The following is a 72089-nucleotide window of genomic DNA, read 5'->3' on the forward strand; positions in this document are numbered from 1 at the left end:
GTTGGTTGTGCCGAGTGGGGTCGGGTAAGTGGGTGCATAGTAAGTTGTTCCATGTTTTCGCTTCAATATACTACATCTGGCAAGAGTGTAATTGGCGGCTGCATGGAGGTCAACCGAGGTCGGTGTCAGCTCTGGTTTACCTTATGATCTCTACGGTTCGTGCTCATGCTGCTTCCTGGTGGGTTGACCCTTCTTGGTCTTATCTAGTGTGTTTACAGATGTTTTTTTCTTTTTGAACTTTACGTTGTTCTTTGTTTTATTGTTGTCCCTAGCTTATGAGGTTCTGGGTTCTTTTCTCTAGCTTTCTCCCTAGTGATTTGCGAGTTTGCGTTTATGTGTTGGTTTTGTTCTAGTCTTATATTGTTGGCTTTGTTTTGGTTTTATTGTCCTGTCTTTGCTTGTGCTTTATTGTTTTGATGCCTTGATCCCGGGCTATGAGATCCCCCTTGTTGTTGTATAATAATATCACCATTCTGAAAAAAATTATCAATTATATCGACTATTATTTCATTTTTATTTCACTTTCGATTATTTGAGCATTAGTTCTTCTTCTTTTACTTTTACACATTTCATCCTTCTATTACCTTATATTTTTTGTCAATGAATTAGTAGTTTTTTATATTGACATATGGTTTCCTTTTTATTGTCATCTAATTACATACTATTTTTTATCTCACATTTAACAGTTTTTAATATTGTCATTTGATTGACATCTGACTACCTTTATTTTTTGTCACATAATTAATAGTTTTTAATCATAGTTTCTAATATTGTCATTTAATTTTCATTTGATTGTTATTTGATTTCTATACGAATATCTACTATGTCATTATATCATAAGGTTTAAAAAATTACTTAGGGTATGTTTGGTGCGTGATAAAAGTAGAGAGTTGAGTTGGTAATTATTATTTGGAGAGTTAAATTATCTGGGAGTTAAATTGTATGTATTTGTTTGCAGAGTTGAGTTGAGTTGGTAATTATTGTCTGTATTTGTTGTACAGAGTTGAGTGAATTGAGTTGGAGGATCTGATGCAGTTTTTTGTGAACAAGATTAGTTCTATTTTTTTCTGTTTGTTTTTTATTTCATTCTTTTATTTTTTTAGTTTTATGCTTTGAAATTGTTGATTAATTTTCAAATATACACGTATTTTCTCAAATCATTTATGACATAAACTGGACAATCTCAATTTTTTTTCTTAATTTGTAGAACATAATATATTATTTTTCATATATTCTTTTCAAAAACTGTAATAATTCTAATTCTCTTCCATCTATAAAACATACCAACAAAAAACATTTCATATTACTGCTCAATTAATTGGTATATTGTATATTGTATGTATATATATTTAAGGTAATTATCCCAATTACTAATTGGTATATTGTATGTATATATATTGAATCTTGCTAACTTAACATTATTATTTCACACATCATACAGTTTATTTTTATATAATATAGATAGAATATTTGGAATTGAAATTGTACATAGAATAATTATCTTTCATTTGATTATGATGGTGAGAATGTGATGTAGTAAAGTAACATTTTTCATAAGATCACACAAATAATATGAACTGACCGAACATGTGGCCGTTTCCAAAAAAAAAATTCACAAAATATATGTTCTTTTTTATACTTATAATACTTGTGTCACAATACAAACACAAAAATTACATGTCATGACGTATGCAAAAGTTATCACTCTTTTGACGAAAAAAAATCAGATCTGGGGGAATCCAAACGGCGAAGATGAGGGAAGAGAGAAAGAAATGAAAATATCACTAGTTTTTAGAGTTAGTTTTGAGTGGGTAAAAAATGTGGTTTTAATAACCCACAAATTTTATTTATGGGCTTAATAGTTTTGAGTGGGTAAAAAATGTGGTTTTAATAACCCACAGTTTTTCTTTATGGGCTTAACAAACATGGGTAATAAATACCCATTTATTTATCAAACACCCCCCTTAGTTTCAATTATATTCATTTGGGTAGTAATCAAAAGTTCAAAATCTTTTGTGAATAGCTTAAATTAAAAAGCAGAAGGGGAAGAACAAAAAGCCTTAACAAAACGTCCTACACTTGAAAATAGTAAAATATGTGTTCATGACTATAAAACCTTATGGGAACTGTATCTCAGATATTAATTCTAATTTTCATTTAAATCCAATAAAATCAACACAATTTATTTTTCTATAATCTACAATTTGTGAAAATACCTCGTGATTTCATATTACGATTTATGAAATTACCAAGGTAAAAACGATTCATACAAAAAAAAAAGGAAGAAGAAGAAGAAGAAGGAAGAAGAAGGAAGAAGAAATCAAGGCTTGCTAATCGATACATAATAAATGAACTAGAAAAAATCAAACTTCAAAATTAAAATCACACACCAGAAAATGAATCTGAAACAAAACTCAATTGTTGGACAAAATTCCTCCACACCAGATACCCACGCGGTTGAAAACGGTCTGCAAACTGGAGATCACCCATGCCGACAATGCCTCTCAACCTGTCAAGGAAGAACAAATTGCCTCGTCAGTAGATGACAAGGAGCCATGTAGAAGCTGATATGAATGCTCTCGCTGGTGTATATGCTCTCGCTGGTGTCACTAGTGTGTATACTCTCGCTGATGCTGATGTGTATGTTCTCCTAACAGCCTTTGCCATATAATTATTCTCTACCAGCTGTATAGAAGATTCGTTAGTTTTTTTTTTTTTTTTTTTTTGTTCTTATTCTAAAACCTAAGTGTATATATCTATACATCACTACCCTGTATTATGTGTGGGGAAAAGATTTAATATACGTAATCAAATATACAGAAAAGGGAAGAGAAATTGCTCTCCCAGATCTTCATCTTCTGCTACAACATTTTTATTTTTCTGCTTCAAGCTTAGCTTAATCAACCTTCTACAAATTTTTTCTCACCTATTTTTTCTGGAGTTGCCAGCAGTGGAACCATCACAAGTCCTCCCCTAAATCAACTTCTCAACCAAGTGACATCCATCAAAATGGATAGGTCGAACTTCTTGCTTTGGGAGAATCTTGTGTGGCCAATTCTAAGAAGCTACAGATTGAAAGGTTATCTAACTGGGGAAACTCCTTGCCCAAATCGTTTTATTCAAGTTCCAACCAGTGGTCGATCCAGTGAAAGCTTCAGTGCAGATCCAACCACTGTCTCAGTCCTTGATGTCGAAATGCAATCAAATCCAGCTTATGATGCCTGGATAGCAGTGGATCAGCTCCTTTTGGGCTGGCTTTATAATTCAATGAACCAGGAGATAACAACACAAGTGATGGGTTTTCAAACTTTCAAAGAACTCTGGGAAGCAATCCAAGAGTTGGTTGGAGTCCAATCCAAAGCTGAAACAAATTACCTCAAAAGAATGTTTCAGCAAACTCGCAAAGGCGCATTGAAAATGAGTGAGTACCTTGCTATGATGAAACATTTTGCTGATGGTCTTGCCCTTTCCCCTGTCTCCTCCTCTGATCTGACTTCACAAGTGCTAGTTGGTCTTGATGAAGAGTATAACCCAGTTGTAGTAGCAATCCAAAGCAAAGGAACAACACGTTGGTCTGATCTGCAATCTGACCTGCTGTCATATGAGAAAAGGCTTGAGTATCAACTTCTTGTCAAGACAAAAATCACCAGAATAGCTAATGTCTCACTCTCACCCTGCCCACCCTCAGCCAACATTGTGCATAATCAGTCCAATCCTTCAGCACACATCCCTCGAAACTTTTCTGGATATACACAACCACCAAATTTTAGGGGTGAAGGAGGTTGCAACAGGGGTTGTGGTCGTTGGAATAATGCATCCACAACTAGATCAACCTGCCAAACTTATGGAAAACTTGGGCATACAGCTGATGTTTGCTACTTCAGATACAACAAGGAGTTTAACAACCCCAGACAAACTCACTCCCGTATTGAATCTACTCAACTCCCACCAAATCGAAGTCAAGAACAAAACACCTCTATTCTTCTTACTCATTCAGCTGCTTCATCTGAGTCAGTTGCTAACCCCAACTGGTATGTAGGCAGTGAGGCATCCTCACACATCCCCGGCAATCCTAGCTTCCTCCAATCCTCATCTGCCTACACAAGTAATGACAAAGTAGTGGTTGGAAATGGTAAATCCCTTTCTATATCTCGCTATGGACATATAAATATACCTATTAGTTCTGATGTTCTGTCATTATTAAATATTCTTTATGTGCCTGCCATAGCTAAGAACCTGGTAAGTGTATCTAAACTTGCCAAAGACAACAATATAGTGGTTGAATTTCATGCTGACTTTTGTGTGGTCAAGGACAAGAAGTCGGGAGTACCAATCCTGAAAGGCTGGCTTAAAGATGGGCTATACCAGTTGGAGGATGTCAACCAGTCTATAAATAATGCACCACTTACTTCAAGATTGTCAGATGCTCACTTGACTGCTCCATCCAAAGATTTTTCAAGTCAGCTTGCCTTTCAAACTAGCAGGACAGTAACCACAATGTTTCTCCACAGGCGACTTGGCCATCCATCCCCTAAAGTTTTGTCAAAAGTAATTAGTGGATGTAACTTACAAATTACTGATAATGAGAAGTCATTTTGTGAAGCTTGTCAGTTTAGAAAGTCTCATGCCTTACCCTTTTTCTGACTCTCTTTCCCATGCAAGCACACCTTTTAAACTAGTGCATACTGATCTATGGGGGCCAGCCTCAATGCTTATATAGATACTATGTGTTGTTTGTTGATGACTGTAGTCGATTTACTTGGCTATACCCATTAAAATAGAAAAGTGACACTGCAATTGCCTTTAGACACTTTCAAGCCTTTGTTCTTAATCAATTCAACAAATTAATTCACATGTTGCAAATGGATGGTGGGGGTGAATACAAAGCAGTGGCACATTTATGTGATCAGCTTGGAATTCAAATAAGGGTCTCCTGCCCCTACATTTCAACACAAAATGGTCGAGCTGAACGCATCACCATGTTGTTGAAACCGGTCGTACTCTCTTAGCACAGGCGAAGATGCCACTGCACCTATGGTGGTATGCCTTTCAAACTGTTGTTTATCTTATTAACTCTCTTCCTTCTCCTATCCTTCAGGGTCACAGTCCCATGGAAGTGTTACTTGGAAGCAAATTGGACCTGCTATCTCTAAGAGTCTTTGGGTGTGCGTGCTATCCACACCTTCGTCCATACCAGCACCATAATTTTTCCTTTCACAACAGCAAATGTGTCTATCTTGGCCCTTCCCCAATACACAAAGGTCACAGATGTCTTACTGAGGATGGGAAGGTCATCATCTCTCGCCATGTCATATTTAAAGAAGACGAATTTCCATTCCAAACAGGCTTTGCTAACCTTCAAATCTTTACTCCCACAAATATAGCTCCATCAATCTCCACATGGTTCTCTTTACCTCATGTCCATCCATCCTTTCCACAACCCTCACCTGAAACAAATCCTTCTATCCAACCTTAATCTCTTCACACTTTTCCTACACCAGCCATAAGTTCACCTTCCCCACATCCTAGCCCATTACTGTCTCCCTCAACTACTTCTCAATCCCCTATAGTGTCACCCTTAACAACACCTTTACTTTCCCCTCCACAGCAATCCCTACAATCTACCACTCAACCCCTCATTGGCACTCATCCAATGATCACCAGAGGGAAAGCTGGTATTTTCAAACCCAAGGCTTGGGTTGTTGAACTTATTGAAGACCTTACTCAAAGTGAACCAACTTCAGTCTCTCAGGCTCTTACAGCTCCACAGTGGCAAGAAGCTATGAATGAAGAACTTGCTGCACTGCAACGTACAAATACTTGGTCACTGGTACCTCATTCATCTAATCAAACTGTTGTTGGTTGCAAATGGGTCTATCGTAATAAACGTGATGCTCAAGGCCTTGTTCAATGGTATTAGGCATGTCTTGTTGCCAAAGGGTTTCATCAACACCCTGGCTTTGATTATTTTGATACATTCAGTCCTGTTGTCAAGATGTCTACTGTTAGAATTGTGCTTACTTTAACAGTGTCTCATCACTGGCCACTTCACCAAATTGACTTCAATAATGCTTCTCTCTAAACTAAACCTCAACCATATGAAACCTTGTCCAACCCCTGCAGTACCTGGCACCTCTCTGTCCTTGAGCATTGGAACACCCCTCCATGACCCATTTCTATATTGCAACACGGTTGGTGCTCTTCAATACCTCACCAATACAAGACCGAACATTGCCTTCATTGTTAATAAGCTTAGCCAATTCCTCAAAGCTCCTACTGATATTCACTAATCAGCTGTCAAACGTGTTCTTAGATATCTTGCAGGGACTCTCCACTTTGGCCTAACCATCAACTGTGATACGTACCTCAATTTAACAACCTATTCTGATACAGATTAGGCCTAAAGTATTAATGATCAAAAATCTACAGCTGTTTATTGCCTCTATCTTGGATCGACTCTCATTTCTTGGTCATCTAAGAAACAAATGAAAGTGGCTCGTTCCAGTACTGAGTCCGAGAATCGAGTTGTTGCTCATGCTGCAACCAAGATCATTTGGGTGAAAAATATGTTAACCAAGATTGGTTTCCCTTCAAAGGGTATACCTGTTCTCTGGTGTGACAACATGGGTGCAGGTCCTTAGCTGCCAACCCTGTCTTTCACACACAAACTAAGAATATTGAAATAGATGTGCATTTCATCCGTGACCTTGTCCTTCAAGATCAACTTCATGTTAGATATGTACCCTCTGCAGAACAATTGGCGGATTGCCTAACTAAGCCTTTACCCCTTAATACATTTGTCTACCTTCAAAGCAAGCTCGGACTAAAGGACTTACCCTCTCGCTTGAGAGGGGATATCAAGGAAGAAAAAATTGCCTCGTTAGAGATGACAAGTAGCCATATAGTAGCTGATATGAATGCTCTCGCTGGTGTATATGGTGTCGTTGGTGTGTATGCTCTCGCTGTGTTACTGGTGTATATACTCTCGCTGATGCTGATGTGTATGCTCTCCTAACAGCCTCTGTCATATAATTATTCTCTACCAGCTGTATAGAAGATTCGTTAGTTTTTTTTTTCCTTATTCTAAAACCTAAGTGTATATATCTATACATCACTACCCTGTATTATGTGTAGGGAAAAGATTTAATATACATAATCAATTATACAGAAAAGGGAAGAGGAATTGCTCTCCCAGATCTTCATCTTCTGCTGTAATATTTTTATTTTTCTACTTCAAACTTAGCTTATACAGCTGCTCGACTCAACCGAGACCACCAGCGTCGAATGGCCACTGTCATTTGAAGCCCCTACACCAAGACCCGACTGGACGACATCAACTTCGACCTCTTTCTCTTTCTCTAATTTCTTCTCTCTTTTATGTTTCACAATGGTTGCCCTAAAGTTTGGGAAGATTCACAGATTTACAAAATTGCCATCAAGCTTAATTACTTAAATGCCCTTCAGTTTGAACCCATTTAAATATCTTCTTATTTTCTATATCAATGTCTTTTCATATTTATAAACGCATTGATAGCCTTTTGTTGTTTATCTCATTTTATTGGACAACGATTAGATGTAGTATAAGATGCATCTATATCTCATGCAATCCTTTTTATCTAGCCTATGCAAAGATGGATGTAACCCAGATAGCATCTAAATGCTTTTTCGTTTTATTTTTCTCTTTTTTTATTTTGCATTTCCAACTGTAAACTGCCTAACCCTTTCATTTATTAGATTTTATTTCGTTATTACGCATTTGGGCATGTGTGTTATCTAATTTTTTATCTATTAGGTTATGTCTCACTCTACATATCATTTGCCACATAAGCATAAACTAACTACTAAATGTCATGTCATCTGCCATGTGAGCAGAAGTATGATGAGAAAAAAAACTAGTCTTGTATCGAGCTCTTCTATACCTCTTCCATCCAATGAATGATATGCGTTACTATTATGGTCCACCTTCATTTTATGTAACGATTGAATCCTCTTTTTTTCTCTCATGTTTAATTTATAATACTTTTTATAACAACTTTCTCTCTCATCTTTAATTTTTTTTATATTCTTAATTTTAATTTGTTTCATTTTCTCTTTCTTACTATTGATTTCCAACTCTTCACATACTATTTTCTTTTATTTTTCTTTCTTTTTTCACTCTCTCATTTTTATTTTCTTCACCAATTTTTTCATTTTGATCCATTTCATTTGGATGCTCAATTTATCTAGCAAATCAAACTCCAAGTACTTTATTTTATAATATTGGTCATCTAATGCTTCCATTTAGTTAGGTATTTGTTATATAGTTCAATAACATTTTTACTTTGAAATAAAGTCATTCATATTATCATTTTATGACTCCATATTATTGTCAAATTAATTTATATTTGTTATTGATGTTTTGGATATATATAAAGAAAAATATTTTAAATGACAAAACTACTCAAAATATTTTATAATAGCAAAATATCAGTCTATTTGTGATAGACTACGATAGACAGTTAATCAGTGATAGACTACTATCTGTGTTTATCCGAAATCTACCACAAATAGATTGTGATATTTTGTTATTATTTGTAAATATTTTGGTTCATTTTCATATATTTGAAAACAGTCCTATATATAAGTATTCTATTCGAATTGGATTCCCAACCAACACACTCCAAATTACAACGACATCCAATTCACTCAAGCAAACACAACATTCCCAAATGAGAAGCGCCAAGATGACTAAAATCAAATAATTTTGATGTGTGGAGATATGTTGTGGAAATAGAATTTCAATATGATAATTTTGCTTATTGTCTTCTCTTGATATGAATTTATTATTTGTATATTCATGCCTCTTTTTAATGAATTGTTGATTTAATTTGTAAAAAAAATTATTTAATTCTTTTAAAAAAATTTAATTATTCAAATATAAAGTTACAAATAAAAATATCATAATGGATAGCCTAGTAATAAATAGAACATAAATATAATACTTCAATTGAAATAAATCATTATTCTTGATTGTTTTATTTACAAAATAATGAAATAAATTAAAAGAATGGTAAAAGAAAAACAAATAAGAAAAGGAATAGAGATGGAAGTGTGGAAATTAGTTTGAAAAAAAAAGGAAAAAAAAAGAATATATAGGTTGTCAGAGATGAATAAGCTACATATTTATGTGTTCAAAGAATAAATAAAATCTTCTTTTACTTTTCTACATTCAAATGAAATAATGAAGAAATTGGTGAAGAAAATAAAAATGAGAGAGTGAAAAAAGAAGAAAAAAAGAAAAAAATGTGAAGAGTTGGAGATCAATGGTAAGAAAGAGAAAATGAAACAAATCACAATTAAGAATATAAAAAAAAATCTATAAATTGAAGATGAGAGAGAAAGTTGTCATAAAAATAATACAAATTAAACATAAGAGAGAAAGTTGTTATAAAAAATAATATAAATTAAAATGAGAGAGAGAGAAAAAACAAAAAAAGAGAGAGAGAGATAAAATCCTTATGTAAAATGAAGATGGACCATAACAATGGCAGGTGTCACCCATTTAGATTGAAGAGATATAGAAGTGTTATCCACCATATAAGGGTAGGACTAGAAATTTTTCCAAGTATGACTCTCAAGGCACCTGGTTATTTAGAAGGGGTGATTTTGAAAGTTAATTGGGGAAAATGGGTGATTTCCAACTTATTTAGGGAAAAGTGTAATTTTTTTGTCCCCATCTGAATGCGCCTTTTGAAGAGTTACATTCTGAAATATTTTATTATTTTTTTAGCCTCGTACGTCGCATTAAAAAAAAATACAACCGGTCATTCGGGAATATTTTATTATTTTTCCCTGTACGCCGCATTAATGCGTCTGTTGAACACGATCGTTTAGTAAATTACTATGCGAGCATTTAGTAAATTATACACGATCGCTTAGTAATTTATACACAATCGCTTAGTAATTTATATACGAACGTTTAGTAAATTATACACGATCTCTTAGTAAATTATACACGATCGCTTAGTAATTTATACACAATCACTTAGTAAGTTATACACGATCGCTTAGTAATTTTAGCACAAATTTATCTAAACGATCGCTTAGTTTTTTATTTGCTTAGTTAAATGTACAACACCAATTATATTCTACAAATTTAGCACAAATTTATCTAAACGAAAACTAAACGATCGCGTAACAGTTAGGTAAACGATCGCTTAGTATTATCTAAACAATCGTTTAATAAAACCTAAGCGATCACTTAGTATTACAAGTTAGTACATGATCGCGTAATGGATATCTAAACGATCGCTAACAGTTAGCTAAACAATCGCTTAGTATTAGCTAAACAGTCGCTTAGTATTATCTAAATGATCGCCTATTATTAGCCAAACGATCGCATAATGGATATCGAAACGATCGCGAAGCAGTTAGCTAAACGATCACTTAGTATTCTCTAAACGATCGCTTAGTATTATCTAAACGATCGAATAACAAAATCTAAGCAATCGCTTAGTATTAACCAAACGATTACTTTATAAATTAGTACACGATCGCGTAATGGATATCTAAACGATCGCTTAGTATTAGCCAAACGATCGCTTAGTATTCTCTCCGATCGCTTAGTATTCTCTCCGATCGCTTAGTAATATCTATCTGATAGCTTAGTATTCTCTCCAATCGCTTAGTAATATCTATCTGATCACTTAGTAATATCTATCCGATTGCTTAGTATTCTCTTCGATCACTTAGTAATATCTAACCGATCGCTTAGTATTCTCTCCGATCGCTTAGTAATATCTATCCGATCGCTTAGTATTCTCTATCTGGTCGCTTAGTAATATCTATGATTGATTTAATAGTAATATTGCTATTTCGAGATTAAGAAATTGCTATGATTGATTTGATATACTCGATATTAATTTTTAATTTCAAATTATTATTTTTTTGTTTAAAGTTGTTAGAAACTTATGCAAAAATATAGATATTAACTTTCGACTATTGTAAATAATTGAATTTCAAGTGCATTTTCGAAATTTAATTTCATTAATAAATCATATGTACAATGTTGTTTATTCACGACTGGAAGAAGATCCTCTATTACACCTAGATCGATCATGTTGAGTGACATAGTGTCTACGATCGCTACGCCCTCTTACACTTGGTGGTTGACTTTCCTCTGGAAAATGTATACCCTTACTACGTTGGCGATATGTAACATACTGGTCATGGATATTTGGATGGACAAGTGAAGTTTGTCCTTCTTCCATGCTTAGTGTATTGAAGGTTGTTGGAAAAAAACCAAATATTGAGGGAGAGGACATCATGGAAGTGTACTGATCGACTGCCGTTGTTGGATATTCATTTCAAACATTAGGTGGAATAGGAATATCCTCATGTCTTGCTGGATCACCTTGTTCTTCCATTGGAACGTCAAATCGAAATATCGCACTCGATATATCAAGGTGAGTCTACGCAAGGTTCTTTGAGCAGATATTGACAAATTTAGAAGCTCGAAGAAAAAGAATTGAATAACAAGTTAATGACTTTAAAATTTATTTTTGTGTGCAATGAAGAAATAAAATCAAACAATCATAGTAAACAATAAATTCATACCAACAAGTGATAGGATGCTTTTGCTTTAGTTATGTACCACTTGCTCACAGTGGAATACCATTCAATATATCCAAGCTCGGTACCTATACCATTGTTAATAGGAGGCCCATTAACAACCACTATGTCGATTTTTCCAGATTGTAATTTGAGGAGCCAGATATGCAATCCAGTCTTGCTCATGCCTGCACCTTAGATTGTGTGAATGAAATCAGGTGTCCGTGTTGCAAGGTTGAGGAATTTGTTGTAACATCCCAAATTGACGCATCACATGATCTTTGTGATGCCACTCCACAATGAATAAGCATATGAGTGGACATCTGGATGTCCATATCTCATTACTATTGAGATAGTATGGCTTTCAATAGTTGGATCAGATGATTATACGGCTCCCAAATAATTTGCATGCATATGTGTCAAAAAATGAATTAACCAGAAGATTGAGACATTATGAATATATGATATATGAATGAATAAAATATTACTTGGTTAGGCATATGTGTATCAAGTATGTGCCTATACTGTACTAGAACATGCATAGGTGCTCTAATTATATAATAGTTGTCATTCTATCTACAACGATCAGAAGTTAAATTTTTAGCTATTAGTATTTTCATAATGAAAACAACAATAATGCTTACCTTACTTGGTCTATCGCCTAAGTTATGCTCGTATCTATGGAGTCGTCGAGGCGCTAGAAAAGGAAATCGATCCCATGCCCAAATTTATAGCAATAAAAGTGGGCCTACAATGTCTTTTCCATCTATAACTACACCCTCGCATAGTTACCTATACAACCATGCAAGACATCCAGCGCCCCAATTGTAAGTCCCAGTAACATCACAATCCACCTCATTTAGCCTCCAATGGAAGACTATACCGGGTTTGTGATTTGCAAGATATTCATCCATTTGGGCAGCAAATTGTACAATTCGATCCAATCTCCGAATATCTTCGCAATTGCCTTTCTTCTTCTGTCTCACACTTTCCAATAACTAACGGAATAACCATACTATTTGAAGATAATATCTTGTAATGTTTTGATGTCAATTGATGAATTTTTTTTTCACTATGTTGTTTACCTCAGATGCAGTTAGATCTGAGTCCAATTGATTGTGATCCTGACTCAGTCTTGCATACACACAAGAATGCAGGCCATTGTACTGGGTGATTTCAAATTTACCGTGTTTTTTACGGCAAACAGCGCGAAGTCTCCACGTGCACCTATTGCCATATCTCTTACACCTGACATCCCATGTTGTTTTCTTCGACTTAATGACTTCAAAATTTTGATGTCGAATGAATGAATAGTTTTTCATTGCATTTTTTAAATCCAATTTGGAGTTGAATAGCATCCCCTTAAGCAGTGAATCAAACCCCATATTACTGTCATCCCCTATTGCCGAATCGGGTTCAATGGTCATCTCGTTCAGGTCTATCTCAGTAAATGTTTTGAGGACTTCATGTACGCCATAAATTGACCAGGTAGTTCATCTAGATCGATATCATCATCGTCTATTTCAACTTCTTCGTCGTTTGTGGCAATAGTTAGATCACACTGCTCATCCTCCAAAACATGGCCTTCCAACTGAACAGTAGTTTCAACTTCTTCTCTCGTTGATGCTGGACTTGGGACATCGGGTTGGGATATATATAGTTCAACTTTATTTTGAGAGTATGGAGCGTTGCTCATCATGAACCAAACATCAGTCTCACTTCCTAACGAGATAGGGATATAGAAAGTAGATCCCGCTACATAACTACCATATCTAAATATTACTTCTACCCCATCATTTCTATTTATGGATAATGCATCACATAATCCATCGATTAATGTGTTAAAGTCAACTTGACTATGCATGTTTATAAGAAAAGATGGTTGCTTATCATATTCTATCCCGTTTGGCCCAATAATGTTTCTGTGCATATAACATAAAAATTTCACAACGTCCATCATAGTTTGACAAATGCAATATGATATTTATCATAATATTTGTAAATATGAGGCCAACAATATTAATGTGTTATTACTATTTTTTTTAATATGTACAAATAAAGGAATTTTTTTTTAATAAACAAACAAAATATTAAGACGTGCATCATCATTTGACCATAAATCATCAAAAAGTATTCTTTTATATTGACATGAATCTTTGTTTTTTAATCATCAGAAAATTTACAACAACACAATATTACTAACAATAACATTAACATTCAATATTCAATAATGAATACATCATTCCAAATAATGGGTAAATAACTATGTGCATATCTTTTAACTAACTTGATTGTAGAGTTTTATTAGAAACGCTGTACAAAAAAAAAAAAAAAAAAAAAAAAAAAAGTCTATACAAAATTATGGATATTTTTTTACTATGTAATATTTTTTTTTACTAAAATAATAGACATTAGGAACATATTAATAATTTTACATTATTAATGACTTTTTTATATGTTTCTAAACTCTTAACTATTAACTTTTTTATATGTTTTTTTTCTTTTCTCCACAAAATAAAGTAATATCATTATTTTTTCTAAATATCCTATTTAAATATAACTTTTATATAATTTTTACATTTAAAAAGATTTATTTTTTCCATTAGAAACATATTTAAATACCTATTTCTAGATTCCGTTAAAATTTTCTTTCAACGTGAATTAAGGATGATTTTTTATTTTTAAAAATTTGTGTTAGATTATTTTTACTAAAAGTATGAAAAAAAATCATTATTTTTACTATGTAATATTTTTTTAAAATAATATCACTATTCTTTTCTCCACATATTCTTAATTTTACGTTAAAAACTACTAATAAATTTTAAAATTTTGGCCAAATGAAAAAATATTTAAATATAAATTTTACATTTAAAAAGATTTATTTTTTTTCCATCAAGAACATATTTAAATGCCTATTTTTAGAATTTGTTAAAATTTTCTTTCAACTTATTTTTAGATTTATTTCTTTTACCATTAAGAACGTTAATTTTTTTTATTAATGATTTTTTATATGTTTAAACATAAATAATTTGAGACAATGATGTAATATTTAAAAAATCTAAATATCAACCAAATACCAATCAGAAAAGCAACAACAGAGAATAAATCGACTTATTAAATATATCAACATACTTACAGATATTGCACACTATAAAAAATATATATCAACTATAAAAAAAAATATATCAATTTATTAAAAGAAAAATATTGCACACTACCAAAAAAAAAAACTTTGCACCTTACCAAATATTCCAACTTAGCAAAAAAAACTTTGAATAATATCCACTATAAACAAAATAAACATTAAAAAATCAGTAAAAATTATCAAAAACTTAATTCAAGGTTAAATAACAAAAATATATCAACTTACCAAATAAAATACTATACTGAAACAAATGAAGGTAGAAAATGATCGGTATTTGAAAATAAATGAAGAATGTGGAAGAAATGAAGGAAATTTTGTTTTGGGTGAAGATGAAATGAGGGCTTTGGTGATGAAGGGGAAGATGAAATGAAGGTTTCGATAAAGGAGAAGATGAAATCGGTGAAGGAGGATGAAATCTGTGAAGGAGAAGATAAAATCGATAAAGGAAGAGAAATTTGTGAAATGAGAAGATGATAACGATGGAATGAAGGTAAAATGTGGGATTTTTTATGCTAAAATGCGGAAAAACGCCAAATTTGGTTAACTCACTCTAACGCTTGCGTGTTGTGTCAGAATGCGTCTATTGAACAGACCCATTCTGACCGATTTAATTTTTTTTTTAAATGCGGCATACGGGACTAATACTAAGCAATCGTTTAGGTTTTGTTAAGCGGTCGTTTAGAGAATACTAAGCGATCGTTTAACTAACTGTTCCAAGGTGGTTTTGATATCCATTATGCGATCGTTTGGCTAATAATAAGTGATCGTTTAGATAATACTAAGCGATCGTTTAGCTAACTGTTAGCGATCGTTTAGATATCCATTATGTGATTGTGTACTAATTTATAAAGCGATTGCTTAGGTTTTGTTATTCGATCGTTTAGATAATACTAAACGATTGTTTAGGTATTGTTAAGCGATCGTTTAGATAATAATAAGCGATCGTTTAGCTAATACTAAGCGATCATTTAGATATCCATTACGCGATCGTGTACTAATTTATACAACGATCGTTTGGCTAATACTTAGCAATCGCTTAGGTTTTGTTAAGAGATCGTTTAGATAATACTAAGTGATCATTTACCTAGGTTACGCAATCGTTTAGTTTTCGTTTAGATAAATTTGTGTTAAATTTGTAGAATACAATTGGTGTTGTACATTTAACTAAGCAAATAAATAACTAAGCGATCGTTTAGATAAATTTGTGCTAAAATTACTAAGCGATCGTGTATAACTTACTAAGCGGTCGTGTATAAAGTACTAAGCGATCGTGTATAAATTATATGAGATTTTAATTATTATTCATGTGTAATAGATAAATGTGCATATTTATAACTAAAAAAAAAAAAAAAAAAAGTCATAGCCCAACAGCCCAACCCAACCTAACCCGAATTTTAAGGGTTTGATTGGGTTGGGTTGGAGACTTTATTTGGACCTTTTGGGTTGCCAATACAACCAGCCCAAATTTTCGGATTGGTCCAAAAAAACATCTTCAACCCAACTCAATTCAACCTATTTACACCCCTACTTCATGTTTTGTGTTCAAATCTTAGGTGTTATTTTTTTTTCTTTCTTTCTTTTTAATATGTATGTGTTATTTTAATTTTGCATTTTAAATTTTCCAATATAGTCGTAAATATTATTTTAATTTTCAGATTTCAAACTTTCAATAGGTATATTTAAATATTTTTTGAATTTTGAATTTTAAATTTTAAATTATGAAATATGCCTGTTTATCTATTATTTTAAATTTTAAACTATTATTTTTAGTACATCGAAAATTTGGTGAAAATTTTACAATTTTGTTTATTAAGATATTAAGGTTTACTTTAATATTTTACAACAAGACATTTACATAATAATATAATTAAGTTGCATTGAGTCAACATAAGAAAAATGACTTGAATGAAAAATAATATTGCATAAAAAAATTTAGTAATATATGAATGATAAAAACAATTACATTATACTTATTATTCTTACATCGGAACTTATGTGTATTTAATAATCTAAATGTTTTATAACTATTTTTTATATTTTAATGCATCCTACTATATATATATGCATAATTAAATTATATTTAAACTTTAAAATAAGAAAGAAGGTTAAGCGAAAAATATGAGAAATGAGAAACAAAAAATGGTTATCAAATTTGGGCAACATTTATATTAGATGGTATAAAATTTTGATAATTTATTTTTTGATGTTTAATGTGACATATCTTTTTTATATTATATTATTACAAAAAAAAAAAAAAAATTATAAAACAAGCTTCTATTTTTTTTTTTTTCAAGAAACGGAAAACAATAATAATTATTAAACATATTTTTGTTTCTTGTTCTTAAAAAACAAGAAACAAGAAATAGGAAACGAGAACGTTATTAAACGGACCTTAAATTACGTTATTCTCCCATTTGATCATTTTGGAGATATACCAATTTTGTGAATATGTGCTAGATTTTAAGTTACCTTATTCTCTATTCATTCGTTCATTTTGAGATGTACCAATTCTATTGAAAATGAACAAAATATATAAGATTAGACTAAATATTAATTGATCGAGGAATAAAACTCCAAATATGAAGATGTACAAAAGCAACTAATTTTCTAAATCATTGCAAAAAATATTGTAACTTATATACATTATTCAAACAAAATGGAAGGTTATCATTCAATAGCAGGTTAGGAAGGGTTTATCAAACTTGTTTTTTAAAAACGGAGCTTGCAGTACTAAAATAATTTATCACATCATATGAATTGAATTACGATATATAAATCGTTGTTCTTTGGTTATTTATTATCTTATTCTCTAATTCAATTTTATGAATGTCTATTTTTTTTATATACACACAAACTTTTTTACTTTAGAGAAAATTGCACAAATCACCCATGAATTATTAGGTTTGTTACAATCGCTCCCATTAACTTTTAATTCAATCAATCGGCCCCTTCTAAAGCTAGTCACTGGAGGTGGTCGTTGTCGAAATTAAGCATCAAAGGTGGCTTTCATTGGAGTTAGCTGCGAGAGATGTTCATCAAAGTTTGCCACTAACAGATCGAGTCATTGGAAATATTGGAGAAAGGGAGAGTTAGTTATTTTAACAACTAAGGTCACGTTTACCAAACCGTAATGAAAATTAGTATAATCACAACAGAAATTCATTGATAGATCAATTATAATGAACCTGAATCGCAAATATCATTGGATTGCTTTTTATCGTGTTTACTTAAAATTATAAATTTTGTCAAATTTATTATTATCATTACCGTTACTATTATTTCTGAGACTCAAATGGTAATGGTCATAGTAAAGGGGTCAAAATGTATAATTTTTTTCTCTGGAATAATAATAATAATGGTAACCGTAACGATAACCATAATCGCTACAAAAAAAAAATCAGACTTTAATTTCTTCTCTATTTCTTAAATCTAGTCAATGGAGTGGAATTTCTATGAGTTTCTTGTCCAAATTTATCTCAAAGGCTTTGATATACAAAATTATTACTTTAGGGGTTGATTACTTTAGGAGTGGAACTAACCAAATTCATGTAGGCATCGACCTTTAATAGAGAAGATGGAGAATGTAATTTTGTGAAAAGATTGACGTAGATGAATTGGAGATAAGCTTTTTCCATGTTCTTCCCAAAACCATGGCTTAGTTTGGTCGCAAATCTAGTTTCAATAACCTGACAAAATTTGTATATTTAAAAAAAGAAACATTGGTTCTAAAACAGAGGAAATTTTGAGCAAGTGGTTAACATTGTGAACCAAAAACATTCTCAAAAGGGGGTGTGTTTTTTTTTATTTGTGGAAGATGTTTATATGTTTGTTATTATGCGATTTATTACTTGTGGAAGATGTTTATATGTTTGTTATTATGTGATTTACTCGACAGATATTTCATATTTGTCGTTGTGCGAAAAAGGTGATTGGGAGAGGGGGGAGTGTTTGAGAATTTATATTTGTTATAACATGATGAGTTTTTTGTGATAATTAGGTTTGAAATTATGTGAATTAAGTTTGTGATAATTATGTTCTAGACCGACTTACGATTCATAATATAAAATGGATTAATCATTTTATATGTAAACAATGAATTTGTCTAAGTTTGATATTTAACTTTTGATATGTTGAAATATGTGAATTTATTTGAAAATAATTTGATATGTATCTAATTATGCGTGCAGGACTAAATTGGAGCTTGTTGGTGATGACTATATTTTGGACTTTTTTTTTTTTAAGATCACTAATTGTGGACTTTTTTTTTTTTTTTTTGATAGTGGATATGGTGAATTTTATAAATATATTTTAATATATAGTATGATTAAGTTGCACTGCAATATATTTTTTTAAAATATTATTAAAATTTGTAACGTAACTAAAACATCGATTATTACATCAAGAACATACAACATTGAGCAAAACAAACATAGAAACTTTGTAAATATGTTTAGTAAACGTCACATGTTGTAGTAAACGTTGCATAATGCGACTTTTTCCTCATATCGTCGCATGATGCAATGTTTTCTTCCAAAAAGTCGCAAAATACATTCAACGACTGGCCTTTAGCGACCATAACTTGCGACGATCTAAATTAGTCGCTAAAAATTTTTTGCAACAAAATTTTATTTTTAGCAGCGAATTTTTTGTCTCAAAAAGCCAGATTTCTTGTAATGCATGGTAATGGTAATGTTACAGCGTAATTTTTAAACGCAATTAGATTGAGCACACTCCGCTCATCAATCAATTTGCATGTTTATTACAAATTTGGAAATGAGTCCCATGTATCAGTACAAATGTAGAACACAAGTAAGCAACACCAAAAGTAATTAAATGAGACCCACCTTCATATTACCATTGATTTATTACATTTTCAGTGGGGTAAACGTGATATAACTTGTAAATAGTGTTATGTAGCAAAAAATTAAAGTTAAAATAACCTAAGGGTGTATTTGACCCAAGAAGTTGGGAAGTAGGAATTGTGAACTTCATTCGTTGTTTAGCCCAAAAAGTTGATAGGTTCCAGAACTAAAAAACATCAATTTTATATTTTATCAACTCTTTGCTCTATGGGTCCCTATGAATTCACTAACTCTTTAGATTTCATAAATCTCTACTCTTCACTATTTCACTTCTTATCCCAAATACCTCCTTGTCCATTTTCTTAACATATTATAAAGTTGAAAGGATAATTATAGTCTACTCAACTCATTCCAAATTAGAACTACAAACACTTCCATAAAGCTAATCATGGTAACTTTGTGGCGGCCTCCACAACAATAAATAAAATAATATAAAATCAATAATTAATTAATTAATTAATAATAATGGTTTGTCTTCAAATATAGAAAACTGAACAAAAACATTTACAAAATATAACAAAATTTCAGAATATATTAATGATAGACATTAAAAAATTCTTATAAACATGGACAAACATAAAATCCATATGTATAATTGATAAGTTCTAGAATTTTACATTTTTTTTTTTAATATTTTCAACCGTTTTTGTTATCCGAAATAATTTTCCTAATAAATAATAATAAAACAAAAGTCTCTTCCCTAACTTTAACTTTGGTGTCTTGTAATTAAGAAGACGGTGCGCACAATTTCCCGCGAACTTGGAAGACATCTAACACTTTCAATGTGATGAAATTCCAGTTTCTTTGATCGCAACATATGCCACGTTGAGTTTCAACTTTCAATGGCGCATCAAATCCTAGCCTCAACTTCACACCCAACCAATTTGGCCTTCCCTTTACAATCTCCCAACTACCATGTTCGCTACTTTTGAAGAATCACCCACCAAACGCTAATTCCTCACAAGGGTCTTTAAATTTTCTGGGCAATTCTTCATCTTCCTAAATTTTTCTCTGCAGAAATGGCGGACAACGGAAGAAATCATGGTAGTGAAGTTGTAGATGAGAAGAGTTCCACCGGCATCAAGGTACAAGGGATGCAATTTTCTTATGAATGTGATTCTCCTCTTTTCGTGGAGTTCAATCTCCAGATTGGCTCTGGATCTCGATGTCTTCTCGTTGGCGCCAATGGATCTGGTACTCCACTTTCTTTCTCGTTTGGTTCACTGTAAGAATTTTGGGTTAAAATATGAATCCGAGGAGGAAGTGAAGTACGAAATCATTTTAATTTTTCCAGCCCCTATTTGTGGAATTGAATGAAGTGCAGTTAGTAACCCATTAAAATGCTAATGAATTCGTGTTGTTTCTGTAATTTATCATAGGAAGTCTACCGTGCGTAATTATTTTGGATGGTTATCAGACTGTGAGAGCCTTTTTGTGAGGTCGTATTTGTAATGTTTTGAGGTTTTATTCTAGTCTCTGGTGTCTTTTCTTTGTCACCAAATTCGATTTTTAGCCTTCCATTTATTGTACTCGTACTGCTCCATGTTAACCAAATTCTTCTGTTTATTGCTGCTGGTCCAAGGGCGGAGCGAAGGAGGTTCCCCCTCTCAGCTTCTCTTAGATTAAGAAAATCATATAAAATTTATGGCTACTTCCATGCTCTCGGGGCAGGCAGATTCCAAATATTACAGAAAAAGTATTGGTCCCCATGGCAGATCTTTATGATTTGATACATGTTATCCACTTTTGTGCAGGGAAGACGACTTTGCTGAAAATTTTGGCCGGCAAACATATGGTTGGAGGAAGAGATGTTGTCCGTGTTCTAAATGGTTCAGCTTTTCATGACACTCAACTTGTATGTAGTGGTGATTTGGCCTACTTGGGAGGATCTTGGAGTAAAACCGTTAGCTCTGCGGTGAGTACTTTACTTCCACTTCTTGTTTAAGTTTTAAGCTGCTGTATTGCATAGATAGCGTTGTCCATGTCGAGATATGAAACAAGTATCTTTCGAGAAGTATGGACACAATGTTGCTCCGACTGTCTCAAATGTAGCATCCAATGTCTTTGGCACATTATAAAGACACAATCCTGCATTTCACTTCACAAATTTCAGTTGATTTCCTATAATTTGATTGTTTTAGAATTCTCAGTGGTCCATGGTGTAACCCTCACCTCTACTTCAGTGGCGGTAGATTACCAACTCAATATAGTTTTCTTAGACATTCATCTGGTTTGAGCTCTGAGCTCTCAGAACATTTAGCATTGGTTATGCTATAACATGTTACCATTGATTATTTTTCTGTTTCTTAAGCCTAAACAGTAACTGTTTACCCTCAATTTGTCTCTTGCAAGAACATGGATGAACTTTCTAATGCTGAATGTAACCCTTCTTTTTTGAAAACTCAGGGAGAGGTTGCGTTACAGGGAGATTTTTCTGCTGAACATATGATATTTGGAGGTGGGCTGTGTTCAATTGTATTATATTTGCTGCCTGGGGTATTTTAACTGTGACCTTTCATTATGTTTCCTATATTCATGTGGGGAGTAGATTTTTTTTTTTTCTTCCTCTAGTCAGGGGTATCTAAGGATACTGAGAGGAAGCAAATTGATATTTGTCTTAATAAAGGAAAGAGTACAAAAGATGGTTAAGAACCTTCCCCTACTCATCTAGTGCTGAGCTACTTGGAATACTCTATTACAACAATCTTCACCCTAGAAAAACCCCTTCTAGCTAACTCAGTAGTTATGACTAATATAATAAAGATATTCCCCTTAAGCAACCCTGTTCTTAGTCTCCTCCTGAAATCCTCCTTTTCCGGAGGGTGTGAATTATGTTCAAGTGAAGAAACGAAAATGCTGGTATACTCTTTTAGGTTCCTTCTTTTTGCAAGAAATGAGAATGTAAAAAGGCATGGTATCTAGAAGCTTATCTCTAACGCTACTTGAAGTTATGTGTGTAAAGTAGGAAATCTGCATTGGACAGAAATATCCTTTTACCACAATAGTTCAATCAACCAAACTTCTTAATCGTTCATAGTCTATTCTCTCATATCGAACCCCCACATTCTTCCTTTAGAGGACTTGAGAGGGGTCTTAGCGACGTTGGGTCCTTCTTTAGGTTCTATGTTCTCTTTGCTATCGGTGACAGTCTTTTCATAATTGTTCATTAGGTCTTATTCTCCCTTTCTCTAATAGGCTCCTTTTGTGGGTTTCTTTTTTTTTTGGAGTGTCCTTGTATTGTTTCATTTTTTCGCTAAAGTTAGTTTTTCTACATTACCATATTGAGTTTCTGAGTCCCCCCACTCTCACTGGAAACACAATTCTCACGACCATCAAGTAACCCAACCAATAACTTCTCAAACTTATGAAAGTCAGGTTCATAGGTCGGACTCTGCCGTCATATTAAGATCTACAACTGATGGCATTTCCAAGTTCCAATGAGCTTAACATTATGAATGCTAACATGGTCTCTCCACAACACATAAGTTCCTAGACGGATATGGCCCATCTCCAAATAAAAATCTGATAGTCAAGAGTTTGTTTCTTTCATTCTTACTTCTTGGCCGTGTCTTCTTTAATTCTTTTGCAAATTGAGGACATTGTATGATATTGTGTCTCATCTTGGTTGCTTTTCTAATGGTGGAATTGCCTGCGGACAAAACTTAGGACCAAGGTTACATCTCTTTTATTAGTGAAATTGGTTGAGAATTTTTTTTCTTTTATTTGTTTGGTTTTTTTTCTTTTGGTCATGGTTCTTTCCAATTTGCTAGCAAATTTGGACGACATCTATGAAAAAAAATTTCAAGCGATAACAAACATAGATATATAGTGTAAATGGATCACGTATAATGACCATTTCTGATTTCTTTGATAGTTTGATTGTTCAGAAAGAGCCACTACTTGGCCCACCTCAGGACTTCTAATATGGGCATTTAAGCTTCGATTTCCATCCCATCACGAATGTTTTGACTCATCCATATGCCTCTGCTCCCTTCTTCACGCTAAACCTTCTTTCTAACGCTACTCTGCCAAAGGCACTGTGATTTTAATCCTGTCCACCCAGTTTCACCATTGCTGGAAATCCTTTCCCTCCTAATTTGATCTCCTCGAGGGTCTTTGGGTACGTACATTCATAACACCACTGTTTGATCTGTTTTGTACCTGTTGCCATTGATGTTCTCTTTCTCAACATGTTTTTTCAGCTTTTGATTCTAGCTTCGTATAACCATCCCAACCTAAGTTCTCAGCAGCTTTTGCTCCTCTTCTCTGGTGTTTTTGTGGCCTTTTTGCCATTTTGCAATACTTTTCCTCAACGGTATATAAGTTCCAGCCGTGCAGTTTTGCTTGATTGGTCTGACTTGGTTTTGTTTCCATCTCATGTGTGCAATTTTTTCATCTTCTTTATGAATTTGGTTTTATCCAACTACTGTCCCTCTCTTATAGCCCTAAATTCTGATTTCTTTAGCCTGTAGTTTCCCTCTTCCTGAATTCCATCCTTGCTCTAACTATCCTATTAATGCTTTAGTTCTCTTGCATTCTGGAATTAAATTTTCACATACTTGGTTCAATTTAATAAGATGTATACATTTTTTTCTTTCTATTGGTTGCAAACCTGTACAAATTACTACCCCTTATTTATGTTGATAGTTGAAGGAACGGATCCTGAAAGGAGAGAGAGGTTGATTGACCTCCTTGATATTGATCTCCAGTGGCGAATGCATAAGGTATCCGATGGGCAACGTCGTCGGGTGCAAATCTGCATGGGCCTGTTGCATCCTTTTAAGGTATTAAATATTTACTTGTCGCTTACTGTGGACTGTAGGGCTATTAAGTGTACCCTGATAATGGAGCCCATTCTTTCACTATGTCCAATTTCTGGACCAATTGTTTTAAAAGTTCCCATAGAGCATTTCCATATTGGGCTGACTCCTGTTCTCACGTTTGTGGAAATTTGCAACAGCTTCATTGTCTGCTAATTTTCAGTTAATAATTTTGCTTTGCAGGTTCTCTTATTAGATGAGGTCACAGTTGACCTTGATGTCGTCACGAGGATGGACCTTCTGGACTTCTTGAAGGAAGAGTGTGACCAGGTATTGAATTCTTTTCAAAACTATAAGTACTTAATATGTGTGCCAAATTATTCGCCATGAATTGTGTTAAATGGCAATATCATCCAGAATGGAAGATGTAATTCTGCTCTCTAGTCATCTTTCACATCCAGAATTTCATTCTGAGTTGGAAATTGAGATGATGGTATGACTCATCATGATATTGATGATGCCCCACCAACCTGGTTAAGGCTTTTAATACCCTAGAGGTTGAAGGTTCAAAAATCCACCTCCACCGTCATAATTTCTGATGTCATTGTGGAAAAAGAATACTGAACTCTCAAAATTATTATGAATAGCCCTTTTTGTAATCACACTCTCCTTCCAACTCTTCGTAAGTTCTTCTGGGTTGGGAGTGCATTTCACCTCCCCTCATTGAAACTTCAATCATCTACAAAATTCAGTTTCTTCTCAAAGAAACAAAAACAAAAACGATCATTACCCTTGAACTGGCTATGAGAGTAATTGATGAACTGGCTGTTTTTTGTGACAGAGGGGAGCTACAATTGTTTATGCAACTCACATATTTGATGGACTGGAGACATGGGCAACTCATCTGGCATATATTCAAGATGGTGAGCTAAGAAAGTCAGAGAAGTTATCTGAAGTTGATGAGTTGAAAATTTGTGCCAATTTGCTTTCTGTGGTTGAGACTTGGTTGCGTGCTGAAACCAAACTTGAGAAGAAGAAGAAGCAGCCAATTCACCCTCCATCCAACACTCAAAAGAACATTTCTCCTTTTGGTTCGTCTCCTTTCATGTCTTCCAGACATATGGCTTACTATCGTTAGCTTTAGTAGAATTATTTTGGGCATATAATCTAAGAAGTGTATTATGAATATTGATTTTACTTTACTTTTGTTTGAGATCGAAATCGATCTAAATTTTATGTGGGATATAATGATAAAAGTAAAGAAAAATAGGGTTCACAAGCCCCCAAGGGTGACTCCATTGGCAAGGGCTTAGGGTCTTTGGTCATACGGGCTTAGAAGTCCCAAGTTCGAATCTTCAAGTGAATTTAATATAAAAAATTATTGATCTCTCTCCAGTTTAGCCCTTGGGAAGGGCGTGAATGCCCCCAAATATAGGGGCAAAGCTCTGTCTCCCCGTTAGTATAATAAAAAATCATAAGTTTAGAATTCAAAATAGATTTGTTTTGTCTTTTCGTTTTTCTTTTGCAAGTACTTTAGACTTCCATAATGAATAATATGATTCATGATTTGCCTTGGAGTTGATATTCAATGAATTGTTTCTTATGGTAAATACCAACTGTGAGAAGAAGTGATAATGATTTTCAATTTCACATTGCTATTCATAATAAGTAAACACAGTCGAAGTTTGTATTGCACATTATTTGTCAGTTTTTTGAATGGACATTTCACCTTTTAACAAAAAGTGAATTCTAGGGAAGAATATCAATTCTTGAATATGTGGATTCTAAATCTTGAATAATAACTATTTAAAAAATGAGGTTTTTTTTTGTGGATTTTGCTCTTAAAGCTTTATATTTATATCTCACTTGCCTTAAAAGGGAAAACCTGACAATGACATCAATTATAAAATATATTTAAATTGAAATATTTAAAACTAGAAAGAAAAATAAGTGGGCAACATGGCAAGAGATCTTGATAGAGAGGCTGGAAAGGACAAGTAGCAATTGCAATATAGTGGTTAAAGATATGTGAAGCCCCTTGGGGAGATGGGAATGTTGAAACTTAAGCATGTTTCTAGTTTTAGCTATATTATAACATATATGGATTCATGAGGGGAATTATTATGACAAGATTATACTTTCCATTCTAGGACGTGGCATGTTAGCAATAGATTCTAATTGAACTAAAAAATCAATAATTAAATTTTAAAAAATAATGAAAATAGGTGACTAACACAAATTTTATTAAAACAAAATCCATTCAGAAAATCAAGAGTTTTCTCTAAAAATTGAATAAATTACACCTAAAAAAAACATTCTCCCAAATAATTAGTTCCACCTTTAAGTCCGACATTCTCGCATGCCATTCATTAATTAGTTCAAAATTCAACAATCATAGCAAAGTCCAGAAGCCATTAATGGAAAAACATACAAGTTTCGATTTACAAGACATCATAAAAAAGGAAATTGCCAAAAATAGGGCAATACTTGAGGTTAAAAAAAGTTTTAGGTCGGTTTTTTATTTAATAGATTTATCGGATTTTAAGAATGTGAAATAGTTATTTTATCCTTTGTGAAGGAAAAAAAAACCCACCTTCTCACTCTCAAACGTGCACATTGCCGCCTCCCCTCTCCACACGCATGCTTCTGTCGCTCTATCTCTAGCTACCATTTGTCTATCTCTAGTTTTGTACAGAGAAAATTTTAATCTAACTCAACTCAACAATGAATGGAAGTAGGAGACAAAAAAATCTATAAGAATAAAGAGAAATCACAAAAATTTATCACAGAAGAAAATGAGATTGGGAAAGTCGAAGTATACTAAAAATTTTGGAGTATGACAAGAAAGCTTGAGAGAAGAAAACTACAAGAGATGTTTTTTTTTTTTTTTTTTTTTTTTTTTTTTTTTTTTTTTTTTTTTTTTTTTTTTTTTTAAGAAACAATTTCATTGATTAAATGAAATCTAAAGATATCCATTAGTACACGAGGACCCCAATCATAGGGTGTACAAAAAGACCCTTTTAAAGGGAATGCAAAAGGTGTTTCCAATTTGCAATAAGGAAAGAAAAATTGTGAATGTGTATAGCCTGTAAATCTTTGTATTAAAAAAAAAAAAAAAAAAAAAAAAAAAGGTCTTTATATGATGGTATCAATAAGGTCCTTTGCTGTCTTAGCCGTATCTTGGAAGATTCTAACATTTCTTTCATTCCAAATCTTCCACATTACAATACAAATGATGCTTAACCAAAGACGTTCTTTGTCAGTTTTGAATGGAGTCCAACTGATTAGTAGGTGAAGCCAATTTTACAAATCATTTAGAGGAACTACAAACCAGTTAAAAGTAGAAAAGACTTCCATCCATATCCCTCTAGAGAAGGGACAATCAAAGAAGAAAGTTACAATTTTGTGTAACGGATATTTCATGTCCATTTGACCCTAGGTCTATTTTGAAAACTCATCCCAAAACTTTTTAGTCACCTCAAATTTGTCCTATTTTAGCAATTTTTCAAATTAAAATTTGTAAATGCACTAGCTACATCTAGATATAGTATCAAAAAAAAAAAAAAAAATGTGTGCGCGAGTTTAGAAGGAAGTAATTCCAAGAAAATCCATTATAAATTGTAGTTCATATTCTTCAGTAAAATTTATTTCAAATAAGCCACTTGAAACTTTAAAGACGGTAAAATCTTTAAAACATGATGGTATGACTAGAACTTTTCTAGAAGGTACAATTTAGTCCCTAATCCCAAGTCAGGGTGAGAAACCAAAAGATATTCTTAAAAAAATAAAAATAAATAAATAAATTTAATTGAATTAAAAATAAAAAGATAAGAATTGCCCTCTTAACATATCCTAAGCAATAACTCAAAAAGATCCCATATTTACTCAATCATACATGTTTACTCGTGAGCTCATTTGCCAAATCAGTATTTAGACTACTAAAGAAAATGAAAAAGTACTCGTTATACTAACAGAAAACAAAAAATCCTAACAAAAAAGATGAAGAAAGTTATGCAGACAAACATATTACACATCAAAGTTTTGTGCATATATATTAGAGAGTTGAAATATCATCCAGTACAACAAGAAATTAATAAGGCAGTTTGGTCTCTTTTTTTTCTTTTTCTCTTTTTTGGTTTTTGGGTAAGTTTCTGAGTTTTACTACTAAACTTCATTGATACACTGCCAACATCCATTGAGGGTTAATACTCTAAACAGTTAACGAAGGATCACAGTCACCTCTTACAATCATTGATCTGTCTGATTCAGTGAAGATATGCAGCAGCTTGATACTGGTAAGCATTTCCAAAGTAGTTTCCATGAGCTGCAGGAGACATGTTGTACATGGCCGAACCCAAGAGGGATGGGCAATGGTTGTCGTTAGGGGTCGGGTACATGTATGGTCGGTCATACATGTACTGTGGGTATCTATCTGTCACTCTACCATAGAAGTTCTTGTCAGCAACATTGTTGTTATTGACAACGGGGGCATAACCCACACTGTTTGCACGAGGTCGCTTTGGTTGAGGTTTTGTAGCCTCGGTCACCCGTTTCTTGTCAGCCTTAGCTTTTTCGAGTTGGATGACCCGTTTTTGAAGAGGGTCCACAGGGTATTGCTCTTCAAGCTTGTGCTCTTCAATGCATTTGATTACGGCCTTAAGGGCGGTCAGCTCTCTGTCACTAACATCATTCTGAAATTGTACCAAAACAATGAAGGAAAAGAAGAAACATCATATAACAGAGAGAGAAATGATAATAGAAGTTTCACTGGGAGGGAGGCAAAACAATAGCGCACAACTCAGATTTAAAGGATCTAACACCTGTGCATTCTTTTGATTCCAATAAAAGGAAAATCCATCTAGGAGAAATTTCAAGTCAACTGTAGCTGACCAAAATGTTCAGAGTAAAAATGATATTGTGGGATTACTATTGGTACCAAAAGAAATATTGGAATTTTGCAGGCTCGGAATTTTTCTTGGTTGTTTTTACGTTGGGTTTTGTTCTGAAGTCGGTGGTTGGAGGCTTTCAATCTAGTGCCTTAGGTTTGGTTGTTTTTGTGTATGTGAGAGAGTTTCGTAGGATTCTTGACTGTTTTGTTTGGTTGACTATTTTTATTTTTTTCCCAACACCCTGCGAATTTGTATGATTTAAAATTTTAGTTCTTTTCATCTATCAAGCTTGTTTTTTTGTGTTGGGTTTTGAAAAAAATATTCGAAGAGTAGTTATCCCACATCAGAACTGTTCGAGGATGTGATGAGCTCAAAGTACTACAAAGGAGTTTATGGCTTTGGTTTCAAATTGACCCAGTTAAAAACACTTTAAGTTTGGTGTGCTACCTCTAGTTAAATTCATTTTATATATTCTCTAGTTTGAGAGGGAGAAAAGGGTGAATCGTACCAAAGCTTTGAAACAATGCTCTTGTAATTAGGATCAGGGAGAGAAATTGTGTGATTGTAACAATTTTTCACATAGTGGATTTCTTTCTGGTGAATCGTGAAACTATTTTGACCAAATATTAACAATGAATGTGAACTTCTACCCCTATGTTTCTTGACTTTTTTGTGTCAGTGATAAGGTAATTGAATGATTGTGAACTTCTGCCCCTATGTTTCTTGACTTTTTGGTGTGTCAGTGATAAGGTAATTCTCTAAAACCTACTACACGGTTAGAAGCCAGGCCACTGGCTATAGTGGTGGTCTTAATCCTAAAAAAGAATAGGATAATTACAATTATTTTATCATGCTCCAGTTCAAGTAACCAATACGAGATTCTAACATTATTCTTTGATTCAGATGAAGTAATCAAATAAAACTCGGTTAATATGGAAAAATCACATGCCTGTGGAGTGTGGGATGCATTTCCAGGTTTGACTGGTGAAGACACTTTCTTTGCCTCCTTTAGATAGGACTTAAGCAACGGTACTGGAGAGAACTGCTCTGTAAGTTCAAATGCAAAAGCCAAATTCACTGCATCAATTTGCCTTCCACTGTTAACCAATACATCGATGACACCTGCAGAAAGACGAACGAAGGAACCATTAACAAGAGAATGAAAAGAACAGAGTTGAGGTGAATTCCATCCAACACCCTAAACTGGATATACTTATCCAAACTTTATCCAACATTCTGTGGTCAAGAATACTATATCAGAAAGAGTCAATATCTAATTCTAGACAAGAATAATTATAACAGTCTTGCAACCATGGTAACTTTTTCAACGTGTTGGCATTTTTCACAATCTCTCATGCCCTATATTGCTGGTGTTTACAATGCTTACGGTTTTATAACTTCAAAAGAAAACAATTCAGGGTGGAGGGAAATTTTGGTTGAATGAGTTGTTTACGCCCTTCCTTTAATCAAATCTGCTGAATAATAGTATTAAAATTGAATAAAGAAAAAAATGAACTCGATTAACAATATTAATTTCTATAAATATCCACCTCATCATTTTTCATTAGGCTCTACTTGCACGCACCTCGACTATTCAAGTGGGATTACGCTTGACCCTATTAAATTAGGTTGCCAAGAATCTACTATCTTCTTAGCTCTCTAGTGGGGAAAATTATGTCCACCTTTTCGTAATTATATCCTTTCTTTGCTCATTGCTCGTCAAAAAAGTTTTTTGTAATTACATATCAATATGATCTTATTTCTTTTGTAACAGTGTCACCGTATCAGTGAAATATTTATGTCGCATCTCCATTCATTGATTGAAAATATTTTATTCACTAAAACAAAATTTAAAACCAGGGGTAAAAATAAATAAATAAATAAAATTAACACCTGCTTTGGTTCAAGCTTGTCCTAATTTTACTTCCTAAACCTTCAAATATTTCGTTTTCGCCCATCAAACCTAATGTTTCTTCCATTTTGGTCGCATGTACACTTATTTTAATTCTCATTATTTTCTTTTTTCTAAGATTGACCCTCCCAATTAATTATTCAATATAGATCCAAATAAATGTTGAGATCCAACACACGACCAACCCTATCCGTGGATCCATATATTTTTCTATGTGGAAACTCATGAGAAAAATTAATAAAGCAGGTGCCTAGGTTAGGTTTCAATTAAACAATTTTAATACAAAAAACTAATGGAAAAATGAATTTTTATGCAAATATGAGAGACTAAAATAAAATGTTAGAAAACTTGGGACTAAAAAGGAAGAAATTGTCAAAAACGATTAAAGCCCTATGAAAACAGAGACTTGAGATTGGCCAGAACACCCAATCTTACATTGAAGAAAAGCGCTCTGAATAAGTCGAGACATGGTCCATAAGAATGAAAGACTGACCTGGCATTTTATCTGATAAGCCTAGAGATCGACATAAATCAGCTGCTTGACGGCGACGGGAGACCATTGGCACAAGCCTGGATAACTCTATGTTGTTAAAATCAGATGCAATCCCAAAAGTATCCAGAAGCTGCAAAAAGGCATGAGCCTCCAATGAGTTGCCATTACTAGCATCCACATCAAGAGCATCCAACTTTGGTTTCCATTCTCCCGCGATTTTCTTTGCTTGCACCTTGACTTCAGTTGACATCACTTCAGAAACAGATTTAACATTCATAGTTTTCAGCAAAATGCTTAAACACTCCATCAACATGATGCAGGTCCGACGTGAACCCAGTAGATCTGAGTTCTTCTTTCCATCCAAATTTGCAACTTCTCCACTGTAGAAGTCTTCCAAGGAGTCTAATACCATGCAGGCGGGGTTTGCTGCAGCTTTTAGTGCAAATGGAATCTCCTCCCTTATTGCAGCAAGGTTCTTCCGATTGTCTGATATAAATTTGTGCAGTCCAGCAGAGTCCATCTCTTCACATAATTGTACTAACTGAGGATAAGACTTGACCCCAAAGTGTCCATCATCATCGGGAGTATCTTTCAAATCTTCTGAGTTATTTTCACTAGTCAAAGAATCAGGTGGTTTATCTACCACATTTGGTTCTGCACTTTCATAGTCATCAGGGCAAGAAGGCATTTCTGATGCTACCTTCCTATGCTTCTCTCGTGCATTAGCAACAGCAAATGCCGCAGCATCTCTTTTCTTTTGAAGACTCTCTAGCGATGCTTGCTCTTTAGCCAAAATAGCAGCTTCCCGCTTCTCTAACATTTGACGTGCCTCTGTTGTTTTGGTTTCATATTCCTTTTCCTGGTCTTCTAACTCATCAAAACGCCTCTTCAAGGATTTCTCTAGCCCATGGAAATGTTCTTCAAGTTCTTTCCATTTCAAGTTAAGTGTTAATGCTTTGTGACTTTCAAGCTCAGCAAATGCTTTCTGAAGCTGTTGTATCTTAGAGGTTGTAGAGTCAATCAGCGTTTCAACTGAATGTGTGACATCCATGGCAAAGGAGCTGAAGGTGATGGGAAGAGAGAGAGATGTTAAACCGTCAATTTGGACTTACTAATCTAATTAGGCATCTATCACTAAAAAATAAAAATAATGATATATAAGTAAGCTCACACTTAATACATTAACAATGAAGCACACTTGACCAAAACAACTTTAAGGTAGCAAATCTGGACATCCATTGAGATAATCAGTTCAAATTTAAACCCTCATAGAAAAGTACCACATAACTATGAAAGCGAAACAAAAGTCACAAATGCATAGGTCAACAGACTTATAAATTTAAGCTGCTTGAAGTAAGTCTCTCCAAGAAGAAAAAGCAGGCAAGCAGGTTGAGTCAAAACAAAAAACAAAATTAAGCTTACATTTTGGTTTTCCAAGCATTAAATATAAATATTAAGAATGGTTGGAAACTGCATTTTCATTGGGAGAAATGGAAGCATTTTGAGGGAGTTTCTATTTTTTTTGGCACATCAATTACCTTAGAACTCAACAAAGGCCGTAATCAGCAATCATATGTTAACCCTACACTAGACAGTTTAGATGCTAAGAAGTAACTAATATTGACAGTGCAATAACTCGTTTCCAACCCAAAAAAAAAAAAAAAAAAAAAAGGTGTAATACCTAGCAGATAGTATAAATAGTCAAATGCTTTTACTGCTTATGCCAAATATATAAATCAAGTCCATGAAGCTAATATTACTACAGCTTCCCTTCTCGCTCTCTCCTCAGTACGTCCATCCACTTTTATCTATTTGTCTGTCTCCTATGGAACAGTTCTAGCCAAGTTCTCTTCACTGCCTTTGGAACTATCCTACCCCCCCTCTCCCACTGGGAAGAAGGAAAAGTAGCATAAAGAGTTGCAAGTAGCTTTTAATAACCTTCTAAAGATGGTAAATTTAAGATTCTTGAAAAAATATCAAATATCCTTGGCTTAATCTGTTGACTTTGGGCAAGTCCCATAGATTCATGATATTTCCTTGATCTTTGTCCCTCCAGATAATCTAAAAACAAATTAGGACATCTAATCAACTATGGTATCATTATTAGAAAAACGCTCAAAGGGAAGCTTCACAAAGAAAATTTAACTATCAAAAAATGGTTCGGAAAAAAGCACATCTTGGTTCTGCTGGTTCAAAGGAGTTGAGTAGGAAAGATTTGAAAAGAACAACATAAAAATTTCCTAGGAAACAAAAGATTTGGGAAAATATCAAAATCCCCCAATCATACGTCTTCTATGTCATTTGCCCAAGCAATTCAAGAACCAATAAGAGAAAGAGGGTCCTTCTATAAAGATAAACGCAAGTGGGTTTCTGACCTGTTTCTGACAGGACGGTGAGGGAATGTATAATTTGGTTGTGGTTACCAGAACGTGCTCCCCCAGTGACTGGTCTAAGATTTATGTCTATCCTTGGAGAAACCTTTGGCCAATTTTACACACATCCACCCTTTACTCCTTACAACACTCTCCAAAATGATTTGTCCAAATGAACCGTGCATTCTTACTTCTTAGTGTACTGTAAAGAAGGGATGTCGTTGGATAAAGATTTATACTTAGTTTAAAAGATGAATGATGAATTACATGTATGAATTACAAATCTAGGATTTGTACCAAGATTTGGATTTTGGATTCAGCACCCAATGCATCCTTTGTAACCTAAAAATGCCACGTCCCGTCATGTCTTGAGCTGCTTTCCCTAATGAACTGTTGGAATGTTTAATCTTTATAATTCTATAAATATTAGCTCTCAATATTTAGACTTTATTATCTTTATTTTTTCCTTATGATGTAGAAGTCTTTCTGCTATATAAGAAAATTTAGGTTCTACATATTTGAATATCACATAATATTATTGTTCTCTCCAATTTACTATGGTTACAGAGTTGGAAAGTCCTAGTCTCCCTGAAAGTTAACAAGTCCACTTCCTTTTCTATTTTCTCCTCCTAGAAATTTAAATCCTTAGAAGAATTAGAAGAATCGTTTTCCATTGGAACTGATTTTATGTTTCAAATAGAAAGGAGAAGCCGTGGAGATTGTGATTAGTAAGAAATTAGCTCTCACCCAACCATGTCTCCAACCCCAAACCAAGGGTCAGAAATTAAGTGTTTTTGCCATTGTGTCGGTGCTCAATATTCAGGTGAAAGGTGAAGAAGCATTTTTAGATCTCAGTTAAATTCATGATTTGGTTCAATTCAAGGCCCACTTTGGTTCAAGGTCTAGTTCAATTTGACTTAGTTCATTGTCAATTCGGTTCGGTTGGGTTCAAATGTCACCTTTTGTTCAGTATTATTCGTTTCTCTAACATGAAGAAATGTTTGATGACAATTACAGTGACTCAAATTTCTCTAGTATGAAGCAAACTTATCAACTCTTCAATCGTCACCGACCAATTTACCTTCTAACAATTCTTGTGCTAACTTAACTATGTATGCAATAAGTTTGGAGCTTTTGCTTGCGTAGTCATTCCTACTCTCCTTCGTATTGCAATGAAAAATTAGTATTGCAGATGGCAAGCTTTTCTTCCATTGCAAGGAAAGAACCATTAAGTAGACCAAGACTATTTCACTATAATATGTCCTCCACGTTCCAAAATTAGCCTGTAGTCTTCTATTTGTCATCAAACTTTTGAGAGATTCTAACTGACTCGTTACTTTCTTTGAATTCCTATATACGTTTCACAGTCAAGACTTTGAGAGAGCAACCCAGGGTTAGGCATAAACATAAAAAAGTCTCAAACATGTACTTGTTGTATCTATTTAAAAACAACACCCCATTCACATTCAAATCTATTCATATAGTCTACTTCCCTAAAATTTGATTGGAGCTATCTCCAATCAACCATTATTAATCCCTACTTCAATATGTAGATAGTCATTCCACACCAAGGATCACATCCAAGCTATTAAATAGCAGCAATAAGAAGTTCTCCACCGTTTTTTACCTTTTACTTTGACAAAAAGATATAACTACCACTTTACACATTCTCATTCCCTTATCTCATTATGATGAAGTACTTCTCGGAAACTTAATTGTACTGGTGCTCCTTGAGTAACTCATCTAAGATGAAGGAATAAATTGTGTCATTATCATTCACCAAAATCACCGACCCACAACCAAGTTCATGACAACTTAATACATCTTTACTTACATTAGTAAGTCTACAGACATCTTCGTTGGCTCTTGCATGCCCATCAACTGATCTATACATTAATTTCCTTCTTAAATCTCAAATTTATTTTGCAACTCTTTCCTCTTACACCAAATGCTTTGGCACAAGCTTTTCATCATATTTGAAACAACCTTTTTTTTATGAAAAAACAAGAGAATGTTATTCAAGAGGCAAGAGCCCAGCCAAAACAACCTAAGGGACAAAGGGGTAATGCATCTCCTCTCCTAAATGAAGCATTACAAAAAGACCATTCAATCTAACTTGATGGTGTCTATCAAGTAGTCACAAAACAACCTATATTGGGCACTCAAAGTAAAGGCCATAAACTGTACAAGGTCGCAAAAAGAAAGAAGAGAGCTTGAATTATCTGAAAACATTCTACAATGCATCTCTTTCCAAAGAAGCCAAGAAATATTCCCAGCAAGATTCATCCAAAGCACTCTAGCTTTGTTTTTCAACCACCACCCTGAGATGATTTCAGCCAACTAGGAAACCATACCAGTTTTTTTTTTTTTTTTTCATTGAAACAACTTTCATTGAGGGAAAAAAATGAATGAATACAAGGTATACAAAGAAACCAAGCTCACAAAAAGGAAGCCCCACTACATGAAGGGGCTCTAACTTTGTAAAATGTTGTTTATAGAATAGTTACAAAAGATCTTGGAAATTAAAGCACAAAGAGAAACATGAGACCTCACAAGGGACCAAACATAAATAAGATCCCTCTCCATACCTCTAAAAACTCTATTATTTCTCTCACCCCAAAGATCCCACTTCTTTTGTATATCCTTTAGATTATTTCATTAATCAATGAAATTGCCTCTTGTCAAATAAAAAATAATAATTAAAAAAAAAAAAAAAAAAAACCTCGATCCCATAACAAAGCACACACCCAGCAAGCCATTACCTTGCCATATAACTTGAACGGTGTTGTCTTTGCCGATAAAATTCTACAAACGTTAGGGAATAAACATTTGAGAGATTGATTATCAAGCCAACTGTCAATCAAAAGAGCACATCCATGCCATTTGTGAATTAAGTTAATCATTTCATGGATGTTCCTACCCATCCCTTTAGTTGAAGCTTTACTTGAATCATTCCTTGTGGTTCATGCTTTGCCCGTCAAGTTGGCAGTGCCCGCACAAACCCCTCAATCCACTCAATTCACTAGTGCCATGAAAGTGCTTTTCTATCTAGACAAAAGGTCATAGCTTCCAACTTCTCACCCTTGGGTAATCATTTCACGAGCTCCACTCAATATAACCATAAGGAACAACAATTGTTGGTAATAAAAAACAATGGGTAATACTTACAACACAAAAAAATGATTGTAGTATGCATCAAGAGGGAAGCTTCAAAATGCACTAAGTCTTACATCTCTAACAAACGACTATTCTGAACCCACAAAAGTTTTCCGTTTCTTTCCGACTCAATAAACCATGGAATAAAGAGGGGTAAAGAAATCATCTTGCCACAACACATCTTCTACCCAAAAAAATGAAGGATCCAAAATGACTGCTACAAACGTTTTTAAAAAGAGACACCTCAAGATGAAATAAAATTAAGGTAAGAAACCCCCACGGCCACGGAAAAATAACAAAAAAAAAAACACTTTCCAATTTCAGATCAATTAAACTATAACTTAAAAAAAATAAGAAGGAGGAGGAGGAGGAGGTAAGATTAAAAAAAAAACTCTATCAAAACACTGTTCTTTATGCTCCATTTTGAACCATAGAAATTCCAGAAGTTATGTCACGGCCAATCCCACAGTTTGGAAGCAAAAGGAAAAAGCTAGAAAAGATGATTAGGATCCTCTCCATCAGATTTACAGATGAAATGTGCATGGTCAAGGAAAAAAAAAATTATCTTCTTCATGATTTCCAACTTACACAATTAAAAGAGAGAGGCAAAAAGAAGCCAAAGAAGGAAAAAGGAGATAATCCCAATCAAATGAATAAAGACTTAAAAGTTCATATAATATTTTAGATTTAAATACCATTTTGGCCATTGTAATTTTAACTTTGGTTTATTTTGGCCTTTGTATTTACAAAATGTTAATTCCCTACATATTTAGCTTTTTTCTAATTTGGTCTATGTACTTTCAAACACTCATTTTGGTCCCTAAATTTTTAAACAGTGTGACAGTTTAGGTCCCTTCATTTCTTTGTTAACTATGTTTTCAATCACAATATCAACACAAACATTACACTCAATACATTTTTTCCAATGTAGTCATAACTTTGTATTAAAGAGTTTTGTTTGGGAATAGACTTTTTTTGGCACTAAAAAAAATTAAACAGAAACCAAAATGGTTACTTTTTAGATATATAGGGACCAAAACAGTTTTTTTTTTTTTTTTTTTTTTTTTGGGGGGGGGGGGGGGGGCGGGGGTGGAAGGTAAGCTAAAAACACAAGGATCAACACTCAAAATATAGGGAACAAAATAAGATTTAAATCGATATTTTAAACGACAAACAACAATGAAAGATTAATGAAGGAGGAAAATCTAAGTCGTCAATCATATCTAACAAGAAGCAGTCAACGAAAATCAAAATCAAAAGAAGGGGGATCTCCCCCAATCAAGTAACCAAAGAAACCAAACTAAAAAAAAAATTGAGACTATTATTGCATTTTATATAATGTTGTTAATTATCTCAAGGGTAATTATTAAAGTTTGCTCCCGCCGAACTTGTCTTGTTCAGTTATTTTTTGGTTGGTCTTTGAACTTTTCTGGACAGTATTACAAATTTCTTTATAAGCTTCAAATTTTTGTTGGAATTCCAAACTTATCTATTGAATTGTTTCTTATAGCCTAGTTACACCCATCAGTTTCAGAAAAGTATTGTAGTCTGAGCCTACAGCAAAATAGTCCAAAGTTGTGATAACTTTTTAAAAACAATAAAAATTAGTCCAATATCCATTTCAACAATCTACAAAGTGGTAGCAGGGACAAATGGAAAAGGAAACACTTTGGATAGTATTCAATAATTAAGAAGAGAAACACATGTTACAGGGGAAAAGGCCAAGTCACTTGAAATAATAGTTCACAACCTGTATTTGTCAAACAAAAATCAGAAAAATTCAACAGAAGCAACTCCTTCGTTACCTCTAAATGGGCTGATTACCCTTTAATGTTGAATATTTTCCACTTCATAGTTAACAAGACTACGCAGATAAAAGCTATCGGTTTGGCTTCCCAGATTAATCATTTCTTCTACTGGTTGATTCATTGATAAGAGACTTTTTCGTTCATTTATTTCATTCTATCTCCTCGGTTTTAATCAATGGAAGTTCTACTCGTTAATTGACGCTTATCAGAACATGGTTATGGTAATCACAGCACATAACAACCTCTGCAGCTACATAAGAGAACTGATACTAAACTTCATGCAGAAACAACCTCCTGCATGGAATGCTTCTCAGCATCTAATAAATCAAGATCGCTCATTGAATAAAACAGACCCAAACTAAACATCCTTTCAGATCCTACATAAAAAAAGGAATGAAATATCCAACACCCAGAAGAGATTCAAACCAGCCCTGTTTTCACGAAAATGGGATACGACATTTCGAATAATTAACTCAAGAAGAACCACCAGAGTCCAAACTAACCTTCTAAATCACTACCTTTTAACAATGACTAAAACCCCATTTCCACCCTAAACTAAACCGAATTCGACAAAACAAAGCAAAACGGTCCTAAAACAGCAAGAAACAGAAAACCCATCATCAAAAACACAGTAGTAGCTCAAATTAGGAAAAGGGTACTCCATAATTGAATCCTCAAGAAATAATACACCCCCACAAAAAGCTTCTAGCACAGTATACAGCAGAAAGAATAAAAACCCACAAACAATTAGAAAAGAAATGGATCTGTCTGGGTGAGTAAGAAAAAGGAGAGAAATGGATTACCTGATTGATGGAATGAGAAACAGAATATGGAATTACTCCGAAAGCTGCAAATAAATGCTTGACCTAACGCAGTAAATACAAACATCCAAACCAGAGAAGAGAGGGAGAAAGAGAGAAAAAGAGAGGAGAGGGAAGAGAAGGAGAAAAATAAGAGGAAAGAGGAAAGTAGATTAGGGACAATGAAAAGTATTTATTGCAGGCAGTGAGGTACAGCATCAGTCGCTCTCTCTCTTGCCTTTTTTCGGGCACTCCCATTTTTTTATATTTCCAATCCCTCCATTTCCAACTTTCAAGTTAACCTTTCGCTTCTTCACTCCTCTGTTTTCCTTTTCTGGTAAAAAGAATCTATTGTTTCGCCCAATTTTGACTCCACCCTGTAATAAATAATTGGGAAAATTACATTTTGTTGGCCTCTTAAGTGTTTTTTTCTCTAATTTGTAGGGTTGGCAACGGGGTAGAGACTCTCTCATCCCCATCTTCGTGGAGTATTTCTCCTCTCCCCACCTCTGCCAATTAAAAGCGAAAACGGGGATGGAAATTTCCCGTCGGAGAAACAGGTCCCACGAAACCATCTCTATTTTATATATATATATATAATTATCTATAAACATATAAATATTTGTAGTTAAGGTCTGTTTGTAATTAATATTAATATATATATATATATATTAAAAAAAATTAATTGGGGATGGGGCCGCTACCTCATCCCCGAGGATTCGATTAGAATCCCTAGTCAAATTCGGGACGGGCGCCCGCAGGGACTTGATCCCGTGAAGATTTTTGCCAACCTTATTAATTTTCGTGTAGTCTTTATATTTTAAAATGTTTAGTCTCGTTCCGTAAAGTTTGGATTCCATTTAGTAAGGATTTGATTTTTTAAGTTTTTGTTTTTGAAAATGAAACCTATAGACACTATTTACCCTTCCAAATTTATTCTTTTGTTATCTAGTTTTTATCAATTGTTTAAAAAATCAAATCAAAATTTAAAAACTAAAAAAATAACTTTTAAATACTTGTTTTTGTTTTTAAAATTTTACTAAGAATTCAATTATTGGACTTAATAAAGATGCAAGTCATTCTATGAAATGCGGGAGAGGTGAATAGACTTAATTTTCAAAACCAAAAACCAAATTGTTACCTAACAAGGCTTTAGTGTTTAGGTTTTCAAATGTTATATTTTCACCATAGAGATTTAAGTTTGATTACAATTTGGTCTCTAGGTTTGAAGATTTTACATATTTGACCTAAATTTGCACTAAATATTCTTCTTCATCTTTTTTGTGTGTTGGTATCTATTAATTAATTTAAAATACTTGTAAAGTGAAATTTTAAAACTAATTATAATAGTGAAACTTAATTAATTATAATCATTCTAAATCTTTTAAATTAATTAATAGATATTAATATTAAATATTAAAGTGAGTATTTAATGAAAAAAATGAAGTTAAAAATATAAATATTGAAACATGGGCATTAAATTGAAACAAAACTCAAACCTCAAGAATAAAATCATAACATTTTGAAACTCAAGGACTAAGGCTTACTTTGGGATTATTGTAGTTGTAAAAAATAATTGACAGCAACAATGCATTGAGAAAAATCAGTTGTGACATGAAGTAAAAATAGTGTTTGATTAATTTCAATGTTAAACTCAAAAAAATATATTGATGTGCTTGATAAATTTTACCAAACGACCTAAACTGTTGAGTTTCTTCACCATCGCTTTTTACTCCCGCAAACGCAAACCCAAATGGGACACAAATTGAAATCAAACTCAAAATTTAAGAACTAAAGTGTTATATTTTGATACTCATGGACCAAATGAAAACTAAATCCAAACCCGAAGGACCAAAAAATGTAATTTCCCTAATTAATAGTACATCTTTAGTTAATTTCAAATTTAGTCTCTCAACTTTGAAATTTTTGCCTGCTTAATATTTGAACTTTTAAGTTTTTACAAATTCGTGAATCTGTTAGATATCAAATTGAAAGTTTTGATACAAACATTTTAAGCTAGGGATCGAATGCTTGTGCCAAATAGGTTTATGAACTTTGAGGAGTTTCTAACATACATGTAAACTTTCAATTTCGTATCTAATAAATCTTTAAATTTTAAAAGATTTCTAATAAGTCTTTAAACTTTCGACTATGATAATAATTTTAAGAATTACTGAAAGGAAGAGGATTAAATTTGAATATTTCTAAATATAGGAACAAAAAGTATAACAAAACCTAAAGTCACACAGACAAAGTGATGATTTTAACCTTATTTTTTTCTAAATCAACCAATTAAATGCTATATAATTGAACTGACCGTATTCAGATACAAGTGACATTAGTTTTTTATAGTACAATAAGTAAGAGCATGAGAATTTGAACTTTCTAACTTTAAGAGAAGTATATGATAATTATTGTTGATCTACGCTTAATTTGACATATAATATTAGTTTTATAGGTTATAATTTTTACCCTTAAGGTATAATTATTTGCCTAAAAAATAAAGAAATATATGATAATTGTTGTTGACCTATGCTCAGTTTGACAAATAATATTAGTTATCTATATTATAATTTTTACCCTTAAGGTGTAATAATCTGTTTAAGAAATGAATAAATTATGTAAAACCATTACTAGAAGCGAACTTCCTAGATTAAGTTAAAAAAGAAAAATTTAAAAAGTAACTACATTATTCAAACTCATGGAAAAAGAGCGTAGGAAGTCATGCTTCTTAAATCCTAACCCTAAATAAGGGTTGGACTTAGCATACCTAACCCATCTAAATCCAACCCTTAAAACAAATATTCATAGAAAGTATTTTTGTCAACTCTACCAAGTTAAAAAAAGGTCAAATTATAAATAGGGATGGGACTTAGCGTGTCTATATAAGGTTTAAATTATTTATTTTCAAAATTTAACATTTCAAATGTCATCCAAACACCTCTATGACTTGACCTTTTTTTAACTTGGTACAGTTAACAAAAATAATTTCCTTCATATGGCATAATTGATTTTTTCTTTTCTTTTTTATAAAACATTATTTTGAGTCTCATTCTATTTTTAAAATTTGTAATTTCAAATATCTAAATTTAGATTATATATTTCATTAAATCTTAAAAATAGTCGTGGTTAGTTTGAGATTACTTTTTTTTTTAATTGAGAGTGGCAAAATAATAAATCTAATTTTTTATTAGAAAAATAATGCGAATATGTTCTCGAAAGTTATAGAAAGATGGTAATAAAAATTCTATAAAGAAAAAAATAGTCAACAATCAAACTACTAATATGGATTAACTTTTAAATTTATTAAAGTTAAATGAGCTAAATTTAAATATTTAAAAATACGTTGATAAAAATAAAACAAATTTCAAAGTTAAGTGTCATAATAACATAATTCAATTGACATAAAAATTTATTTCATCGATTTCAAAGTTAGATATTTAATTTTCCCATTTTATATGGCAACAAAGAAAGATGTAAATACCATAATATATTTTAATATGTGTGTATAATATATATTTTGTGTTTGAAACTTTAAAGACAAAGTCGATTATCCATTGCAAGGAAAAAAATAATCAAATACGTAATAAAAGTAGTACAAGACAAATAGAATTGTTGTTTGGTAGTTCTTTCGCACTATAAACAAAACAAATATGATTCGATTCGTTAGGTATTTTTGTTGTTTTTTCTCTCACTTTCTTAAACAATTTTTGCTTTATTTTATTTTATCTCACACATGTTTCTCAATCATGTGACATCATTTGAGAAGTTTGAGCATTTGTGTATTGAGTTTGAATTTTGTTCTATTTTGTTCGTATTCAAAGGAATCTTAAAATTAGTTTTTGGAATTAAGTTTATTTATTATTTTTTTTTCAAAAAATAGTTCTTATGAGTATCTATTTTACGAGTATCTATTTGATGTTTCGAATAATCAAATACAGGATGATATTGCTCCTAAAACCTAAATTGTATACATATTTTATGTAATTTATGATTTTGGATCTTAGGTTTGGGATGTAATATTTAAATTATCTAATCACAATTGGTGCCTCAATATCTGTACTTTCTGATATTTAAATAATAAATTTATTATCACCATCTGTTTGTGGACATAGTTAGTACACTGTTAGTAAACCACTTAGATCTTTGTGTTGTTCTTTACTGTTTATGCTTTCTTTGTTTGTCGATTTTGCTTCTATCATAACAATTTGTATATTATCTTTTCTTGCATGAAAGTTGTTGTTATTATTATTATCATTATTATTATTATTATTTAACCAATAATTTTGAGACAATTTGATTTTAAATTAATAAATTCAATATTTATTGAAAGTATATAGACTAAAATGAAACAAAATCTAAAGTATAAGACTAAATTGACATTACAACGTATTTTATGTCGACCTTTGAATTATGTAATATCACATGGAACTATGTTGTAATAATAGTTGGTGATAATTTTCTCTCTCACTTGTAAATTGTATTGTAGTTTAATGTTTATTTTTTGTAACCTTTTATTTTTCATTTTTTTTAATTCAACACTAATAGAAATAGAAAGTGAGAAGATATGAACATTTAATTTATTAATTGAAAGCATAAGTCTTAATTAATTGATCATTGATACTCAAATTGTATGTGTTTTTTTTAAGTAATTTAATATGATCAAATTAATTTTATGTAATTTTTGAAAACTTGTCTTGAACTTGAACGAAACATTACTTTTTTTATTTTCTTTTATGGATATATTTTTACAAAAATATTGGTCTCGAGTAAAATAAGGGACTGTTTGGATTGACTTTACTTAGAAAGTCAATCTAAACAAGTCGTATATGATTGTCGTTTTTTTCTTTTTTACTATCGTAGAAAATATAAAAAGTTGAACAATCCAAGGAGCTTCAATATAATATTTTCATAAATTAAATAACATGTGTTACACATCTTATTCTTACACTTTTTTCTTGTTGGTTCAATTTTTGTTGGTTCAATTTCAAATTCAAACCTATTCTCCATCCATAGCCGTCCAAGCAACTATAGTAGCTTAAATGACTAACCAACAAACATGGGCAATATGGAGCTAAAACAATAAACTTTGTGGGTAAAAAACAAGGATACTATATGTTGGAGTGTATCAGCAAGCAGCGGAAGCAACAATGATCAATAAACATTCTAATTCATTAATTTTGGCAGAAAATAAAGCATGCTCTTGCAAAAACAAGTGGGTTTCAAGTCATACCTTTGTAAAACTTCTCCAAAACTCGATTTTCAGCTACAAACTTCTCCAAATCTTGTTGTAGACCACCTTAAGATCTTCCCCACTATTCTCTTGGAGCTTTAGATTGAGTTGTGAGACTCAAAATAAGTTTGAATGAAGGTAACTTGGAGAAGAACTCACAGCAGCAACCCATTTGAATAACACCTTCTTCAACCTGAATTTTTCAGCAAAAATTCTATCGATTGTATGCCTCAATTTCACTCTAATCTTCTCAATATATTGTAGACTATCATGCAAAGAAGATAGTTGTATGAGATGCAGCTCATGCTTGGAGTTATTGAAGCTTAAAGAAGGGGGTTTTGTGTGAGCTACTTTGAAGGTGTAATGGAAAATCCCATAAATCCATTTTGTGTTTTTCTATCTTTTTTCAATTTTTCAATTAATTTCTAAAATTGAAAAAATATTATTAATTTCATTAATTAATTTTCTTAATAAAATTAATAAATAATTCTAATTAATTTAATATCAAATATTAAAATAATTTTACACAAATCCACCTTCATATATTTAAATCATATTTAAATATTAATTCTCTAATTTTGTTTAATTTTTAAAAGTAAACATGTAATTATATCTCATTTAATTACTAATTCCTTTAATTCTAATTTGAACGTTTCAAATTAACTTATCATGCTACTCTAAAGTTAATCCATTTACGAGCTAGTAAGGGATCTTGTGGACCTACAGATTATGGGCTCCAACGATTTGAGATTAATTGGCTAAACTCATTATACCAAATTACCCTCATTCGTTAACTAATGGGTCACTCTACTAAAGCCCATAGTTGAACTTCCATCACTGTAAATATATTATGTCCACTCGATATAACCATGATTAGTAAGTTAACCTTTCACAGGTTGTTCGTAATAATGGTTGGGTTAAATGTTTGTTTTAACCCCGAGATTATCTCTTGTTCCTTAAGTCTCACTAATCCTCTAATGAACAATTGATTTGTGATCAAATCAACAAATCGAGTCCCTTTCAGGCCAGTGAGAAGGTGGGGCCCCTTGTTCAAGACCCGGAGTCAGCACTTAAAGGAACAACCTCTCTACTATCCCTAAAAGCGGGTAAGAGTGAATTCCATCTTGCACCCTATGTCCCCAGCTATCTATTCGGTCTTACCCCTAAGATGGGAGTTTATTGAGCTGACGATGTTGAGCCAACCCAACTATCTATTCGCATCCAACAGCGTTACCAGAATAAGGCACCCAACCTTATTCATATACTATAGATTATTTTGACTATTTACTTGAACCTGATCCACTTTTATGTCTCCACATAAGTTCAAGTACTCATGTAATAGTCATGGGTCTTTTTAGGTTTATTGGATTTCTAATAAGCAATACAAATATTCAATAACAACTTATTGAATTTTCAGAATAAGTTTTATTGTTTACAAACCACGAGTTTTAGGACATAAAACCCAACAAACTCCCACTTGAACTAAAACTCCAGTGGTAACTTATATATTCAAATTTATAAGACTGAGTTTCTGAGTTTTATAGAGAAATACAATAAACTAGGGCATCTCATATCCATTGTTTACCATTCGGTATCCCATACCCGATATTTCTCCCACTTGCCCTAGGTTATTAACCTGGCATTCCTAGTCTTACTAGGTGATTCTCAAACATTTTAGCCGAGAGAATCATTGTAAACATATTAGTGTACAATAGAATTCTTATTAAACTATATGGGGAATGCATCCTATTCTCAATAACGACCAGGAAGTCATACTTTCCTCCCACTACATTGAGGCACTCTCAACTCTTTGAGTAAGACGCATCCGACCTGTCTTAACAACTCTTGTTAACAGTGTTAAATAGATCTAGAAATCTTTAAATTTTCTATACTTTGATCTAATAGATTTCTAGCCATTTTTAAATAGCTGAATATTTACAACATGGCTTTTAACTAGTTTGATTCTTAACAGAAGTTGCTATGAGATTAAACAAACATAATTTTCGAAAATGAACATTTCATTTACAACAAAAATATATACATTTTATTCTTTACAAGATAACAAAAAAACAAGTAAGGTTATTATCAGACAGTAACATCTTCCACTGGTTAAGCTGAGCAAGCGGTCTTCAAGAACTAGTTTGTCTGTTTTGGTTTCTCTGCTCTCTTTTCAGCAAGGTACTGAGGGCAGTTCTCTTCCAGTGCCCTTTTCATTGCAGTGGAAACACTTTCCTTTGTCTGCAACATTTTTTTGCCTTTCTGTTCAGCGGGTTTCTTCTTCCTTTTCCCTTTGTTCTTCTTAACAAGAATACTCTTACTCTGTGAAGAGGAAGCAACATCAGGCTTTTTGGAGGCTTTACTTCCTTCTCACCGATAATAACGTTTACTTCTGATTCTAGACTTTTAGTTCTCAACATAGTCCGATAAGCCTGTAGCTCATTTAACAAAGTAGTCAAGCTATATTCAATTTTTATTCATGAGTGCATTCATGCAGAACTGCAGAAAACTCTTTTGAAGAGATTCTAAAATAAAACTGACTTGACTTTCTTCGTCAATAACAACGTCGTTTACTTCCGCCATATTAAAGTGGACCATCATGTCCAAGACATGTTCACGAATAGAGGCCCCCTCTTTCATGTGACAGGTGTAAACGTCTCTGTCTATCTATACAAAATTAGGACTGGATGAGGTGAAGCCCACTATAATCTCATTACAGATAGGTGATAGATCCTTAACTTATCCACGAGGTATAGTTGAGGATGTGTTAGTTAAAGTTGACAAGTTTATTTTCTTTGCAGATTTTATAGTCTTATGAAGGGATTGAATCTTGTGCAGAAGCGTGCGAAATGTTCGTGCTTCAATATTTGTTGAAGAAAACAAGAATAGAAAATAAATAAACATGTTGTAATTTAATTAAAAAAAAAGCAAAAATACTCACTTTTGAAGGCTGTTCTTCCAGCAAATCTCCTGCTAAGATGTTTCGACACCACCACTAATGTATCTCTGCTATTCTCTAGTAGAATCATGGCTTGTGGGAGCCCTTTTGGAAGTATACGAGAATGAGAGAATTTCTTGAAAGAATGAGAGAGTTAAGACTATAGATGAAGAAGAAGATGCACAAAAAAAATAAATTTTCTTATCTCTTTCTTCATTTCACGTTGAGTCGCGGAAGGGGGAATTACCCCTCTCCCATTAACTCCCAATAACTCCCTACATGAGGAGTCATTTTTTATTTATTATTATTAATATAAATAAAATCAAATTTAATTTAAATGAATTAAATGATATTTATTAAATTTAATTAATTAAATATCATATACTTAATTAACGTTATATTTAAATCATATTTAAATATATTTTCCTCCCATAACATATAGTTTTAATATAAATCTTATTCATATTAATTTTTAACCTATAGTTCTAATATAAATCTAATTATATTATTTAATATTTGAATCTTAAAGTTTAACTTTGAATCTAATTCAAAATTAACTTTATAATCTAATGTATTCATATACATTTATATTACTTAATTGTATCATATACAATTTATTTCCGAAATAATTTGAACAAGTCAAATTTATTCAAAACTTTCACAATTCTATTTACCCTTAGTGACCTAGAGAGGAGACCTAATGAACCTATAGATTAGAAGTTCCAATGATATAAAATTAATTAATTGTTCAAAACTCGGAGTCAACACTTAAGGGAACAATTCATCTACTTTCCCTAAAGACGGGAATGAGTAAATTTCATCTCGTGTAGTTATATTTCCAGCTCCCCACTCGGTCCTATCTCCAAAATGGTAGGTGCTAAAAAACTATTATTCTTTTTTCTTATTAACTTAGGAGGAAAGGGTTTCTTAAATAGAAGAAATACCCAATTACAAATAAGGAAAGAATAAAATAATTACAAATAAGGAAAGAATAAAATAATTACAAATAAGGAAAGAATAAAATATAGCAAATATAATAAAATAAGTACAATATAAAATTTCATAATAAAGGAAATAATCAACACTCCCCCTCAAGCTGGTTTGAAGATATCATTCATAGCCAGCTTGTCAAACAACTTGTTGAATTGCCACTTTGGAAGACCTTTGGTTAACACATCTGCAATTTGCTCTGTTGTTGGGAGAAAGGGAATGCATATTATTCTTGCATCAATCTTTGCCTTTATGAAGTGTTTATCAACTTCAATATGTTTGGTCCTATCATGAAGGATTGGATTGTGGGCAATGAAAATTGCTGACTTGTTATCACAATAGATGCATATGGGCATTGTCTGAGAGAATTTCAATTCCTCCAATAGTCTTTTTATCCATATGCCCTCACAAATACCATGGGCTAATGCCCTAAATTCTGCTTCAGCACTACTTCTTGCAACCACACTTTGTTTTTTTACTTCGCCAAGTAACCAGATTTCCTCCAACAAAAGAGCAATACCCCAAAGTAGATCTTCTATCAGTCGTGCTTCCTGCCCAATCAACATCAGTGTAAATCTCAATGTTTAGGTGGTCATGCTTCGTGAATAATATACATTTTCCTGGAGTACCTTTCAAATATCTCAAAATTCTATAAACTGCTTCAAAGTGAACTGACCCGGGAGCATGCATGAACTGACTTATTACACTAACTGTGAAAGCAATGTCAGGACTTGTGTGAGAGAGGTATATGAGTCTTCTTACAAGCCTCTGGTACTTTTCTTTTTCTTTTACTTCTTTTTTAGTTGTGATACTTGATTTTATGAAGTGGAAATATGGATGATATGCGTTGATGGAATTGCATTGTGCACTCAAGTTTTCCCAGCGGAATTCAAGTGTAAATTCTTCTGAGTTTCCTGGTAAGTCCAGGGTCGAACACAGGGACTTGTGAAAATAGATTGCGTTGGTGATTTTTATGAAGACTTTGCGGTAACCGGTTAAATAAATAAAGTGTTGGGTTTGTTGTTTGCGTTGATGGAAAAGAAATAAACAAAGGCGGCAGATTTGAGAAAAGTCGGTTGCGTTGATAGATGCAATGAGTATGCAATAAACGGGTTGAGAAGATCTTTAGCTAGCATTACTCGGGAATGCGTCAGACTATGCAATCATGTTACAACCATGCACAACAAGTCATTTTCCAATGTAAATGCAATGCTCCTAAGTCTAGGATGCATATGTTGAATGCAAAAGTGTCCATAGAGCTTATCCCTAAGTCCCTACTATTGTCCTATGCGTTGATGCAAAATGCATGAAAGCAAGGTGACCGGAATGCATGCTATGCGTTGATAACAAATACTGCTCATTTCTAAGCGCCTATCTTTCGTTTATGCATTCTAATCTGGTTCTTCTAAACCTAGATTCTAACCTGACCTTCCCAAGTCTAGATCCTGTCCTTAGACTACCCTCCCGAGTATCTCTAATGAACGAATGAAGCATACATAAACAAGATAATCACAAAGAATGAAGATTTCCTAGTTGTGCTAGCTAAATGCTACTCAACCCATTCAACTGATTTAGCTACTCATGCATGAATAACAGAGAGTGAATAGATATAGAGAAAGAAATTCCATTTTTATAAATGAGTTGAGTACAAAATGAGAATGGAAGTTAAAGGTAGAGAGCCTGGTAGCAATTCCTTGCTGACCAAGGCTTTTACACTGAAATCTCTATTCTGTTCTAAAGATGTTCCCGCTTCCGCAGACGTCGGCCCTCTCTCTATCCTTGAAGCTTCTGGCGCTTTCCCAAGCTTACTAGAACGATTTGTCGGCACAACCTCCTCCCTCGCGTCCGCCTTAAAAATGAAAGAAAACTAAGAACAAAAGCGTGCGAACTGATCAATTGGTCAACCCCTCCACTGAAGAATGCCCTTGGTATTTATAGAGTATCCATGGTGAAAGGCGGCTTCTCTCTTCTGGTTGTATAGATGGGACAGCTTTAATTTCTGCATCGGATAATTGTCACCGATAAAGCTAAATGTACTTTGTGACCGTTATTGGTTGTCAACTTAATTTGGATTCGACTGTCATCAGCTTTCTGTCCTATTACTCTTAATTATCCTTTCACCCGGATGCGCTCACCATGTTGCGTTGACCAAGTTGCGACAATCCTTCTCGGGCAAATGTTTGCGAGCACGATCAACGCAAAACCTTGCGGTGAAGTTGCGCTCAACCACTGATTTCCTATGATCGCAATCTTTGCATTGCGTTAACGTATATTCTGCACAAAAATACAAAGATCAACTGTTCTAATGCGTTGGATGCATGCGACCGCAATATAAAGAAACTGATGCTTAATGGACGTAAATTAACATATTTCATCAACGCAATCCAACATTGTTTAAGAAATTAGTACTATGATAACGTGCATTTCTGTCCGTTATCACACCCCCAAATTTAAACAATGCTGTCCTCAAACATAAGCTAAAGATTCCTTTAGCAAGTCAACCGCAAATTTCTTTTCCTAGACTTCTCAAGGATATTTCATTCAAATCCTATATACCAGAATTTTCTTAAGTCTTATTCAAGTTTCTTTTTAAAATATTTCCAAGACCTAGGGACTGCAAGCTTACCTTTCAAAAGGACTTTACAAATTCCGGAATATCGCATGATTTATTTCAAAAATAAAATTTTCTACCGGGGTGTCAAATGATTTTATCCTTGCACAAAAATTTTCTTCATTGCTATTTATTTTCCTCTGACCTTGCGCTGATCCAAGTGTCTTGCCTTCGTTTTGGCTTGCCCCCACGTGTGTCATGCAGACATCAAACTACAAGCAGTGCACTCTTTCTCAGACTAAACTTATACCTATTTGGCAACGGAGTTGTGGTCATTTATTTATGCGTCGATCCTGGTGACTTACTTTCGTTTTGGCTTGCCCCCACGTGTGTCATGCGGACATCCAACTACGGGTAAGTGCCTTTCACAACTTAACTCTTATCAACATGGGTTTCCCATTGCATTGACAGTGGAGTTGTTACTCTCAATATATATATATATATAGCAAGGTCGAAAATAAATACCTCACCTCCAAATTTAAAATGCGGCAATGTCCTAATTGCCAAAAGATTAAAATAAGTCATGCGATGGTCATAGAATGCGGTGTAAAGAGAGTTTGAAAGAAAGCTAGCAAACACCTAACTTTGAGAAATATTTCATGAGGTGACTATCTTAAGACGAAGTTGACTCTAATATATACGAAAGAAATAGAAGCATATTTTTCATCATTGAAATCATACTTGGCAAAGAAACAGAATGCGGTAAACTACTAAATTTATCTACTTATCAAATGATTGCGGTGATCAAAGAGGATGCGGTGATAAAACTTTGAAAAGTAAAATACAATGTGTTAGCGCAAAATTTGAATTAAATATAAGGAAGAGTACACCCCCAAATTTTGCGCTGTCGCTCGCATTATGTATTGACGCATCCATCTTTGCGGCGATCTTTCTTTTATTGATTGCGATGATGGAATGAGATCATTTGCTTCTTCATGTAACATCTCCGCAATCCTGTGCCTTAATCGTTGTAAACAGACAAAGAGAGGGTCAAATGATTTAAAACAAAACAACAAGGTTTTTTTTTTTTTTTTGATAGAAGTAAAATTAAGTAAGATTCAGATAGCTAAATACTAGTAAAAGTGACGAAGGAATAAGAGTTTAAGAATCATGTAGGGGGGTAGTCCGGGTTTTTCAGCTTCACGGAGACTTTTTCTGGCTGGAAATCACCTTAACAATATGCTTTAACTCATTGTCCATTAACCTTAAATGCCCGGCTACCATCCTCCGTGATCAACTCCACAGCACCATGTGGATATATTTCTTTAATGATGAAGGGACCGGACCAGCGTGATTTTAATTTTCCAGGAAGAGTCGCAGTCTTGAATTGAAGAGTAAGACCTTTTGCTCAACTTGAAGGTTTCTATCGCATATGCGTTTGTCATGCCAGCGCTTGGTGCCCTCTTTATAAATCTTCGCATTTTCATATGCGTTGATCCTCCATTCTTCTAGCTCGACCAGCTGTATTTTTCGCACATCTCCTGCTTTCTTTAAATCAAAATTCAGCTTCTTGACCACCCACAATGCCTTATACTCTAGCTCCAAAGGCAAATGACACGCCTTGCCAAATACCAACACGTAGGGGGACATACCTATTGGAGTTTTAAATGCAGTCCGATATGCCCACAACGCATCGTCAAGCTTCATTGCCCAATCTTTCCATGAAGGCTTTACTACCTTCTCAAGTATCAACTTAATTTCACGATTGGACATTCAGCCTAACCATTCGTTTGTGGATGGTATGCGGTGGCCACTTTGTGGAGGATGTTGTACTTGCGCATAAGCTCTTTAATATTATGATTGATAAAGTGGGATCCTTCATCACTTATGATGGCTCGAGGAGTGCCAAAACGAGTGAAAATATTTTTCTTCAGGAACTAGGAGAATACCGCCGCATCACTTGCAGCACATGCTATTGCCTCTACCCACTTGGAGACATAATCGACGACCAATAAAATGTAATGCTTGTCATGCGAAGGAGGGAATGGTCCCATGAAATCAATCCCCCATACGTCAAATAATTCCAACTCCAAGATAGTATTCATTGGCATTGCATTCTTCCATGAGATGTTGCCTGTGCATTGGCACCGATCACATTTCATTGCGTAGTTAGCCGCATCCTTAAATAATGTAGGCCAAAATAATCCACTTTGCAAAACTTTAGCTACCGTGCGCTGCCCTCCAAAGTGCCCATCATATGGTGAGTCGTGGCATTGTGACAATATGCGTTGTTGAGCAGCACTAGGTACGCATAATCGAATAATCTAGTCCGCACCTCTTTTATACAGATTTGGCTCATCCCAATAATAATGGTTGCATCCGTGCTTGAGCTTCTTCTATTGGTGATAGGTGTAATCCTTAGGGAATTTCTCGCAAACCAAATAATTAATGATGTCCGCATACAAGGGCAATTCTTCTATGTGGAACAGCTGCTCATCCGAAAATACGCACTCACCTCAGACTCGTTGCGGTCAACCTCAGGATTTTCCAGTCTAGACAAATGATCCGCAACTTGATTCTCTGTCCCCTTCCTGTCAATTATTTCAATATCAAATTCTTAAAGGAGGAGAACCCATCTAATCATTCTTGGCTTTGCATCCTTCTTTGTCATTAAGTATTTGATTGCCGAGTGATCAGTGTGGATGAGTACCTTGGTTCCCAACAGATATACTCGAAATTTCTCCAATGCAAAAATCACAGCTAGGAGTTCTTTCTCTGTGGTGGTATAATTTGTTTGAGCAGGGTTTAAAGTTTTACTCGCATATACGATGGGATGCAAAATTGTCTTCCTCTTTTGCGCTAAAGTTGCTCCCATCGCATACCCCGCTTACGTCACACATGATTTCAAATGGCAATGTCCAGTCCGGCGCAATTAGTACGGTGCGATAATCAGCGCATCTTTTAAAACTCTGAATGCGTTGAGGCAGTTGTTGTCAAACTCAAATTTTCTATCCGCCTCTAACAACGCACTCAGTGGTCGTGCTATCTTAGAAAAGTCCTTGACGAATCTTCTGTAAAATCCAGTGTGCCCTAAGAAGCTTCGCACAGCCTTCATGCTGGTTAGAGGTGGAAGTTTTTTAATTGCTTCAATCTTTGCTTTGTCCACCTCCAACCCATCCCGGGACACCTTATGTCCCAACACTATGCCCTCATTTACCATGAAATGACATTTTTTCCAATTGAGCACCGGGTTCGTCTCTTCACATATCTTCAGAATTTTCTCTAAGTTGGCTAGGCAGACTTCATAAGTGTTCCCATAAATAGAGAAGTCATCCATAAATATTTCCACTAAGTCCTCGAGATAATCTGAAAAGATCGCCATCATGCACCTTTGGAACGTGTTTGGCGCATTACAGAGGCCAAACGGCATGCGGTGAAAAGCAAATCTCCCATATAGGCAGGTGAATGTGGTCTTGTCTTGGTCTTCAAAAGCTATCATGATTTGATTATATCTGGCATACCCGTCCTGGAAGCAGTAAAAACCATTCCCTGCTAGTCTGTCTAGCATTTGATCGATGAATGGCAGAGGGAAATGATCTTTCTTTGTTGTCGCGTTCAACTTATGGTAGTCCATGCATATGTGCAATCCGGTGATGGTCCTTTGTAATATTAATTCGTTGTTCTCATTTGGGACTACCGTTATTCCGCCCTTCTTCGGCACACACTGCACGGGGCTAACCCACGTGCTATCTGCTATGGGATAGATAATGCCCGTATCTAGCCATTTGATAATCTTCTTCTTGATGACCTCCTTTATCGCAGGGTTGAGTCTGCGTTGATGTTCAATTGTTTCTTTGTGGTCGTTTTCAAGACGAATGCGGTGCATGCAGTACGCAGGGCTAATTCCTCTGATGTCAGCGAGCGTCCAACCAATTGTTCGCACATGTTTCTTGAGAATGATCATCAACACATTCTCCTGATCTTCGTTAAGCGCAGATGAGATAATAACTGGCAGCTTTTCATCCTGCCCCAATAAATGCGTACTTCAAATGGGTTGGTAGGATCTTCAATTCAAGTGTTGGTGGTTCCATTAGGGAAGGTTGCGTTGTTTTTCTTTCTTCTTTTTCTATTGGCTCTACTTATTGTTTTGCGATCATTTCTTCTTCCTTGTTAGTTTTTGTTGTGATCGCATTAATGGCAGCAACGGATGCGCTGGCATCCTCTTCTTCATACTCTTCATCAAACTTTCCTTCTTCAATCAAATTCAGGTCCTCATCAGAATCATGCAGGTCTTCTTCATCCGGAAACTTCATGGCACGAATTATATTAAACTTGAGCTTCTGTCCATTGATACTTAAAGTTATTTCTCCTTTATACACATCAATTTGAGCACGACCCGTTGATAGAAAAGGTCGCCCCAAAATGATGGGCACATCTTTGTCATCCTCATAGTCTAAAATGATGAAGTCAGCTGGCAGGATAAATTTGTCAATTGTTATCAGCACATCCTTCATCTTACCTTCTGGATGAACCAGAGATCTGTCGGCCAGTTGAAGAGTCATTGATGTGGCACAAGTTACCCCACATTTAATTGTCTAAAAATTTATAGCGACATCAAATATATGTTGGCCTCCAAGTCACACAGGGCTTGCCCAATGTAGAGTCCTCCTATAGAGCAAGGTGGTAAAGCTCCCAGGATCGCTTATCTTCAGTGGGATAATTGATTTGAAACTTTGCGTTAACGCCACCGTGGCAAATTTTCCAGCTCCCCTTTTCTTAGTTACCATATCCTTCAGAAACTTGGCGTATGCAGGCATTTCCTCAATCGCTTCATTGAAATGAATGTTATCATGTAATTGTTTTAACATAGATAAGAAGCGTTGGTACTGTACCTATTCGTTTTTCTTCTTCCTTAGACTCTGAGGGAAATGGGGTAACTGAACTTTCACGGTTCCTGTTTCATTTGGCTTCAAGGTCGACGCAACCTCAGGTTTTACTGCTTCATTTTCTCTTTCTTCTTTTTGCGTTACCGCAATCTCAGGTTCAGCTGCAATGGAAGTTGCTCTACTAAGCTCCTTCTTTTCTCCCTCCACAATCTTCCCACTGCGCAATGTCACAACCTGACATTACTCTTTATCTGATCCCCCTGGGTTGCGTGGAAGTTCAGTTGAACTTGGTAAAGCCCCTTGCGGTCGACTATTCAGCTCACTTGCAATCTGGTCCATCTATAATTCGAGATTATGGATGAACGTAGCCTGACTTTGAAGCATCGTCTCGTTTTTCTCTATGTGTTGCTTCAATAGGCTTTCCAAAGAAGAAGATTGTGGTGGTTGTTGTGAGTTACTTGCTTGATTGCTCAGTTGATCGTTGTTGCGTTGGAAGAATCCTAGTGGCTCTTCTTTTTGCTCCACTGGTTGAAAATTTTGTTGTTGATTCTTACAAGTAAAATTGGGGTGGTTTCTCCATCCGGGGTTGTAAGTGTTTGAAAAGGGATTATTTTTCAATGAGTATATAGATTGTGGATTTTGCGAGCAATCTTCTATCTCATGCCCATCACCACAAGTCGCACACCTTGCGGTGTTTTGACTGATTGCGTTGATTTGTGCGCCTTGCGGTGTTAGGCTGTTGACCGCAATTCCTTGGATTAAATTCATCATTGCGGTCATTTGGTTCTGTAATGAAGCAATCACACCATTGTTTGCGTCAGAGTCTTTAAGTCTCAATCTTTGGTCACTCTCTCTCTAGTCTTCATGGTTCTTGGAGATGCGATCCAGGATATTCTTCGTATCATCATATGTTTTATCAAGCAGACCACCAGCGGCTGCCGCATTGATAGCGGTCTGTGAAACGGGATTCAAACCATGGTAGAAAATCTCCATTTGAAGGCAGTCTGGTAACTCATTATGGTGACAATCCTGGACTAACCTCTTAAACCTCGCCCAAGCATCGCTGAGCGATTCGTCCATATCTTGTTCAAAATTTGTGATATGTTTCTGACAGGACGGTGAGAGAATGTATAATTTGGTTGTGGTTACCAAAACGTGCTCCCCCAGTGACTGGTCTAAGATTTATGTCTATTCTTGGAGAAACCTTTGGCCAATTTTTCACACATCCACCCTTTACTCCTTACAACACTCTCCAAAATGATTTGTCCAAATGAACCGTGCATTCTTACTTCTTAGTGTACTGTAAAGAAGGGATGTCGTTGGATAAAGATTTATACTTAGTTTAAAAGATGAATGATGAATTACATGTATGAATTACAAATCTAGGATTTGTACCAAGATTTGGATTTTGGATTCAGCACCCAATGCGTCCTTTGTAACCTAAAAATGCCACGTCCCGTCATGTCTTGACAGCGGTCTGTGAAACGGGATTCAAACCATGGTAGAAAATCTCCATTTGAAGGCAGTCTGGTAACTCATTATGCTGACAATCCTGGACCAACCTCTTAAACGTCGTCCAAGCATCGCTGAGCGATTCGTCCATATCTTGTTCTAGGTAACCGGTTAAATAAATAAAGTGTTGGGTTTGTTGTTTGCATTGATGGAAAATAAATAAACAAAGGCGGCGCATTTGAGAAAAATCAGTTGCGTTGATAGATGTAATGAGTATGCGATGAACGGTTTGAGAAGATCTTTAGCTAGCATTACTCGGGAATGCGTCAGACTATGCGATCATGTTACAACCATGCATAGCAAGTCATTTTCCAATGTAAATGCGATGCTCCTAAGTCTAGGACGCATGTGTTGAATGTAAAAGTGTCCATAGTGCTTATCCCTAAATCTCTACTCTTGTCCTATGCGTTGATGCAAAATGTATGAAAGCAAGGTGACCGCATACAATCATATCCTATCTCTAGAATGCATGCGATGCGTTGATAACAAATAGTGCTCATTCCTAAGCGCCTATCTTTCGTTTATGCGTTCTAATCTGGTTTTTCCAAACCTAGATTCTAACCTGACCTTCCCAAGTCTAGATCCTGTTCTTAGACTACTCTCCCAAGTATCTCTAATGAACGAATGAAGCATACATATACAAGATAATCACAAAGAATGAAGATTCCTTAGTTGTGCTAGCTAAATGCTTTTCAACCCATTCAACTGATTTAGCTACTCATGCGTGAATAATAGAGAGTGAATAGATATAGAGAAAGAAATCCCATTCTTATAAATGAGTTGAGTACAAAATGAGAATGGAAGTTAAAGGTAGAGAGCTTGGTAGCAATTCCTTGCTGACCGAGGCTTTTACACTGAAATCTCTATTCTGTTCTAAAAATGTTCCCGCTTCCGCAAGCGTCAGCCCTCTCTCTGTCCTTGATGCTTCTGGCGTTCTCCCAAGCTTACCGGAATGATTTGTTGGCACAACCTCCTCCTTTGCGTCTGCCTTAAAAATGAAAGAAAACTAAGAACAAAAGCGTGCGAACTGATCAACTGATCAACCCCTCCACTGAAGAATGCCCTTGGTATTTATAGAGCATCCATGGTGAAAGACGGCTTCTCTCTCCTCGTTGTATAGATGGGACATCTTTAATTCCTGACTGATGTGATAGATAATTGTCGCCGATAAAGCTGAATGTACTTTGTGACGTTATCGGCTGTCAACTTAATTTAGATTCGATTGTCATCATCTTTCTGTCCCATCGCTCTTAATTATCCTTTCACCCGGATGCTCCCACCATGTTGCATTGACCAAGTTGCGGCGATCCTTCTTGGGTGAATGTTTGCGAGCACGATCAACGCAAAGCCTTGCGGTGAAGTTGCGCTCGACCATTGATTTCCTATGATCGCAATCTTTGCATTGTGTTAACGCATATTCTTGACAAAAATACAACGATCAATTGTTCTAATGCGTTGGACACATGTGACCATAATATTAAGAAACTGATACTTAATGGACGCAAATTAACATATTTCATCAAAGCAATCCAACATTGTTTAAGAAATTAGTACTATGATAACGTGCATTTCTGCCCCTTATCAAGTTGCAGCAACCAATTTTAAATTTTGCTCAATAGAAGTTTCTGCTATCTTGCAACCAAGTAAACCTGTCTCATTCAGTAGGTCAAGAATATACTTCCTCTGGTTGACAAGAATGCCATTTTTAGATGTGGCAAACTCCACTCCTAGGAATTACTTTAAGGTTCCCAGGTCCTTGATTTGAAAATCATTAGCAAGGTTTTTTTTTTTTTCAAGATATTCAGTCTTGTCTCATCATTACCTGTAAAGATGATATCATCAACATACGTTATCAAAACGGCCAACTTACCACTTCCAGTATGTTTATAGAACATAGTATGATCAGCTTGACTTTGACTGAATCCATAGCTTGTGACTGCCTTTCCAAACTATTCAAACCATGCTCTGGGAGATTGTTTAAGCCCATATAATGATTTCTTTAACTTGTATACTTTGTTAATCTCGAGATCCACCTCAAAACCAGGTGTCAAGTCCATAAAAACCTCTTCTTCAAGATCCCTATTGAGAAAGGCATTATTCACATCAAGTTGATAAAGAGGCCAATAAAAATTAACTGCCACAGAAAACAAGATTCTAATAAAATTAAGTTTAGCTACTGGAGCAAATGTTTCTTGATAATCAATGTCATAGGTCTGAGTGAATCCCTTGGCAACCAATTTGGCCTTGTATCTTTCAATACTACCATCAGCTTTACATATTACAGTGAACACCCATTTGCATCCCACCGTCTTCTTATCTTTTGGTAATTCGACTATACCTCATGAGCAATTTTGTTTCAGTGCATTGAACTCTTCCATCACTGCTAATTTGCAATTCGAATCATTTAGGGCTTCCTGTTGGAATAAATAGGTTGGTTATTTTGGATGTGAAGGCTTTATGACAGTCGAACAATCTATGATAAGAAAGATAGTTTTCAATGGGATATTTGGTGCATTTACGACTACTTTTCCTATGGGCAATTGGAAGATCAAGATCAGAGACATCAGGTAAAAGATTAGAAGGAGATGAAGAACTAGAAGAAATAGGAGTAGAGTGTCTAATACCTGGATCTTCAGAATCATTCATCGGAGTATTTGATTGGTCCTGTGATAAGTCAATTGTCTGATCTCGGACTCTTTGAGTCAAGTTTCTTCTATTATAAACCCGACGTTCAGGATTTTGACTTGTAGAGTCATTTTGTAGTGTTTCTCCCCAAGAAGAAGAATTCTCCATACTTGGTATCGAAGGACTAGAGCTCATAATGGCAGGACCACTGATGTTTGGGAGAGATAAAGTATACCAAAAATTATCTTCAAGGTTAGATATCTCCCTTTGAAGAAAATTTGGGCCAAAAAAAGTTGATTTTCCAAAAATGACACATCCATACTCTCAAAATACTTGTGGGTCAAAGGATCAAAACATTTGTAAGCTTTCTTATGAGAAACATAGCCTACAAAAATGCATTTAGTGGCTCGAGAATCAAGCTTAGTTCGAGAAAGATGAAAAGTATGGACATAAGCAGGACACTCAAACAATTTAATTGGTAAATCAGAAGACAGTCAGTTATTAGGAAAAAAAAACTCATTGAAGTGATTAAGAGGAGTTTTAAAATTCAAAACCTTAAACAACATTCAATTGATCAGATATGCAGTTGTAAGAATGGCATCACCCTAGAAATATTTTGGAACATTCATAGAGAACATAAGGGCACGAGCAACTTCAAGTAAGCGTCTATTCTTTCGCTCAACAATGTCGTTTTGCTGAGGCGTGTCACGACATGTAGCTTGATGAAAAATGCCATTTTCTTGAAAAAAATTGGTTAATTATTCATTGAAATATTCAGTGTTATTATCAGAGTGAAGAATTCGAATTTTAGTTTGAAATTGAGTCTCTATCATATTGTAAAACCAAACAAAACCTTTTTTACCTTGGACCTTTTTGTTAACAAATAAAGCCAAGTTAAACGAGTGTGGTCATCTATAAAGGTAACAAACCAACGCTTACCACTATGAGTTAAGACTTTAGACGGACCCCAAACATCAATATGAATTAAGGAAAAAGATGATGAAGCCTTGTACGGTTTAGGCAAATAGGTGGATCGATGACGTTTAGCAAAAATGCAATTTTCACATTGAAAATTTGAACAATCAAATCCTTTAAATAAATTGGGAAATAGATACTTTAAATAAAAGAAATTTGGTTGCCCCAATCTACAATGCTAAAGCATGATAGTTTCTTTAACAGAAGGAGAACAAACACTACTCAAGCCCTGAACTTTTTTATGACTAGCAGAAACTTCATCAAAGTAATAGAGACCATCAATCATCCTAGTATCTCCAATCGTCCCCCCCGATTCCTGATCCTACAATGAGTTTCACAAAAGATAACACTACAGTTAGCATATTTAGAGAGTTTACTAACAGACAATAAGTTACAGGCTAGTTTTGGAACATGAAGGACAGAACGTAATATAAGTTTTGTAGTCAAAGGAATAGTTCATTTTCCTGCAATAGAGGTGAAGCTGCCATCGACAATGCGAATTTTTTCATTGCAATACATAGGAGAATATGATTCAAATAAACAAGAGGAACTGGTCATATGATCAGAAGCTCTAGAGTCTATAATCCATGGAGATGAATTAAGGCAAGAGAGAGCTTGAGAACAAGTACCTGATTGTGCCAAAGAAACACTAGGATTACTAGATGATGAATTGGTCTGTAGCAGCTTCTGAATTTGATCAATTTGCTTTTTGTTAAACGGGCTGGAGTCAACAACATTAGTATTAGAGGCATGCTGCTTAGAACTTTTCCAATTCGCAGGTTTTCCATGAAGTTTCCAGCAAGTTTCACGTGTATGTCGAGGTTTATTGCAATAGTCGCAAACTCGAATGATGGGTACCTTAGTGTCCGATATATCGTTGAAAAAAGGAAATCCAAAATTACAAAATTAGTAGATCTGAAAAAAAAAAAAAAAAAAAAAAAAAACAGACTTAAACGAACCAGCAACTAGGAAAATTATAGCTGACGGACAGCGGCAACCGGTCGACAGAAGACTGAGTTTTTTCTAGGGTTTCAAAAAGAAAAAAAAATAGGGTTTTGTTTTGTTTTTTTTTGGGTTTTTAGGGTTTCAAAAATTTTGTTGCTCTGATACCATGCTAAAAAACCATTATTCTTTTCTCTTATTAATCTTAGGAAGAAAGGGTTTCTTAAATAGAAGAAATACCTAATTACAAATAAGGAAAAAATAAAATAATTACAAATAAGGAAAGAATAAAATATAGCAAATATAATACAATAAGTACAATATAAAATTTCACAATAAAGGAAATAATCAACAATAGGCAACTCGACCACTCTCGCCCATACAAATCAAAGGACAGTCCCTCATAGGTAGGAGTCCATAACTCACTCAAGATTGAGATTGAGTTACCTACGACCATCTTATAAAATATTAATATTTTCAATCAACAGTGTTATAGTGAAAGATTAATTATTTCACGGTTGGTCTTTATACAAACTATTTGTATGTGATATCCTTACTCGCATGTCTATTACATGAACGACTTGAATCAAATCATTCGTAACACTTACAATACTCGTAAAATTTACAAAGTGAGTCGCATCCATAATGTTATCAAGATAAAGTACCCAACCTTATCCATATACTATAGACCTTTTAGGTTATTAGTTGTGTGGGTATTAACATTTAACATGCGAAAGCAATTAGGATCTTAAGTACTCTAACTACATTAATTTTAGAGATTAAGCATGCATGTTCATTAAAAACAGAAAATAGGGTTTAGGTTAAAAACCTTTATAGAACACACAATTGCTCCAAATTCTTCACGAAATTTGATCACGAACAAGTTGTAGACTACCACAAGAATCTTCCCTACTATCCTAAGGCCTTGGATTGGATTGTGGGATCCAAAATAAGAGAAAATTTGAAGGGAGATTTGAGGAATATTTTGTTTTGGTTTCACTCATGAAGAAGAACTCCTTCAAAATCTCCACTTGCATGAATCTCCTTATAGTTGATTAACCTTCTAATTTTATAGAAGAGTAACATGCAATCTAATTGCTTGTTAGATTGCACCAAACACAATTAAATTGAGTGGATTTGAAAGTGTAAATGTGAATGAGAATTGTGGGAATTTCACACTTTCACATTTTTATTTTTTCTTTAATTTAATTTAGGTTTCCATAAAAATAAAATTAAAAATAAAAGAAAATAAACTTAAATTTGAATTTCTCAAATTCAAATTTTTAATAATTAATTATTTTTTTTAAAAAAACTAATTTGAATTAATTAATTAATTATAATTTAATATCAAATATTAAATTAATCAAACACCAATGTTAAACATGAATCCCTATTAATGATTAATATTTAAATCATATTTAAATATTTTTACTACTCCAATTCATTTAATTCCATAATTAAAAATCTAATTATATCATATATAATTAATAATTCCCATAAACTAAATTTGAATATTTTAAATTCTATCATCATATTATTATAAGGTTTAGTCCGTTTATGAGCTAGTAGGGAGACTTAATGGACCTATAGATCATGAGCTCCAACGATCCGAGATTAATTGGCTAAACACTTTAAACCGAATTAAACAACATTTGTTAACTAACGGGTCACTTCACTAAAGCCCAGTAGTTACACTCTCCTCACTATAGATATATTTTTGTCCATTTGATTTAATCATGATCAATAAATCGATCCTTCACAGGTTGTTTGTATTTACAGTTGGGTCAAAATTACCATTTTACTCCTGTAATACATTTTGCTCCTTAAATCTCCATTGATCCACTAATCAACAATTAGTTTGTGGTTCTACCACCAAACCGAGTCTCTCTCAATCATAGAAAATGCGGGGGTCCTTGTTCAAGACTAGGAGTTAGTATTTAAGGGAGCAATCTATCTACTAACCTTGAAAACGGGTAGGAGCGAATTCCATCTTGCAGGATTATGTCCTCAACTATCTACCCGGTCTTACCCCTAAAATGGGAGGCTTATTGAGTCGACGCTTTTGAGCCACTCTCACTTGTATAGATTAAAGGATAATCCTGAATAAACAAAAGTTCATAGTTAGCTCAGAATTAAGATAGTTACCTTAGGTCATCGAATTGAAATAACCAATTTTAACAGTAAACGATGTTATAAAGAAAAGTGACTATTTCGTGGTCCAGTCTTATGCAAACATCTTTTGCATAGGATGTCTCCACTCGCATATCTCTACATGAACGATTTCGGGATCACATCATTTGTATCAAATAAAAAGTGGGCTGCATCCATGGTGTCCGCAGGATAAGGTACCCAACTCCATCCTTATACTTATAGATCGTTTTGGCCATATACTCAAACATGATTCTCTTTTATGTCTCCACATAAAGTTCAAGTATTCATGTTATAGCCATGAGTTCATTAGTTTATTGGATTTAGGCTATTTACAAGTGCAATTTACATGCTCAATAACAACTTTATTGAAAATAGAATATATTTAAAGATTACAAATTACGAGTTTTAAGACATACAACCCAACAACTTAAACATGATCCAATTGTATGTCTACCACATAATGTTCAAGTTACATTAAATAACCAATAATCTCAGTTTATTGGATTAAGTTGTGCAAGTCTAATAAATGAATAAAATACCTCTTTATTTTATTAATCAATAATATGTTTACAAGATTACAAACTACGAGATTTAGGACATAAATCCCAACAATAGACAGGGAGAAGGATTCTAAGGTACCCATCATATTAGGATGACTATTCATGGACATTAGAAGGACCTTGATGTTAGTTTCTAAAAACGTGCAACGGAAGAAAACAGGATCATAAAGCATTCTAATTCATCAATTTTGACTTTGAATTAAGCATGTTCATGAGATATTAAGAGGGTTTCATATATATATATATATATATATATATATATATATATCTTTGAAGATCTTCTTCTTCAACGACTCACATTCTGGTCGTGGACCACTACTAGAGCTTCCCTACTATCCTCTAGAAGTCTTAGATTAAGTTGTGGAACTCAAAACAGGTTGGAATTTAGGGAATGAGAGGTGAAAGGTCACTGGTTCAATAGTCTTGAAGAACTCTTCTTCAACCTTGAGACTTCAGCAAAATACACTAGATTGCATGCCAATTCCACTCAAAACTGAGTGTTTATATTAAGGAGCTTCATGCAAATGTTGATTGCATCATGTGGTTCCAGCTCCACGTTCAAATTTGAGTTGGAAATGTAGTGCAAAGGTGACTAAGGAGCATGCTTGAAAGTGGGAATTTTCAAAACCCCTTTTTATTTTGAAAATGAATTTTCAAATAAAAACCATTTTCAATTTTTAATTCTATAATTAAAATTTGAAATTTTATTAATTTTACAAAAATTAATTCAAAAATTATTTTTCTAATAAAATTAATAATGAATAATTAATAAAATAATTTAATTAATTCTATTAATTTAATATCAAATATTAAATTAATTTATCACCAATTCCACCACCATGAATCTCTATTCATGAATTTAATATTTAAATTATATTTAAATATTAATTGATTCTCCAATATCGTTTAATTCCAAAATTAAAGTGTAATTATATCACATATAATTACTAATTCCCTTAATTCGAATTTGAACATTTCAAATTAACTTATCACAATATTCTAAGGCTTATCTGTTTGTCAGCTCATAGGGGGGGGACCTAATGGACCAACAGATCATGGGCTCCAATGATCCGAGATTAATTGGCTAAACTCTTTACACCGAATTAACCCTCATTCATTAACTACCGGATCACTCCACTAAAGTCTAGTGGTTGCACTCGCCTCACTGTAGATATATTGTGTCCACTCGATATAACCATGATTAGTAAGTTAACCCTTCACAGGTTGTTCATAATAACGGTTGGGTCAATAGCTGTTTTATCCCCGAGATTATCTCTTGTTCCTTAAGTTCCACTGATCCTCTAATGAACAGTTTGTTTGTGATCCAATCAACAAACAGAATCCTTCTCGAGCCATTGAGAGGGTGGGGCCCCTTGTTCAAGACCCAGAATCAACACTTAAGGGAACAACCTCTCTACTAACCTTGAAAGCGGGTAGGAGTGAATTCTATCTTGCACCCTATGTCCCCAGCTATCTACCCGGTTTACCCCTGAAATGAGAGGCTTATTGAGCCAGTGTTGTTGAGCCAACTCTCACCTATGCAAATCTAAGAATAATCTTGAATAAATAGGAGTTCATAGTTAACTTAGGATTAAGGTTAAGTTATCTAAGTCATCACTATGAAATAGTCAGTCTTAAACAGTAAACAACATTATAAAGTAAGCGTGACCGATTTCTTGGTACGATCTTATGCAAACTTATTGCACAAGATGCCCTTATTCCTCATGTCACCACATGAAAGAATCAAGATCACTTCATTTGTAGCACTTTACAACTCCTTATAACAACTACAGAGTGGGCCGCATCCGATAGTGTTACCAGAATAAGACACCCGACCTTATTCATATACTATAGACCATTTTGGTTATTTACTCGAACTTGGTCCATCTTTATGTCTCCACATAAAGTTCAAGTATTCATATAATAGCCATGGATCTTAATTTATTGGATTTAGTCTTTACAAATGCAATTTACAAAATTTAATAATAACTTTATTGAATAAATGTCGAATAGAATATGTTTAACTTTACAAATTGTGAGTTTTAGGACATTCAACCCAATACTTGATCGATGTGGTGGAAGGAAAGTTGACTTTTAAAGTCAATAATGAACTAGTAGTCTTTAGTTATATCGACACTTTAAGATCCCAAATGAGTTATGCATGTGTCATAGGATTGATATTATAAATGAGATAACTTCTAAGCACAAAGTTGTAGTGCCTGTTGATCCTCGTAGGAAGAAAATAAATCTTGCTTATGCTGATCTTAATTATTATAAGTTGACTGATGAGCCCCCTGATGATTATAACTACTTATCTTGTACGCAAGAGTATGCTAATTATTTGATTCAAGGATGTGGAAGTAATAATGATAGAGCAAAACTACATTGGGATCCAGCATGAAGTGAGAGCCTTGTCTAGTTGAAAGACGTTAAACTCAGCCCTTCTTAGGAGGCAACCCAAGTTTATTGTTTTTTTTAATGTTTTATTTATTTATTTTATTTTTAAGACGAAACCACTCTTATTGTTAATATTTCAGGAGCATTGTCCAATACAAAGTACTTAATCTGCCAACCTGTTTGGTGGACCCTGCGTGCTCCTAGGCTTGTATCACTTTCTTAAGTGGCTGCTTTATTCTTTTTCATGCATTGGAGACAACGTATCATTCTAAGTTTGAGGTGAGAGGCATACTTCGTAGTTTTATGTTTTCTTATCCTATTATATAAGGGGTTTATGCCCTAAATCTCGTAGTATGTAATATATGTTAATTGTATGTGACACAATTAATATAATGTATATAGATATATTATATTATAGGGTTAATTTTGAATGAGATTCAGACTTAAACTATATAACATGAGAGAATAATGTATTTGAATGAGATTTAAATATTAAATAATATGAATGAGATTTATATTAAAACTATATGTTAAATATAATATGAATGAGATTCATATTAAAATTATAGGTTAAATTTAATGTGAATGAAATTCATATTAAAACTATAGGTTAAACTTAATGTGATTGGTGTCGGGGTTGATGCTCTAAATCTCATAGGGTCCTATGGTTTGTAAACCTTGTATGTGTTAGGATTGGTGTCCTAATTCTCCCGGAGTCTCGTTGTTTGTAATTTATACACATTGTTATGAATAAAATAAAAGTTGTTTCATTCTGGCATTTACTCATTTCCAATAAACAAAGCTTCATGGTTATTATATGTAAACTTAAGCATGTATATGAGATATACAATTGATCATGCCTTAAGTGATAACCTAAATAGATCTGTAGTATAAGGATTAAGGTGGGATACCTATGTTGGGGTTGATGCCCTAAAGTCTCTTGTCCTATAGTTTATAAACACATTTTGTACAAACGCTTGTGATATATAATATATGATATTTACTTCACTTCTTAACTTTGCACATTTAGATGTTTTATTTACTTTACCACAAACCAATAAACTTAAAATCCCTGGTTGTCTTTATGTAACTTAAGCATATATGTGGTGACATACAAGTGGATCATGTCTTAAGTGACAACAAAAATGGTTTGTAGTATATGGATATAGGAGGCAAACCTTATCCTGGTAACGCTACGGACGTGATCCGCTTTGTGGAATAGTTACAAGTGTTATGACTTGTCACAGATGGTCTGATCCTAATCATTCGTATAGAGGACATGCGAGTGTGGGCCTCTACAAAGAGTTTGTATAAGACCTGACCATGAAGTATTAATGTCTCGTCATATAACTTCGTTCATGACTTCACTTCACTTCACTAGGATGCCCATAGTAACATTAATTTTGCAAAACAGTTTCCAAGTACCCTAAGTGTTAAAGACTTCTATTTTGAAATGATGCCCCAGTGAGGCAGGACAAATGTCACCGGTGGGGTGATTAAATGCCCTTTCACTGGGATGAGACATTCTCAACCATTAGGCAGAACCACCTCTTGGAACTGAACCTAACAACTATCATTTATTTGGTCTAGAACTGTTAACCTGTAATAATTCTGTGTAAGTGTGACCCCTCGCTTTCGGTGCCAGAGTCCCGTCCTAATGAGCCCACCGTAAGGAAGAAGCATATTAGGATAAGAGACTAAGTAACTTTATCCACTTTCAGGAGATCAAATAAAGAAACACGCAAAATTGCCCTCTTATAGAGGGACACTCCCAGGGTGTCTCGAGGCAATGCGCAATAACTTTATTCAATCCAATGAGAGAGACCGTGGGATATACTGCCGCACTTCCCGCACCCACTTACTATGAACACTCTCTCCATCCACCTTGATATTGACCTACTCAAACACCATCCTTTTGGGGGACACTCCCATGGTGCCACGAGGCCGAGGTAGATCTCACGGTGTGGACTATATAGAAGAAACTTGAAAGGTTTAAATGAAGCATCATATGCCCCAAGTTCCTCCCAGTGAATGTTCTACATAGGGGTTCATTAACCTAGACAATCCGACCACTAATTTTAGTCTAAGTCATCTTTATAAGTCCGCTCATAAACAACTTTTGTCTATGAAATAAACAAGTTCAAGTAGCCACATTTAAACACTTTAATGAACTGTCCTTAACTTACATGCATGCATTAAATCTATCTAATTTACCTTTCCAGGTAGGTTCCCAAGTAGGGGTGTTACGTTTCCATCAATTTAAATACCCCAGCCTAGCCAGAACCCGCCTTAGACAAAAGGTCCCTTATAGATAGATTTGCTACACTTTAACCTTTTATTAATCAATATAATCCTATTAAACTGATTAAAAGATTAAAGCCTAAAGGTTGCTAATCATATTAGAACCATGATCTTAGGTTTATGTCATCCAAGTTTTAAACATTTTAAAACCATGAATTAAACCTAAGTGAGCATACGTGTCTTTCTTATTGCTTTTAGTTCTAATTTCTCTTTAACCTTTAAAAAGAAACAACTAAAACATTGCCACACAACGAGGTATTTATGACGCTTATAAAATAACCTATGTGTCATGCTCCATGCAATGTCCGGTCATTACTATACATAACTTTTATATACAAATAATAACCAAGTAAACATGTTTTCCATACACCGTTATACTATAACAATTATAATACAAAGATGATGTATGTCAATGCTTTTTATGCATGCATAAATATAACTTTTATATTATATGATGCATGAGCATGCTCTTACGTAATTAAATCACGCTCCTCTAAATTATAACATTTATAATAAAGAGATGATGCATGACCAATGCATAACCTAAGGTGGGATTTTCTATATGTGCATACCATATGACATATAATTAACCATACATCTCATGTATAAACCAAAGATTAATTGGCCAGGATGAACCTTTACAAAACTGGAATGAAATACTTCTATCTATTACATTTTTCATCGAGCAAACCGGTTCACAGGTGAAGCGGGTCTTGAACCAGCAGGCGAAGCTCCATCGTTGAGTAAACGCCATAGGTAAACGATTGCTTAGTGCACACTAGACGATAGCGCGAAATTGCTAAATGATCGCTTAGACGACCACAAGGTTGCGAAGCCTGATCGTCTAGATGATCGATTAACACGCGAAGATGTAAATGATTTACCGTACGATTTACTCCGTGATGGTTTATTTAGTTACTAAGCGATGAAGCTTACTGAGCTAAACGATCATCTAGTGTGCGTGCGCGTTAAACGACTCCCCAGCATCTGATACTCAGCGATCGCCTACCCCATCGTCTACACAACTCGATCAACTCTTGATTGTCTTCTTCCTCGAAGAACAGCAACCCTTGCTCTGAACTTCTTCACGAACGACTCAATACTGAAACTAACTTTGAATTACAGACTTGATAAGAATTAATTATGCCCAAAAACGCAGGGGCCTTTACAATTAACCGAAAATGTAAAAGAATTAATCAAACCAAGGTTTCATCTAAACAAACTCCATTAATCCATACATCCACAAATGAATTTAACAATAAACAGAGGTAGATATGCTGCACCCACTGAGAATGTATATGCAATTCTTTGCATCAATGAAATTGGAATATCAAAAACCTGGCTCTTATACCAATTGAAGGAACTCTTAAACAAGAGTATCCATGAGGGGAAGTGGGTCTTTTTGATTTCATTGTGACAAAATTACCACATATACATTCTAACAAACAGATATGCATTGTAACACTAATTAATGGAATTTTTTTAACAATTAAATACAAAAGACTGAGAGAAACGTACCAGTTGAAGACTTTCTTCAATCAAACTCAATCCAGCGGAAGCGAACTCCTCTACGCTTCTTATCGTCCAGTAGGGGTGTTCAAAAAATCTGATAATCCGAAAAAATCGATCAATCCAACCCAATTCTTACGGTTTGGGTTGGGTTATCAACTCATTTGGATTGGATTAGGTTCAAATAAATGAAAATTTTATGGGTTGGGTTGGTTTATGGGTTCACCTAATATAACCCAAACCAACCCGAGTTTATTATTACCTTTAAAATATTTTTTTTATTACTTATAACACGATTATTTATACATATATTTATTTTAGTTTTATTTAATTCCAATATTTTTTGAATAATTTATTCTTCAACAAATCTTAAAAGTCGTTTCTTTGCACTTTAGAAAGAAAATTTTCACTATATAAATTGAAACTGAGTTGTTAATCTTAATTCAATATATAAAAATAATTAAATTAGATTTTCACATATTTAAATTTTGTTTCTTTTTAGAACAAAATTTTAAATAAATGACCTGATTAACTCGAACCAACCCAACCCATATATTTCATGGTTGGGTTGGGTCGAGTTCATTTTTTAATAAGGGTTATTTAGGTTGAAAAAATTTACAACCCGAACAATTAGGTTGGGTTCTTTCAATCCAACCCAACCTAACCCATGAACACCCCTATCGTCCAGCAAACAATCACGTACCAGCACCATGAATGTCTACATGATCAGCAACGC

General features: G+C 34.0%; 2 protein-coding genes and 1 long non-coding RNA gene across 5 annotated transcripts; 1 reads left to right on the forward strand and 2 right to left on the reverse strand.

The window, feature by feature from the left end:
- The first annotated feature begins 20298 nt into the window (after positions 1 to 20298).
- On the forward strand, positions 20299 to 25849 carry LOC120087004 (ABC transporter I family member 19-like). The gene is made up of 6 exons (XM_039043846.2): positions 20299 to 20790; positions 21351 to 21511; positions 22003 to 22054; positions 24244 to 24380; positions 24600 to 24686; positions 25198 to 25849. Exons 1-6 carry the CDS (start codon positions 20616 to 20618, stop codon positions 25492 to 25494), a joined length of 909 nt encoding a protein of 302 aa, XP_038899774.1. The 5' UTR covers positions 20299 to 20615; the 3' UTR covers positions 25495 to 25849.
- Positions 25850 to 28382: 2533 nt separating this feature from the next.
- Positions 28383 to 40353, reverse strand: LOC120084913 (FRIGIDA-like protein). Of its 3 annotated transcripts, none has more exons than XM_039040724.2 (4): positions 39790 to 40353; positions 31651 to 32711; positions 30195 to 30367; positions 28383 to 29047 (listed from the first exon to the last, which is right to left on the reverse strand). In XM_039040724.2, the coding sequence occupies exons 2-4, from the start codon at positions 32699 to 32701 to the stop codon at positions 28622 to 28624; spliced, it is 1650 nt and encodes a 549-aa protein (XP_038896652.1). In that variant the 5' UTR covers positions 32702 to 32711; positions 39790 to 40353; the 3' UTR covers positions 28383 to 28621. The 3 variants fall into 3 exon arrangements, with proteins under 3 accessions (XP_038896652.1, XP_090173758.1, XP_038896651.1); XM_090317632.1 differs by lacking the exon at positions 39790 to 40353 and adding an exon at positions 38984 to 39782; XM_039040723.2 differs by lacking the exon at positions 39790 to 40353 and adding an exon at positions 36785 to 36822.
- LOC150033742 (uncharacterized) lies at positions 34478 to 36776 on the reverse strand. Its single transcript, XR_016531998.1, has 2 exons — positions 35857 to 36776; positions 34478 to 35765 (listed from the first exon to the last, which is right to left on the reverse strand). It is a non-coding gene; the product is annotated as an uncharacterized LOC150033742 (long non-coding RNA).
- Positions 40354 to 72089: the final 31736 nt, after the last annotated feature.

This window comes from Benincasa hispida, chromosome 9 (genome assembly GCF_027475165.1).
Source record: "Benincasa hispida cultivar pf3 chromosome 9, pf3_genome.v1.1, whole genome shotgun sequence".
In the NCBI taxonomy this organism is placed as follows: Eukaryota; Viridiplantae; Streptophyta; class Magnoliopsida; order Cucurbitales; family Cucurbitaceae; genus Benincasa; species Benincasa hispida.

What these genes read in the sequence shown, in the direction of transcription:
- LOC120087004 (XM_039043846.2), top strand. Translation starts at nt 20,616, where the DNA reads ATGGCGGACAACGGAAGAAATCATGGTAGTGAAGTTGTAGATGAGAAG. An exon ending in GTAAAACCGTTAGCTCTGCG is followed by an intron (nt 21,512 to 22,002) that starts GTGAGTACTTTA and finishes TTGAAAACTCAG; the next exon opens with GGAGAGGTTGCGTTACAGGG. An exon ending in GCCTGTTGCATCCTTTTAAG is followed by an intron (nt 24,381 to 24,599) that starts GTATTAAATATT and finishes TTTGCTTTGCAG; the next exon opens with GTTCTCTTATTAGATGAGGT.
- LOC120084913 (XM_039040723.2), bottom strand. An exon ending in CTTATCAGATAAAATGCCAG is followed by an intron (nt 30,368 to 31,650) that starts GTCAGTCTTTCA and finishes GTCTTTCTGCAG; the next exon opens with GTGTCATCGATGTATTGGTT. An exon ending in ATGCATCCCACACTCCACAG is followed by an intron (nt 29,048 to 30,194) that starts GCATGTGATTTT and finishes GTACAATTTCAG; the next exon opens with AATGATGTTAGTGACAGAGA.